General features: G+C 44.3%; 2 protein-coding genes across 3 annotated transcripts; one reads left to right on the plus strand and one right to left on the minus strand.

Annotated features, from left to right (window-relative positions):
* Positions 1 to 30,695: 30,695 nt before the first annotated feature.
* LOC146658433 (uncharacterized) lies at positions 30,696 to 32,124 on the minus strand. Its single transcript, XM_085424229.1, has one exon. The coding sequence runs from the start codon at positions 31,991 to 31,993 to the stop codon at positions 30,932 to 30,934; it is 1,062 nt and encodes a 353-aa protein (XP_085280355.1). The 5' UTR covers positions 31,994 to 32,124; the 3' UTR covers positions 30,696 to 30,931.
* Positions 32,125 to 51,901: 19,777 nt separating this feature from the next.
* On the plus strand, positions 51,902 to 59,579 carry LOC146658434 (uncharacterized). 2 transcript variants are annotated; one of them, XM_085422053.1, is made up of 2 exons: positions 51,902 to 52,253; positions 57,065 to 59,579. In XM_085422053.1, the coding sequence occupies exon 2, from the start codon at positions 57,450 to 57,452 to the stop codon at positions 59,130 to 59,132; it is 1,683 nt and encodes a 560-aa protein (XP_085278179.1). In that variant the 5' UTR covers positions 51,902 to 52,253; positions 57,065 to 57,449; the 3' UTR covers positions 59,133 to 59,579. The 2 variants fall into 2 exon arrangements, with proteins under 2 accessions (XP_085278179.1, XP_085278180.1); XM_085422054.1 differs by having other exon boundaries at positions 57,075 to 59,579.
* Positions 59,580 to 72,089: the final 12,510 nt, after the last annotated feature.

Consider the following 72,089-nt stretch of genomic DNA (forward strand, 5'->3'; position numbering starts at 1 on the left):
ATGTAATGTGAAATTACATGATTTTCACGTAAAAATAGTAATGGGTTATTTTGTCAGCTTAAATTATTGGGTTTATTATACCCTAAAACTTAGTTATTATACTTTTTTCACAATTTTTACACTGCTCTAAAAGCTATCAGACCCAAAGGCTACAGTAAGCAGGATAAGACACAGTAGGTTTGGGCAACACACTGACTTTTCCTCTCAGGTGTTTCAACCTGACCTGCAATGTCATAAAAGGAAAACAAAGCAAACTGCCCAAAAAACAAATAACGACAGCTTTATATATTCATCGTGAGTCAAATTCTTTTAAAGCGTCTGTGGTGCTGCTGCAAGACACAGCCCATCAGATTTTTATAGGTGAATAAAGCTTCTCTGTGATAAACTACAACACCTTAGAGATCCCAACTGATGGATGAACATCTGAACTCCACTGTGGATATTTCAAAATCAGACATAATGACATTTAAATAGACTGCTTCAAGTAAGCAATTTCAAGTTCACCAAACAGAAGTTCCACAAATGTAATAAAGTTAAATAAAAGAAAGAAAACAAATTCTCTTAGTGTGACACAGATGTTGCCCACACCTAGTTTAGAACGACCTGACGGTGGCATCGCAATATAAAGCCATCACGGTTTGTAACAAAATGTCATGTGTTATAAGGCCTTACTCACAGAAAGCTATTCTACCTGGAAATTTGAAAATGGAAATGTTTGCCATTCTGAAATTTCATCTTTCCATATGGTGAGCCATGTAGAGCTGTTGATTAAGCATGCTAGTCTGATGAAAACTGAAAGATGGAAAAAGGTTTTTCAGGTAAAGAACGAAATGGAAATATAATACAACAGCGGTCCCCAACCCCCGGGCCTCGGACTGGTACTGGACCGTGAGTCGTTTGGTACCGGGCCGCGAGAGTTGAGGCTCAGGTGTGAAATGTATAGTTTTCAGGGTTTTTATCGGTTTTCAGCGTTATTTTGTTATCGTTTTTATCATTTACTCGGTTTTCCTGGGCCTTTTCACGTGTGTTATGAATAAATTTTCTTTTTTTCGGTACCTGTCATGGTCCTGCGGCCATGACTGAGTGACTTTGTGTTTGTGTCCCTTATTGTTATTACTTTCATTATTATTCATGGCTGTTTTGGGATGGTTTGTGTTTGGGATTTTAGACACTGGGTTCTGGGTTTGTGCTCCCTCTGTTGGTCCCTGGTGTTAGTGTTCCCCTGTCTCGTCAGGTTAATCAGGTCCAGCTGTTTCCCCCACCTGTGTGTGATTTCCCAGTGTCTCTTCGTGTACTTATAGTGTGTGATTTCCTCTGCTCCTGGTCGCGTTGTCTGTGTTCATACCTGGTGTAATCCCCTGCGTGCTCTCCCTGCTGTTCTCCCTGCTGTTCTCCCTTCATGCTCAGGTTTGCTATTTCTTTGTGTAGTTTCTCCCAGTTAGTTCATCCTTAGTTCTGTTTTACCATCCCCACTTTATATTTGATATTATCAATAAATCACCCTCACACCTGAATAAGTGCTGCGTTTTGAGTCCTCCTTCCACTCTCCACACGGCCGCTGCCCCGGACCGTGACAGTACGACGTGACCACAACATGGACCCAGCAGCGCTTAACCCGTCCAGGGAGCTACGGGAAAATCTCATCGATGCCACACAGGAGCTCATCGACCGGTGGCTGGAAAACCCGGGTGGCACGTCCCAGCGCGCTATAGAGAGGCGGCTACAGCGTCTGGTGACCGGTCTCCCATGGCTTCTGGGCTCGCTTTGTTCGTGGGAGCGGGAGTTCCTCCTTTTGGACCTCGGACTTCACCCCCCGTCTGCTTTTACTTTCGAGCAGCCTGAGGCGGTGAGCGAGCGACATGTTCTGGCTTCCCCAGATTCCGGGACTCTGTTTTCTGGGGCTATTCAGAGCGGGATGAGAGACAGTGTAGATAGCTTACCTACCTTCGTGGTAACGGATCCTTCGCAAGTGGGCGTCTACAAACCCTCTGTAAAACCGAGAGACTGTTTCTCTGCCGCTCCTTCTGAGCCAGGACTTTATCACCATTCTCCGGCTCAGTTCTGTGTCCGGCCACAAGCTCTCAGGTCTGTGGCTCAACCGTTAGCCTCCCTAAGGGCTCAATTACCCGTTCTGCCGCCGCTCCGGTTAGCCACTCAGCCACCACCACCGCTAGCATCGCTACAGCCCACAGTTCCGGTAATGGCTGAGCCACAATTTTCGCACTGTTTTTCCACCGCTGTTTCTGAGCAGGGAGACAAACTGTTTCACTACGGACCTGTTCCTCAAAAGCTGGCTACATTAGAGACTATTGCTCACTCCGGGGCTTCCCCAGAGGCTGGGTTACTGCCCTCAGCTTACTCTGGACCCCTGGAGGCCAAGATGCCAGCTGTGAACTGCACCGGGCTGTCACTGCCTGAGCAGGGTCAGTGCTCTGCGCAGCTGCATCCCTCCTTATGTGTGCCGGAGGCCCACGTGCCTACTGGTTTTGTTTCATACGTGCCAGAGGCCCACGTGCCTACTGGTTTTGTTTCATGTGTGCCGGGGGCCCCGGTGCCCACTGGTTCTGCGGCTGTTTTCGCTGGGGGGCCCGAGGAGCCCGTCCAGCCTCCTGCTTCGCTAGCTGGGGGGCCCGAGGAGCCCGTCCAGCCTCATGCCACACTGACTGCCACGTCGGCTGGGGGGCCCGAGGAGCCCGTCCGGCCTCCTGTGGCTGCTTCTCCACCTGTGGCTGCTTCTCCACCTGTGGCTGCTTCTCCACCCGTGGCTGCAGCGCCGCCTCCTGCAGTACCACCACCTGCAGCGCTACCACCTGCTACTACCACGCCTCAGCCTGAGGACGCAGCCTCGCCTGGCCCGGCTTCATCCTCACCTGGCCCGGCTTCATCCACGCCTGGTCCGGCTTCATCCACGCCTGGCCCGGTTTCATCCACATCCTCGCCTGGCCCGGCTTCATCCACATCCCCGCCTGGTCCGGTTTCATCCACGCCTGGCCCGGTTTCATCCACGCCTGGCCCGGCTTCATCCTCGGCTTCATCCTCGCCTGATTCTGGTCCAGCTTCATCCTCACCTGGCCCAGCTTCAGCTACAGCGTCAGCTTCGCCTGGCCCAGCTACAGCTTCGTCCTCGCCCGGCCCGGCTTCAGCTACAGCTTCTTCATCGCCTGGTCCGGCTTCATCCTCACCTGGCCCGGCTTCATCCTCGCCTGGCCCGGCTTCATCCACACCTGGCCCGGTTTCATCCACGCCTGGCCCGGTTTCATCTCCAGCTTCATCCACGCCTGGTCCGGCTTCGGCTACTGCTTCAGCATCGCCTGGTCCGGCTTCGGCTTCTGCTTCAGCATCGCCTGGTCCAGCCTTCGTGTCTGCATCCTCATCACCCTCGCCTGGTCCAGCCTTCGTGTCTGCATCCTCATCAGCCTCGCCTGGTCCAGCCTTCGTGTCTGCATCCTCATCAGCCTCACCTGGTCCAGCCTTCGTGTCTGCATCCTCGTCTGGTCCAGCCTTCGTGTCTGCATCCTCGCCTGGTTCAGCCTTCGTGTCTGCATCCTCGTCTGGTCCAGCCTTCGTGTCTGCATCATCGTCTGGTCCGGCCTTCGTGTCTGCATCATCGTCTGGTCCAGCCTTCGTGTCTGCATCATCATCTCCGCCTGCTGCGGTCCCGGCTTCCGTGCCCTCAGCCTCGCCTGGCCCAGCCTCGTTTGGGTCTGGAGCTAAACGGCCGTTTTCTGGACCGCTGGCCGGGCTACTGGCCGGGCGCCGTTGCCTGACTGGCCGCCGTTGCCTTCCGCACGGCCGGCCCCCGGACCGCCATTGCCTGAGCGGCCGCCGTTGCCTTCCGCACGGCCGGCCCCCGGACCGCCATTGCCTGAGCGGCCGCCGTTGCCTTCCACACGGCCGGCCCCCGGACCCTCTTCGCCCGAGCGGCCGCCGTTGCCTTCCGCACGGCCGGCCCCCGGACCCTCTTCGCCCGAGCGGCCGCCGTTGCCTTCCGCACAGCCGGCCCCCGGACCCTCTTCGCCCGAGCGGCCGCCGTTGCCTTCCGCACGGCCGGCCCCCGGACCCTCTTCGCCCGAGCGGCCGCCGTTGCCTTCCGCACAGCCGGCCCCCGGACCCTCTTCGCCTGAGTGGCCACCGTTGCCTTCCGCACGGCCGGCCTCCTGAACCTTTTGTGCGCCTCTACGGCCTTCTTCGTGGCCGGCCGCCTGAACTGTGCTTCGGACTCTGCTCCCCTGTGAGTTTTGTGAATGTTTGTTTGGGACTCTGGGGCCTTCGTTTTGGTCATGGCCCGGTCCCTCCGTCCTGGGCCCCCTGCCACCCGCCCGGGTCTGGTGGTGTGTTTTTGTGGCTGTCAGGGGCCGGCCCTTGAGGGGGGGGTACTGTCATGGTCCTGCGGCCATGACTGAGTGACTTTGTGTTTGTGTCCCTTATTGTTATTACTTTCATTATTATTCATGGCTGTTTTGGGATGGTTTGTGTTTGGGATTTTAGACACTGGGTTCTGGGTTTGTGCTCCCTCTGTTGGTCCCTGGTGTTAGTGTTCCCCTGTCTCGTCAGGTTAATCAGGTCCAGCTGTTTCCCCCACCTGTGTGTGATTTTCCAGTGTCTCTTCGTGTACTTATAGTGTGTGATTTCCTCTGCTCCTGGTCGCGTTGTCTGTGTTCATACCTGGTGTAATCCCCTGCGTGCTCTCCCTGCTGTTCTCCCTGCTGTTCTCCCTTCATGCTCAGGTTTGCTATTTCTTTGTGTAGTTTCTCCCAGTTAGTTCATCCTTAGTTCTGTTTTACCATCCCCACTTTATATTTGATATTATCAATAAATCACCCTCACACCTGAATAAGTGCTGCGTTTTGAGTCCTCCTTCCACTCTCCACACGGCCGCTGCCCCGGACCGTGACAGTACCGGTACTAGTTTTATTTTGTTGTATTTATCCGCGACACGTTAAAGGCCGGTCCATGAAAATATTGTCGGGCATAAACCGGTCCGTGGCGCAAAAAAGGTTGGGGACTGCTGTAATGCAATAATGGAACAATATAATGGGTGGTTTATTTTTTGCTTATCATTAAACAGATGATGAGCCTTGTAATAAAATATTAACAAGTGCATTTTTTCCCCCCATTCAGCATTCAAATTTTAAATCAACTCAGTGATTCTTGAGATAAGGGACAAAACATGTCCGGGAGATAAAACCCAATTTTGTGGTTAAAAATATGCATACGTGTTAACCCATTTTTTATACATATAGATTTATTTTAAATGGTACAATACATTACCAGTACCTTAAAAATCCATTGTCCAGAAGCAGGTGTGATAATATTAAAATACAGAAAAAAAATTATAAGGTATTGACTTAAATACTTAGTGACGAGAGCCATGATGTTTAATTTTACATTACTTTTATAATATCAAAATATGCAATTGAAATTTTATTTTTAAATATTTTTAAGTGATTAAAATCGTGTCCAGAGTTTTTGTCAACACCATCAGATTGTTTTAAAAGTACAAAAAATCAGGAATTATTGTGGGTAGCTTACACTCTGAGGACCCCTTTACCACTTCCTGTTTGATACACATGCCATGAGGTCACTGCTGTGATAATTTGTTTGTTTTTATTTCATTTATTGCACACCTTTCTGATAAAACTATTTAATTTTTCTTTTTTGTAAAAAGAGCTTAATTTAGGTACATTGTAGAGGCCATAAGCAAATGATGAAAAACAAGATGGCTTCTGTCAGAAAAACATGTGTTATGAGAGAAAGTAGGGTATTTTGTCAACACCATCAGGATTTTTGTCTGACGGTGTTGACCCTTTTTCTAATGGTGTTGACAAATGTCACAAAAGTGTCCTATTCACGTTATTTTTACTAATATTTCGGTCATATTACTTCTTGTGTATTTTACTGATATTTCTGCTTCACAGATGTGTCAAATATTATCAAATTTGCCTTATCTTGAATCTCATTGTTTATGTATACTTTATTAATCCTGTAGGAAAATGCTTAGTCCTCTGCATTTAACCCATTCACTCAGTGATGCAGTGGGCAGCTACCAATCCAGGATAGCCGCTGTTCGTTGGATTTGAACGCCCAACCTTTCGATCATGTGGCATCTACTGAGCTAGCTGTGCCCCGAGAGCTGTTCTTTAAGTGATGATGTATGAATCCTGCTTCCGGGCCCAAACTACTCTGTGTTTATTAAGCCTGTTGTGCTGTTAAAATGTTTTAATGCTTTTTATCTTGTTCTATTACATCTGAACAAGCCCCTAAAAACAGCCAGTGATCACTGTTGGCCTAACCATCGGGAACCCTCACGTTAACCTTTATCAAGTGGAAAACAGTTAGCATTCATCCTCCAGCTTCACTGTGTTTATCAAATTCAAATTCAAATTTTATTTGTCACGTACACAGTCATACACAGTACGATATGTAGTGAAATGCTTGGACAACTGCTCGTGACCTAAAGAAAACCAAAAAGGAAAAGGCTATGAATAAGATAGGAAATAAATATGAAAAATTAAAAAGGGTAAATTTAACTAGGAAGGAATAAAATATAAATTAAGGTTAAAAATGAAATAACTGTACAACACAAATTAGAATGAAGGGTAAATTTAACTGGGAGAATAAGATAAAATATATAAATTAAAGTTGAAAATAAAATAACTGTACAACAAAATACACAATATAGAACTATATAAGAATGTATGAAGAAATATAAATAAATATATACACAATAACAGCAGCATATACACAATAACAGCAGCGTGATTTAAGTAATGAAGTGAAACAATGTCCAGAAAGTCCAGTGTGTGTGTAAGAACTGTATGTGTGGGTCAGTACTGTGTGGTGGTGTGATTGAGAGACCGTATCGCCTGCGGGAAGAAGCTCCTCCTCAGTCTCTCTGTTGGTCTTCAGGGAGCGGAATCGCTTTCCTGACCTCAACAGAGAGAACAGTCTGTTGTTGGGATGGCTGAGGTCCTTCACGATCTTCCTGGCCTTGGTCCAGCACCGCCTGCTGTAGATTGAGTGCAGGTCAGGGAGCTCGGAGCGGATGGTGCGCTCAGCTGACCGCACAACCCTCTGTAGAGCTCGTCTGTCCTGCATGGTGCTGTTCCCGAACCAGGTTAAGATGTTTCCCGCCAGGATGCTCTCTATGGTGCACGAGTAAAAGTTCCTGAGCACCTTGGAGGGCAGTTGGAAGTCTCTCAAGCGTCTGAGGTGGTAGAGACGCTGACGGGCCTTTTTCACCACGGTGTTGATGTGACAGGACCATGACAGGTCCTGCGTGATGTGAACTCCGAGGTATTTGAAGCTGTCCACTCTCTCCACTGGGCACTCGTTGATGACGGGGGTCTGGTAGTTCCTCTCCTGCTTAGTGCTGAAGTCCACTATCAGCTCCTTTGTCTTACTGACGTTTAGAAGGAGGTTGTTCCTCTGGCACCAGTTCTCCAGATTCCTAATCTCCTTCAGGTAGGCCGTCTCGTTGTTATCAGAGATCAGGCCCACCACGACGGTGTCGTCAGCAAACTTGATGATGGTGGTGGAGCTGGTAGTGGCCACACAGTCATATGTGTACAAAGAGTACAGCAGGGGGCTCAGAACACACCCCTGGGGGGCTCCAGTGCTGAGAGTGGTGGAGGCTGAGACATGTCCGCCCATCCTTACTGCCTGTGGTCTGCCAGTTAGGAAGTTGGAGATCCACAGACACATAGATGAGCTGAGTCCCAGATGCTCCAGCTTGGTGGTGAGTGTGGAGGGAATTATGGTGTTAAATGCAGAGCTGTAGTCTATGAAGAGCATTTTAACATAATTCCCCCTTCTAGTGTCCAAGTGAGTGAGTGATGTGTGGAGGAGATGAGAGATGGCATCGTCTGTGGAACGATTTGGACGGTAAGCAAACTGTAGTGGGTCCAGTGTGTCTGGTAGTGAAGAAATGATGAAGTCTCTGACCAGGCGTTCAAAGCACTTCATCACTACTGAGGTGAGGGCTACAGGGCGATAGTCATTGAGAGAAGCAGGGTGGGGTTTCTTCGGGACAGGAACAATGATGGACTCTTTGAAGCATGTGGGGATTACAGACTGAGATAGAGAGATGTTGAATATCTCAGTGAACACAGGAGCTAGCTGGTATGCGCAGTCTCTTAGGATACGACCTGGGATGCCGTCTGGTCCTGCTGCTTTCCTGGTGTTCACTCTCTTGAAGGCTCTCCTTACTTCATGCTCGGAGATGACGAGCACGTTTCCGGTGCTGGCAGTATCTTCCTGTCTGCAGCCGTTAGCGCCGCTAACACTAGCATTGTTGGAGTCCTTAGCTGCAGCCTCGAAGCGAGCATAGAAAGTGTTCAGCTCGTCTGCCAGAGTCACGGCCGCGTTCGTCATACCGGTTGTTGGTGCTTTATAGTCCGTTATTGTCCTTAGTCCCCGCCACAGGCTCCTAGAGTCACTCTGTTGGAGTTGTGACTCTAGTTTCCTCCCGTAGCACTGCTTCGCCTCTTTCACCGCCCTCCGCACGTTATATGACGCGGCTTTGTACGGGTCCATGTCCCCCGTCATGAGTCCCGTGTTGTAGGCAGCGGTGCGGGATCTCAGAGCGTCGCGGATGGTTTTATCCACCCACGGCTTCTGGTTGGGAAACGTTGTGATAGTCATCATGTTTAGGTGGAAACGAGCAATCTAACTTTAACTCTGTTAAATGTCATATATTCTGTTTTCATGGATGCCTGGATGTTACACCTGGTAAAGCAGCCGCACTGATCATTTTATTAAAGATGAAAGAATTTAGACAGTTTGTAACTCTCAGTGATGCTGCAGAGTTCCTTTGACTTTGGGATCCTGCAGCAGAGTTTGGACCTGGAAATGGCTAATGACATCAAACTTAATGGCCGGATAGCATTTCTATTGCTTAATGCATAATTGTGTTGTGAATATTCATCCTTAATCTGTGAAAAAGCATAAGGTTCAGAAAAATTATAGTAATTACAAAATGGTACATTTCAGGCTAGAATAGCAAAGGGGAACCTGTCAGTAGAGCAACGAAGGAGAAGGAACAGGGATGATCAAAAAAGAAGGAGAGAAAAAATTAACAGCCAGCCTGAGTTGAAGAAAGAGTTTCTCATAAAGGAAAGGGAAAGATATAGAGTGAAAGAGGGAAAAATAAAGAACACCAGTGATCTGAAAGGAAGAGAAAAAAGTCAGAAGAGAAGGTTTTGGAAACAAGCACAGAGAGACAAAAGGAGAGAAAGTCCAGCAGGGTCTAAACACACAACCACAGAGAACTTTAGGAATCAAGGAGTAGTAGGCAGCTACTTGCTGGTGAACTATTAAGATGTAGAACTTGACATGTGCAAAAACAGAATTGTTATGATGTGTCTTGTGATATTACAAAGGTTGTTAAGGTTTAATTGTCATTTTGAAAGAAATAATATCTTGTTTTCTACTAGAGCAGGGGTGTCAAACTCAAATACACAGTGGGCCAAAATTCAAAACTGGAACAAACTCGCAGGCTAACCTTAATATTTATTGAAATATATTTATTCCTCCAGATATAAGAATGAATCTTTTCTTATGGACTCAAACACGTTTTGGTGAAAAACTGAATATGGAACAAGCAAAGCTTAATACTAAACAATATATATATTAGCTGTATAATACCAGTAGACCAGCTCTGATAGTAATTTGGTGTGGCTTCGCGGGCCAAATGTAATTAGGCTTCGGGCCAAATTTGGCCTGCGGGCCAGAGTTTGACACCTATGTACTAGAGTGTCACCACCGTCAGACCTTGTCAACTCCATAATATAGAGTTTTTGTTTATTTTTCTCTTTTGGAGAACCATATAGTTTCCTCTCTCATGATCTTCCAATAAAAATACGTAATTTTCTCAATAAATGTGTAATTTGCTGCTTAATATGACTGTTTCTTATACAGATTAAATACAAGCTTCTGAAAATATGTATGACTGTAACTCTAATAATAAAAAGCCAAAACAATCTTAATTTTAAATGTGGTATAATTACTTTGAAAACATATGTGCATAAACAATAGAATAGAGAAGCTGCTAATAGTCAAAAGAGCTGAAACAACTTAATTTAAAATATATATTTTTGCATTTCTTTGTGTCTGACGGTGTTGACAAAAACCTTGCACTTCTCCAGGAAAAACAGAAATTATTAAAAAATGTTACACCTGGGAGATTGTACCAAAACATGGTGAGACAGCCAAAACTTTGTGTAACAATTATATGTAAATATGTTTTTGAAAAATCAAAAAATATATTTTAGAAAATTAAAACCTTTTTTGTCCCTAATCTCAGGAATCACTGATCTGTAAACTGAAACTTTGGCCCAAGAACAAGGTATTGAACTCAACTATAGATTTGAAGAATTGTTACACTCAGTAACAATTCTTCAAAAAGCCCTGCTGTTCAAGCAGGGCTTTTTGGTAAATGCCACCTACATGCTAAAATACCTGCAGCGGTATCCTGGACATGTATTCAAATTAATTAAAATGATAAAAATTGTAACCTGATGATTTACAAAAAAGCAATGGCACCACTGAGTATTTATTTATTTATTTATTACTTCTTTCAATAATTGTCAAGACCCTTCCTGTCTAATAACATAAAGCATTAAACTTTAGGTTTACGACAAATTAAACCATCGCCATATTGTTATGAACATGTACATGTAGAATATCTTAAATGGCATCGTAAAATAGCATTTTTCTGTTCTTACCTACTGGCTGGTAGCCCTGCCTCATAGGACCTCCAAATGGGTTACGACTGCCAAAGGAGCCGCTGTCAATGGAACCATATGACATCCTGCCTGATGGTTGCTGAAGTGTCAGCTGCACACAACTGGGGAGGAAACAATAACCTGAATCAAACGAAAGAACGTAATTTATTTCCACTTTGGTCTTCTTCTAGTGTAAAATGAAATGCACTCCGAGAACTGACAGTAGGTGACAAAGTACACATGGGTTGTATGATGTATTTGTAGATGTAAACCATGTACAGATGGAATCATAAGAGAAAAATTCCTACTAGAGTTATTTTCTGATCTCTGTCGAGAACCAGCGATGTGACTGTTGCTGAATATGGGATAGTTCTTACTATAAAGAATGCAAAAAAACATAAGGGCACATACAACATACTTGCAGCATCCGCAGTCAGCAGTAGCATCCATAATTGTACAATACCAATGTAGTCGATGGATTAAAAATAAGGTTTTGCGTGTCAAAGTAATGCTCATATCTGTCCTAGTATGAAAACATTCTACAACTGATTGAAATTTGAAGAAACAACAGCTCAGTATATCCAACGTGCCTATGTCTGTGTTGTAGAGATAGCTGAAGTAGGGCTGCTTAAACTGTTACCAGCCAAACTCTCATAGAATAGTACTTTGCGACTCAAGGCAGGTCTCGACTGCACTGATTCAAGCAACAGAACTGCAAGGAAAGACTCCTGCTTATGTTAAAGGTAGAAATTTATAGTGAGTACAACTGTAAATAGAGCAATGACTCACTTTCTGTAAAGAAACCATTTGAAGGCAAAGAAAACACAAGAACACAAGGACTTTATTTATTCAGGTCAAATGGAAATCACATCACCAAATGATAGTATCTTAACATTGCTTCATGTTATTCATGTTCCTAATTAATATTTAGTCTTTAACATGAATTTTGGGTAACTATAGCATGTCAGGACGTTGTATCACATTGCTACTTCATGTTTGCTTATTCCACAGTTGTGGCCCCCTCTCCCTTCCATATGGCTCGCAGCAATTTGGAGTGGCTAACTCTAGACCTTTAGTGGAAATGTCTTTCTCATTGCCTGTGTACAACTCAACTCTGTGATGTTATAGACTTATACACTTCATCCATTGCTTAGATTCCTATAAAATGCTCTATTCTGCCGTATATCTGCCTTTACATTGTTCCTACAGCTTGAAATAAGGTCATAAGATGGCAAGCCTATCAATCTTTACAGCAGAGACATGGCAACATGCTCCATTGATGTACAGATTTTTTTTAATAGCCAATGTGGATTGATTTATAATAGCAAAAATCATTGGATGATGTATTTGAGCCGTTTATAAAATTGTGTACCTGCTACCAGTGGCTTTATACTCAAATGTGTGTGTTGCCACTGGAATGAACATTTTATTTCATGAATTGTCTTGTTTCATACTATGGCAGAAATGCTGGACTCTTGTAGTGACAATTACAGCTAATTTGTGAATATTATCTTTCTTACCTTATCATCAAATTCCTTTACTTGAAAGAGCACTGTTGGTTATATGTAGGTAGTACATTTTAAAGGAACTGGAGCAGCTTAATCCTTCTAACATGCAAGGACTAAAAACATAAGTATTTCAGTGTCGTTAGGATGTTAACCCATAGCCCACTTAGAAAAGTAAAAGAGTAGTGGGCAGAGAATACTTCTCTGAATGCTACAGAAAAGGTCAAAGAATCATGCGAACATGTGTTTCACCAGCGGCCAGAGTCACACAGATGACGCTGAAATCAACAAATCTCTCTGACTGCTTCAGCATGCCTACCAAAGGTCAGAATGTGATACTGGTCAAAGGGCCAAAACTCCTTCTCTGACCGTGAAAGACAAGCATTCAGACAAGCAGGAGAATATGATTACACACTGGAGTCACTGAGCTGCCCATTGTTGTGATGAAGCCAGTGAATCGGACCTATAGGACTGGCATAATGAGAGCAAAGTGGGACAGATACAGATTCACTGGGCCACGAGAAGGTTTAATCCGATTAATTTTCATTGAGAAGGGAGATTAATTACTTTTGGCAGTCCATAAACAATCTTCACTCTGCTTGATTTCAAGCCCAGTGACTGTGACACACATCCCTTATGAAGTGTGGACATGCACCATTTCTGTCTGCATGTAATGTGGATGGATGCACATTCGCATTCACACAAATCTGAATAAACCTCACCCTTCCACCAATTAGTGGAAATATAAATCCCCCACTTGGTTCAGTTGGCTTCTCAGACAAGTAGAAATTGAGGTCAGAGTGGTGGTGAAACTTAAAAATCATTGCTGTGCTATTACTCATGCACATGATGGCATCATCCCTGGTGATGTCACCAGAGCCTGCCCTGTCCTCAGAATCCCAGCAGTCTGTCACATCATCATCACTGTGGTTAAAAGTGAGGCCAAGAGCTGCTTCTGTTCTCTTATTGATAAATAATCATTTATACAGACACATTTGCACAAGGAATGAAGTTGTCATAAAGCCAGACTGAGACAGTGCAAATATCATTTTGCCTCTTTGACAAGCCTGTGTATAAACAGCTTTAACATTGTGGTTCAACCATTGTTAAACTATTGTTAAGTTAAACATACAGTATGAAACCACTGAGTTTAGATAAGGTGCTAAACACTCCTTTACCCTCTAGCAGGTTTTTGCCTTTAAGTTTCTTGTTTTGTTGTTTAGCTGAAACTATGTGCACAGAGCTGCAATTAAGTCTACATCAGTCTGTCAAGATAGGAGAGAATGTACTGACAGCTGCTGATTCTCAGCACAGACTGGATGGACATGATGCCGCATTAACAGCATGCTGAGCGAAACACCTCAGGAATTGGTGATTTTTTTTTTTTTTAGCATGTGGCAATCTTCGGGAGCAAAAGCTTTTTAATAAATTTGTCGGATAGTGTAAAATCACAACAGCAGTTGCTTTCAGGTGATTTATCCTGTAAAGTAAAGACCCTATAGCAGGGGTATCAAACTCATTTTACATCGCGGGCTGCATACAGCCCACTTTGACATAAGTGGGCCGAACCAGTGAAACTCCCCTTTCTGTCAGTGTAAAGAAGTTACATATTTAACTGTTTTTCTACATGATAAAGAAAAAGCTGTGACAAAGAAAGAAATCTGTCAGCAAATTGTAAGAAAGAAAACTGTAAACTTACAGAAAAAAAGTTTAAGTAGCTCATTGCTTAGACTGACCATATTTTTTGTTAACTAAATGTGGAAGAGCAGCGGCTCTACTCTGAGCCCCTCCCAGATGGCTGAACTTCTCACCCTATCTCTAAGGGAGAGGCCAGCCACCCTTAGGAGGAAGCTCATTTCGGCTGCTTGTATCCGCGATCTCGTTCTTTCGGTCACTACCCACAGCTCGTGGCCATAGGTGAGGGTAGGGATGTAGATCGACCGGTAAATTGAGAGTTTCACTTTTACACTCAGCTCTCTCTTCACCACGACGGACTGGTGCAGCGTCTGCATCACTGCGGCACACTCAGCTGCGAACCGTTCCAGTGCAAACTGGAGGCCCTCACCCGATGAAGCCAACAGAACCACATCATCCGTGAAAAGCAGAGACAAGATTCTGAGGCCACCAAAGTGAAAGCCCTCCGCCACTTGGCTGCGCCTAGAAGTCCTGTCCATAAAAATTATGAACAGAATCGGTGACAAAGGGCAGCCCTAGCGGAGCCCATCACCCACCAGGAACGAGTCCGACTTATTACCGGCAATGCGAACCAAGCTCTTGCAACAGTTGTATAGGGATCGAATGGCCCGTAGCAATTGGCCAGACACCCCATACTCCCGCAGCACCTCCCACAGGACACCCCGATTGACACGGTCGAATGCCTTCTCCAAGTCCACAAAACACATGTAGACTGGTTGGGCAAACTCCCATGCACCCTCAAGTATCCTCGAGAGGATAAAGAGCTGGTCCAGTGTTCCGCGACCAGGACGGGGCGGACCTCATCCACACCAGGGGGCTCTGCCACCAAGGAGCTGTTTAACTGCCTCAGTGACCTCGCCCCCGGAAATTGGTGGGTCATCCCCCTCATCCCCACACTCTGCTTCCTCCTCGGAAGACGTGTCAGTGGGAATAAGGAGGTATTCCTTCCACCGCCCAACAATTTTCTCAGTCGAAGTCAGCAGCGCTGGGCCAGCACTATACACAGTGCAGGTACAGCACCGCTTTCCCCTCCTGAGACGCCTGACGGTTGGCCTCTCCGAACTCCTCCCACACCCGAGTTTTTGCTTCAGCCACTGGCCGAGCCGCATTCTGTTTGGCCTGTCGGTACCTGTCAGCTGTCTCCGAAGTCCCACAGGCTAACCAAGCCCGATAGGACTCCGGAGGCAGCCTGGTGGCTCCCTTCACCTCTGGTGTCGGAGATTACCACCACGACAGGCACCAACCACCTTGAAGCCGCAGCTCAATGCAGCAGCTTCAGCAATGGAGATGCTGAACATGGTCCATTCGGACTCAATGTCCCCAGTCTCCCTCGGAATGCTTTTGAAGCTCTGCCGGAGGTGTGCGTTAAAGATCTTGCGGACTGGGGCCTCTGCTAGGCGTTCCCAGCACATCCTCACTACGCATTTAGGTGCACCGGGTCTGTCCAGCGTCCTCACCCGCCACCTGATCCAACTCACCACCAGGTGGTGATCAGTTGACAGCTCAGCCCCTCTCTTTACCCGAGTGTCCAGAAGATATGGTCGCAGGTCTGGTGATACGATTACAAAATCGATCATCGACCTGCAGCCTAGAGCGTCCTGGTGCCACGTGCACTTATGGACACTCTTATGTTCAAGATTCAATCAAATTTAGGTTTTCTTTGCTCAAAATAAATTTCTCCTCAAAATGCAACACTTGCACCACCAATTCTTTTTTACGTGCGCTCAAAATTGTTTTATGTGCGCTCAGAATAGTGGCACAAAAATAACGCCATACTTGTTGACAGTGAAAATCCTGACCTTGAGATGCATTATTACAAGAAACATAAATTATAAAGGCTAATGTAACAAAAATAGCACATATCATAATCTTGAATTGCAAGAATTTACAATTTCCATCAGTGCTTGGAAAAAAAAAAAGATTTTCTTGTAGTAAACATGTGGCTTTGATGCAATTTCACAACACACAAAAATTCCAAAGATTTTTCTAGCACATCAAATGCCTCCTTTGAATGAAGACAGCCTTTCCTTTTAGAGGAAAATAAGCCCTTACACTGGTAAACAGAGTAGATGTGAGGTAGAGTGGTGTGCACCCCTGTGTGACACTGCAGGACACAGAAGGATGGTAAATGCAGGCCTGGCAGGGCAGAATGACTGGATCCGCAGCTACTCGACACCCCCACTGGTTTCATTCAGTTCCCTACTCCTTTCACAGCTGTCATTATCTGCAACACAAGGCTTAGCTTAGCCCGAGCAGGCAACTGAGCAGAAATAAGCCTACGCCCTGGACACAAATGCTACATTTATCACAAACAAGCAAGGGCCAACCTGAGATGGAACTGTGAGTGAACATGTATAAATATGTGTGTGTGCGTCTGTGTGTATATGAAGGCTGATGTGATCAAATTGTTAAAAAAAAGTGCTGATATTATCAACCATAATAGTTAACTTTTTATACATATAAATACACACATAATCTTATATATATATATATATATATATATATATATATATATATATATATATATATATATATATATATATATATATATATATATATTATAACAGTGCTGCACAATTATTTTGATCTGCATTAACATCAGAACTTTTATAGAGAGAGTACTGCCTTCACATTTGTACAAATATTTGCATAAATATAAAATATAATGCAAAATTAAAGCGACAGTGCACTGCTCTCACTTTTATATAGTTCTACAGTAATATAAAAAATATCTAAAACTTCCTTCATTGTAGCTACGTAATGGATGTGACTGGGCAAAGAGATAACGCATCGTTTGTCCAGTAAGTTGTCCATTTTCCTTTAGACTTTGTTAGACATTGTGGTTAGTGGACATTTATATTTGGCCAAATGGAATGGCGCGGAATTGGTGATTTCAGTGCATCCTGATGCTTTGCACAGGTGCACTTTTATGGACAGCTGACTTTATGTTGGATCATTCACGTTAGCAGCCATTGCATTGTTTTTCTTGACCTTCACACATCAATTGAACTACAGTTTGTGCATATGATTTGTTCCTGCCACTCGCCCTAAATCCATGTATTTCCACACAACAGATGATGATCCACTTCAAGGGACAAGCTCTTCACCTTCTGCTGTGGTAGACACTTGATTTTCGCTGTGTGTCTTTTTAAGGCAGAGTTATTGAACCAGACTAGTCCAGGAAATTTCAAGCTGTACAGTGCACTAATTTAGAGCGTGATTTGCTCTTGCTTTGTGTTTACTGATGGAGCACACATTTTCAGGATCACTCATTCATGCTCATGTAATTGTGGGAGGCAACAATCATGATTGTTGTTTAAATGTAATTAATTGCGCATCCCTAATATATAATATTTAGAGTTTCTCAATCACTGCCATTAAGCATCAGAAACATATTAACTCTTTCTGTGTAAGGCATTTGGTCATCAACAGGTTGCTGCTATTTGAGCATTTAGGATTTGGCAGGTTGGGAAACTGTAATTTCCAGTGAGTGCCAAGCCTCTTCCTTTAATGACTGCGATTATTCAGAAACGAATGTGGCGGTGACCATGACCAGTGTGCCCTCCACCAGTGTACTTTAAACTGTACAATAGCAATTAACCCAGTTTGGCAAAAAATATTTCTTTAACTATCTGTGCACATGGTATTGACTGAAAGGACCCAACTGACCACCATAAAAAGTTGCCTTGAAAGGAGTTTATACTAAAATGCCTGTCAGTTTGAAATACTCAACAAAAGACACAGGTAATGAGTAACAACATTCCAGATTTTTCCAGCCCACTGTCTAGTCAGAAAGTGGAGCCTACACGACTGCCAACACGAGCAATTATTTCACCACTAAGTCATGCCATTTCAGCATCTGCTGCATCAGCTCCTAATAATACATTTCCTTCATTATACAGTAGGAAAACATCTCTCTTTCATGAGCCCACATCTGGACAGAAGCTAAAGAAGCAGAAGCTGGTGGTATCAGTGAACTGCATCTTCTCAGTAGCAAACAACAGACTACAAAGGAAAAAATAGGTTAGTGAACTAAGTGCAGAACAAAATATTTGTGTCAGGTGGTGGAGAAGAGTGAAAACAGCAAAATACAGTGATGTGATGGATGTCAACTGTTTGTTAACAAGCTCATCACATCAAGTAAAACAGAGAAGATGCTGAGCCCATTCCCCAGAGGTGTCAATTAGTGCAATTTGTCAAAACTGTTCTGTTCATTTGCACAACATGTTCCAAATGGCCACAACAGAAGCTTTCAGTGCCGAAACCTAACCAGCAAGTGAAAATGAAAGTAAGAAGTGAGAGGAAAACTTCAGAGTACAAAAAACAATGGTCCCAGCATGACATGGAACTACAGCTTCCTGGCCCATAAACCTGCAAAATGTCACCACCTCTCTTCTTCCAATCTGATGTAGACATTGTTGGTCTCTAACATGGAATTGTTATTTGTCATTGTCAAATACTGCCATGGCCAGTGTGCATGCATGTTGACATTGCATGCAACAATCATCTGACAAAGCTGTTATATTACGTGATGAGTTCAAATGTATTGATGAATCCCAAAAATTGTTTTTCACAGCACACACTCACCTAAGGAACCATATACCAACAGTAAACAGAAGGCAAATACGATGTTTCACATCGGTTGCATGAGCTAAAAAAATTATTAACAGCAAATCATTAGCAACAATATCAGTGCATTAAAACTGGAGTTATTGGACTTGACCCGACAAAGACCTGTGAATGAACACAAATAGTCAAAAAAATAGTCTCAGTCCGAGGGGAACCTGCACATATCCAAACCAACCTGATAGAGCAATGAATTTTTAACCAGGGATGGCGGTAAAGAGACTCAAACATTAATTCAAAAAATCTAAAGTTATCATAGTTAATATTAGGTATGTCATTGGGTATGGTATACCTGTGCTGCAACACATGCTTTATCCATTTTCTTGCAGAATTTGATATTACATTGTTAATATGAAGCATTAATATGAAGTGTAGCATCCATATAAGCTTGTTGTCATCTGTGTCTGTACCAGAAATTTCTGTAACTTTTGATATATCCACTACTCTATCCATGTCTATAATTACTAAACCCCCACACACAAGCAACACTGACATACAGTGATTACTTCTTCTTTTTTTTTTTATGTTTATTTATAAGATTTTAAGTTCAAAGTTACATAACGTCACACCAGACAAAGGACATAAGATTCAAAAACAATAACTTAAGCACAGAAAAAAAAAAGAAAAAACAGAAACCAAACACAAAAAAAACCCCAAACAGGAAAACAGGAAAGAAAAGGAAAAAAATAAAAACAAAATAAATAAATAAATAAAAATACACCAGTTAGCCAGTACAAATCAAAAGTTCAAAAGAAACACCATTGTCCAAAGAAGATGATCTTCTGTGTGAGTTTAGACAGGGCAACAGAGAGTTCACCAAGACCAGAAGATGTGGGAAAGATGTGTCCAGGAAGCACTCAGGGTCCGGCAGAAGTGCAGTTTCACAAAAACACAAAGTGCAGTCAAATGGGTTAAAGTTTATGTTATATTCCCATTAATATGATTGAGAAAAGGGCCCCAGATTTCAACAAACTTAAAATGGGTGTCAGCCAAATGATAACGAACCTCTTCAATATACAAACAAGCAATCATCTCCAAACCCAGCCAAACCCTGAACAATGGAGGAGATGGTGATTTCCAGGCTCTAAGAATAAGTCTTTTAGCTACAATCATGCCAAACATTAAGGCTTTCTGAAGAGGACGTCTGAGTGCCAATGAGGTTAGGGAGCAGCCTAGCACTGCAAGTACACCATCCGGCTCTAATTTAAAGTCATAAATCCGGTTATGTACAGGGAGTGCAGAATTATTAGGCAAGTTGTATTTTTGAGGAATAATTTTATTATTGAACAACAACCATGTTCTCAATGAACCCAAAAAACTCATTAATATCAAAGCTGAATGTTTTTGGAAGTAGTTTTTAGTTTGTTTTTAGTTTTAGCTATTTTAGGGGGATATCTGTGTGTGCAGGTGACTATTACTGTGCATAATTATTAGGCAACTTAACAAAAAACAAATATATACCCATTTCAATTATTTATTTTTACCAGTGAAACCAATATAACATCTCCACATTCACAAATATACATTTCTGACATTCAAAAACAAAACAAAAACATATCAGCGACCAATATAGCCACCTTTCTTTGCAAGGACACTCAAAAGCCTGCCATCCATGGATTCTGTCAGTGTTTTGATCTGTTCACCATCAACATTGCGTGCAGCAGCAACCACAGCCTCCCAGACACTGTTCAGAGAGGTGTACTGTTTTCCCTCTTTGTGAATCTCTCATTTGATGATGGACCACAGGTTCTCAATGGGGTTCAGATCAGGTGAACAAGGAGGCCATGTCATTAGTTTTTCTTCTTTTATACCCTTTCTTGCCAGCCACGCTGTGGAGTACTTGGACGCGTGTGATGGAGCATTGTCCTGCATGAAAATCATGTTTTTCTTGAAGGATGCAGACTTCTTCCTGTACCACTGCTTGAAGAAGGTGTCTTCCAGAAACTGGCAGTAGGACTGGGAGTTGAGCTTGACTCCATCCTCAACCCGAAAAGGCCCCACAAGCTCATCTTTGATGATACCAGCCCAAACCAGTACTCCACCTCCACCTTGCTGGCGTCTGAGTCGGACTGGAGCTCTCTGCCCTTTACCAATCCAGCCACGGGCCCATCCATCTGGCCCATCAAGACTCACTCTCATTTCATCAGTCCATAAAACCTTAGAAAAACCAGTCTTGAGATATTTCTTGGCCCAGTCTTGACGTTTCAGCTTGTGTGTCTTGTTCAGTGGTGGTCGTCTTTCAGCCTTTCTTAACCTTGGCCATGTCTCTGAGTATTGCACACCTTGTGTTTTTGGGCACTCCAGTGATGTTGCAGCTCTGAAAAATGGCCAAACTGGTGGCAAGTGGCATCTTGGCAGCCGCACGCTTGACTTTTCTCAGTTCATGGGCAGTTACTTGGCGCCTTGGTTTTTCCACACGCTTCTTGCGACCCTGTTGACTGTTTTGAATGAAACGCTTGATTGTTCGATAATCACGCTTCAGAAGCTTTGCAATTTTGAGACTGCTGCATCCCTCTGCAAGATATCTCACTATTTTTGACTTTTCTGAGCCTGTCAAGTCCTTCTTTTGACCCATTTTGCCAAAGGAAAGGATGTTGCCTAATAATTATGCACACCTGATATAGGGTATTGATGTCATTAGACCACACCCCTTCTCATTACAGAGATGCACATCACCTAATATGCTTAATCGGTAGTAGGCTTTCGAGCCTATACAGCTTGGAGTAAGACAACATGCATGAAGAGGATGATGTGGACAAAATACTCATTTGCCTAATAATTCTGCACTCCCTGTATATTAAATATCTCTGCCCAGAAACTCCTGAGTGTGGGGCAAGACCAGAAAAGGTGACCAAGGGTTCCATCCATTGCTTTGCATCTGTCACACAAAGACGAAATACACGGAAAAATGCTGCATAGCTTTGTTTTAGAAAAATGCAAACGATGAAGGACCTTGAATACAGTGATTACTTCTAACACTGGGACACTGCTTTCTTCTTTTATACCATAAGAGATAGACAGCACATGACAGCTTGTCCATAATTTATCAGACATACCAAGCAGGCAGGTAAAAGCATCATCATTTTTGTTTTGTTAAATTACTAATTTAATACTGATGTGAATGAACTGATTGCAACTGCTTCTGGAGGAAATCAATCTGATTTCTGACTATACAGACCACCAGCTGGCTCCTACAATTAAGGCAGGGTGAAGCACAATGCCTGTTCCTTAGTTAGGGTAGGGGCTGTTCTGAGAGTGTGGACACTGACTGTTCAATATATTTAATAAAAGGCCATGGCAGGCCCATATATCAGCTTATCTCCTCTAACCCTTAGAGTGTGTGTAATATGTGCCAGAATATTTCTGTGCATACCAAGAACTCCAAAGCATCATACCAATTGTGCACTTATTCAAGAAGACTGAACAATGAATAGACCTATTTAAAACAGCAGTGTGACCAGGGTCAGTGTTAGTATAATCATATTCCTATCAGTAGTCTGGAATCATTTCAGTGAAACATGATGGCCATTAAGACTGTAGGGCTGGATCTTCAAGACCAGACTGACCCTAATCAGCTTGCTAATTTTGAGATCTAAAACATCACGATTTCCAACTCAGATTGAAGTTCCCTGTCTAATTATCACTCTCGCACAGCACAATTAAGTGACTTGGGTCAATGAATATACAAATGTTACATATGATTCATTTACCAACCCAGAAATGTCTAATGGAATCATATTCTACAGTGTTCAGTAATGGCTCTCATTTAAACCCAATGGTTTATATGTGGCTGTGGGCAGGTCAAACAGCTCTTTGATAGTGGGTAATACGCAATGTACTAATGCTTCATAGATAATTAAATTATGCACTGCGGTGCTTTGAGATATGTGTTAGCATAGCTAACATTCATGCTAACATGATAACAAACAACAATTCTGATATGTTGAATTTCGGAAGGAATAACAATAAACATTTTAGACAACTTAAAATTCATCCTCCAGAATATCGACATGTTCCAGATGAGGTGTTAAAATATTTTATTCTGGGCTGACCAACTGAAATCTTCCAGTATTTTGCAGACATCCCAGTGTATTCTGTTCATCTGGACATTGTGTTTTCAGCAGAGAAAATGTTTCATCCTTCCTTCCTTACCCAGATGACTGAGAATGCATCAAACTGTTTTGCTGACACATTCACCGTTCCCAGATGATGAACGGGAATTCATGGGTCAGAATGGGGGATTTTTCTTAGACATTGATGACGTAAAACCCCATTTGGCTGGTGATGCTAACATCTTCACTCCTCCAGAAATGTAGCTTTTTTACTCCCTCTACACAAACTTTTTTTTTAGGTCCTCCCATTGTGCAGATAAATGATTGTAATTGATGACTGTAGAGTAATGCAATGAATTGCTAGAGATATTATGTTTACAGTAACATACTGCTTTGCAACACATTATACCCAACACATTATTCTGATTAACATTAAATAAATAAACATTAGTAACCATATTGTCTCAAAAGGGAAATAAAAAATATCAACATCATCATTGTATGGCTGCTCACATTACAGTAACTATTAACATTTACCAGGATCCTGGCAACAGGATTAATGTTAGAGGTGGAGGGATAGGATAGGTTTAGTCTTTTTTATTTATTTTCTACCAATTTAGCGCACCAAAATATAAACCGTATAGCAGAAGAACTATAATGTTAAAATGCACGTGTAAGACCTGACATTTAAAATTAGGCATTTTCCAAAATATTCTGATTTAACATATTGCTAAGTTTCAATAAGGAGGTTTGACTATGTACATGTAAACCCTCTGAGTCAAAAATTCAGGCTCCAGACTGCTCAAAACACTATGTGTCAGACAGTTTTCTGCCCCTGGCTCTGTATGATGTCAGACATAGTTCAAGGGGCACAGTCAGAAGAAAGTTACCTTTAAGGTAGGAGACAATGAACTGAGGGGCTGGACCAAGGCACACTATAAGAGCAATAACAATGACATTAAAAAGTGAATAATGTAAACCTCCTTTAGTGTTAAAGAACACAAATACTGATAATACCTGATAATTGGCAGAAGAAGTCCACTTTAACTGACTAAATTTAGTTCTTTCGAATATACACTCAACAAAAATATAAACGCAACACCTTTGTTACTGCTCCCATTCCCCATGGGATGGACGTAGAGACCTAAAATTCATTCCAGATACACAATATAACCATCCCTCCCAAACAGTGGTCACAAATCAGTCCAAATGTGTGGTAGTGGGCACATCTGCCATATTAAGATAATCCATCCCACCTCACAGGTGTGCCACATCAGGATGCTGATCTGACATCATGAGTAGTGCACAGGTGTACCTCAGACTGCCCTGGAATGTGCAGTTTTTTGCGCTATTGGGGGTCTGGGGACCCAGAACCGGTCAGTATCTGGTGTGACCACCATTTGCCTCATGCAGTGCAACACATCGTCGCATGGAGTCTATCAGATTGTCAATTGTGGCCTGTGGAATGTTGGTCCACTCCACTTCAATGGCTGTGCGAGGTTGTTGGATATTCGTGGGAACTGGTACACGCTGTCGTATACGCCGGTCAAGCACATCCCGAACATGCTCAATGGGTGACATGTCCAGTGAGTATGCTGGCCATGCAAGAACTGGGACATTCTCAGCTGCCATCTGCCCTGAACAATGTGAACCATGATTCATCCGTGAAGCGCACACCTCTCCAACGTGCCAGACGCCATCGAATGTGAGCATTTGCCCACACAAGTCTGTTACGGCGACGAGCTGGAGTCAGGTCAAGACCCCGATGAGGACGACGGGCATGCAGTTGAGCGTCCCTGAGACGGTTTCTGACAGTTTGTGCAGAAATTGTTTGGTTGTGCAAACCAATTGTTCCAGCAGCTGTCTGGGTGGCTGGTCTCAGACGATCTTGGAGGTGAACCTGCTGGATGTGGAGGTCCTGGGCTGGTGTGGTTACACGAGGTCTGCGGTTGTGAGGCCGGTTGGATGTGCTGCCATATTCTCTGAAACGCCTGTGGAGACGGCTTATGGTTGAGAAATGAACATTCAATGCACGGGCGACAGATCTGGTTGACATTCCTGCTGTCAGCATGCCAGTTGCACGCTCCCTCATTGCTTGTGGCATCTGTGGCATTTTGCTGTGAGACAAAACTGCACATTCCAGGGTGGCCTTTTGTTGTGGGCAGTCTGGGGTACACCTGTGCACTACTCATGATGTCAGATCAGCATCCTGATGTGGCACACCTGTGAGGTGGGATGGATTATCTCAATATGGCAGATGTGCCCACTACCACACATTTGGACTGATTTGTGACCACTGTTTGGGAGGGATGGTTATAGTGTGTATCTGGAATGAATTTTAGGTCTCTACGTCCATCCCATGGGGAATGGGAGCAGTAACAATGGTGTTGCGTTTATATTTTTGTTGAGTGTATTTTAGGTATTTAACTTCATTTAATCAAGGAGAGCACAATGTTACATGATAAAACAATGCAACCATTATTTTGTACAAAGGTTATGCAAAGGAGATGCATGTGTCATGGTCCGCCAGTCCTCGCTGGTCGACCTGCCATGTCTGCGTTGTTTTTTGGTGTTGGAATGAAACCATCTGTTAATACTGCTTTCTGAACCCTTGCCTGTTTTAGCATTAAATGGTGCCAAGCTCACAGAAATCACCCATCACACTCAGGCCATTCAACTTTTCTTATCAGGTAACCATGTTGTGAAATTAGTTTCTTTCTGTTTGACACAAACAACACACACAGTCCCCAGATAGACTGGTCAAAGGGATGTATTGCTGGATGGAGCCTGTGGTGCCATGAGAACTGTCTGCTCCCTGGTGCTTCGCTTCCCACTATTCACCTGAACTTTTTCAGGGGACCATTATGTTCACTAAGCTGGATCTAAGGAATGCTTACCATTTGGTCAAGATAAGGGTGGGAGACGAATGGGAGCCTTCAATACTCACCTCTGACATTTCAAGTACTTGTATTGTAGAAGTATTGAAGAATATCATTAACCACAGAACATGAGAATCATATCCGCTAAGTCCTGCAGCGCCTGTTGTAGAACCAGCTGTTCGTCAAAGGAGAGGAATGTGAGTTTAAAGTTCAGTCTGTCTCTTTTTTGGGGTATATTGTGGAGCAAGGTCAGCTTTGGGCTGATCTGGCCAAGATTACGGCCGTTGTGGAATGGCTTCGCCAATTTCTACAGACATTATATTTGAGACTTAAGTCTAATTGTTCTGCCTTTGACATACTTGGCCTCTCCCAGCGGCACAACAAGCCTTTGACCAACTCAAACAGAGATTCGCCTCCGCACCTATTTTGGTTCAGCCTGACCTCTCTCAACCATTTGTTGGAGGTGAACTTACAGACCCAGTTCATGGAATGTGAAGTCAGATGCGCTTTCCCGGCAATTCTCCTCTCCAGTTGAGGCCTCTGAGAAGGATGACGCTATCCTACCCTCTGTCTGCATCACTGGATCCCTCACGTAGGAAATTGAGTCACTGATTAGGGATGCAAAGCGGGAGGAACCAGACCCTGGGACTGATCCACTGAATTGGCTACATGTACCCTCTTCAGTTCGCAGCAAGGTAATTCAGTGGGCCCATTCAGCTAAGTTTTCATGCAGTCCTGGTAAGAACCACACAGTGTCATTTATGCAACGCTTGTTTTGGTGGCCGTCATTGGCACAGACGTCCAGGACTTTGTCTCTGCTTGTTCCACCTGTGTGCAGTACAAGGTGTCCAACTCCGCTCCTGCTGGATTCCTATTCTAAGGTTGCCCTGGTCTCACATTGTACTGGACTTCATCACTGGATTGCCTCTGTCCTCAGGTAATACTTGTAGATCAATTCTCTAAAGCTGCACACCTCATTGCACTGCCCAAGTTACCCACAGCCTTAGAGACGGCAAAGCTGTTAACCAATCATGTTTTTCGCCTGCACGGCATTCCCCAAGATATTATGTCTGATTGGGGTCCTCACTTTACTTCTCGGGTTTAGAGGGAGTTTTGTTCCGAACTGGGTGCCCAAATGACACTTTCCTAGGGGTTTCATCCCCAAACCAAGAGTCAGGCAGAGAGGGCCAACCAGGAGTTGGAGGCCACGTGGCTTCGTCTAACCAGTCTCACCGAAGTTCACCACTTGCATGGGTAGAATATTCCCACAACTTGATGACCTACTCTGCCACTGGCCTGTCACCATCTGAAGCATTGTTGGGGTATCACCCTCCACTCCTGTCCGTCACAGAAGGGGAGCACGAAGTTCCCTTGGTCCAGCATCACCTTCGTCGCTGCCAACACCTGTGGAGGTCTACCCAGGCAGCTTTCCTCAGGATCAGTGAGCAAAACAAAAAACTGGCTGACTGTCACAGGACTGTTCCTCCTCCATATACACAAGGTCAGAAAGTGTGGTTGTCTACTAAAAATGTCCCTTTACGTAGCGAGTCCAAAAAGCTTGCTCCTCACTTTATTGGACCTTTTGACATTACGACTATGATTAATCCTGTGACTGCTCGGTTGACCTTAATACGAAATATGAAGATCCATAACATCTTTCATGTCTCTCAACTGAAGCGTGTCCGGTTCAGTTCGTTGGATCGTTGAGGAATGCAGTCAGTTCTCCAGGTCGTTAGGTGAAAGTGTTTCTGTCGGCCAGTTGTTTTGGAGTGTACTTACTGCAGCATCCTTTGTTTATAGGAGGACTGCAGAAATGTGTGGAGGAAGCTGGACACTGTACGCAGACACAGAAGGGAGCAGAATATTCACCAGGGAAGTCATGGCATGGGCGCTGGGAACGGGCACACGATGAGAGCATGCACTGTGGATTATTTGCGCCATTGTTGTTGTTTCACTGTAAATAAACACACGGTGTTCAACTCAGGAAGTCCTGTGTTTGGGTCCTGCTTTTGCCAACGTGACAAATAGCGTGTTATCCAGCCGCAGCAAAGAGGGCTGGTTTACATCAGTGTCCACAGATTTGTTTTTGTTTCAGCCATTGTTTCACTTGGGAATTAAAAACTAGGATCTATTAACATTTTTATTGCAGATGGTGAACTGTTCAAAATCTGAGGACCTTTGAATGAGAATGAGGACTGACCAAATAATGTTTTGTATTTTGGTAGTTTGCAGTCCTCGTGTGCTGCTGGCTTTTAGAATCGTTTTGCTCACACAGTGCTTTTATAGAAGGCAATTCAGATACAGTTTTATTTAGTTGTAACTTGTAAATTTTATCTTTATAACCTCAAAGATTGAGCTTTTTTATAAACATACTTCCTGATTAGTTCTGATTAGACCTTTCAGAATAGCATTTACAAATTACATGTACAATTCAGGGTTTATTTCTACTTGTATTTAACATTTAGTGTTCTCACTAGAAAAAACAACAACAGCAAAGAAATACATCTTTAAACAATGTGGAGAATCTAATAACTTTAAGTGTCCTCTAGTGTATTCTGCATAATCCATCAAACTCTACACTTTTAAACATTTATCTTACCATTTCATCTGTCAGGTTTACTGATAGCTATGAACAATAAAAGTCATTTGTTTGCCTGATCTGTCAGTTTGTTTAAACCCCTCTATTTTTTCTGAGTGTACAGTCCAGAATTTGAAATACATGAACTGTACGGCAAAAAAAAAATCAAAAAAAAAAAATCCATGTATATCAATATACAGAAACACACACACACTAGTATCCTACAGCTATGCCAGATTAAGCCCTAAAATAGCTTAAATGCAGCACTTTGTAGAGTTCCAAAGCCCCATGGCTACAAATGATATCTGGCTTTTAATATGAGATTAAAGTAAAAGGAAGTTTTGCAGATACCATGAAGAGAACAAAGTGGCTGCTGGTTTTCTTGCAAGCTTTTTGATGTGAATACTTGGAGATACAGACATGCTGCCATGTGGATTTGTATAACAGGATCAAAGGGAAGAATGAAAATCAAAAGGCAGTGTGTTTTGAGGTTCAGCATTTGACAGTAACCTCTTCAGAGAAGAAAAGGAGGAAGAATTCAAAATCAGTTTCTCTCTGGTGAGAAAGTGACTCTGCTTCATCCCCTCTCTTTATTGTCACCTCTCTAGCTGACACAGGGAAACTTAAAGATTGCTCATGTGCGTTTACTAAAGCCTCCTCCCTCGTCCCTAGTCTGATCTCAGACCATTCCATCAGCACCGCCTGAGAAAGGTAGAGGGGGAAAAACACCTCTGGGCAGTGAAATTGCCTTGTCACCCAAAAAGGAGTCATTATTGAGATAAATCACCCCATTCTATTCCATAACTAAACTCTGCCCCAGCTTACCTCGCAATGGCACCTGCCATCCAAGCTGAACCGTCACATGAACTCTGCAGAATCTAGGAGGCAGGATTTTATACTGCCTCTGGTTTGTTTGCTTTGACAGTGTAATCTCCAGAAAAAAAGTCACTGAACCCATAATTCTCAAAGCTAATACACTGCGTTTAAGACTGAGTGCAAAATATGTTGCAGGAAACACTGTGTAAATGCTGTTATACTTGACACAGAGAAGACACTGACAAATACCGGTAACTATGTGCAAATGCAGAAATGTCCCTTGTGTCAGATTTATGAAACATATAAATGCACAATCCTGATTTCAGCACTCACATTCTTAAAGTCATGCCATGACTGCAAATGCTTTATTTGCATGCAAATGAAGAAAACACCTTCATCAATCTGACAACACATGCACAGCATCTTAAAAAAAAACAACCCTGCAGAGTGATAAACGACAACCAAACACAGAAAGTGCTGCAAGTTCAGACAACATAGCTAAACAGCAAAATGCAAATACAAAAGTACAACCAAATATAGGCTGTCTAAGTGGTGTAAAAGACCAAATAATATATTTATAAAACACTTTTCAGGAAAATTAAACGATTATGAAAACACAGACGGGTAATGAACTCAAATTGAATGTTCTTCAGGAGCGGAACAGTTCAATTCAATTTAGTTTCATTTATCTGGCATCAAATCACAACAACAGCTGCCTCAAGGATAGGGATGGGTACCGGTATCCGGTGCCATGATGGCACCGGTTCTGACATAAACGGTAGTAACCAGACCGAAAAGCAGCGCACATTTCGGTGCTTTATTTCCTGAGATTGTTAGGTGTGGCTGTGTGCAGGCAGGAATAGGACCCAAGGTGCAGACTCCGGAGACAGAACTTAAACCAAAACAGCTTTAATGCTGAACGCAAACATAACATAACTGGAAAAACTCAAAAAAATAAACTAACACCAGCAGCTTGCCAAAACACACAGCAAAGTAAACGGTAGATCGCGACACAGACACAGAGAAACACTGGGCTTAAATACACAGAGGGAGCAATCAGGGAATGGGTAACAGGAGGGAAACACAGCTGGGGCAAATCAGGCCTAACGAGACAAGAGGAAGCAAAACCAGACACATTAACATCAGACATGGACTTTCAAAGTAAAACAGGAAACATAACACAGACTCACAGGCAGGCACTATAACAAAGGGAACAGAGATGTGGGACCAGGGCAGACAAACACTGACTGAACACGGGGAATTAGGAACTAAGGATACACAGAGACGCGAACTAGACAAGGGGATACAGGTGATAGGGGAGACAGAGCAACTAAAGAAGACAGAGACATAAACCATAAGACAGAACTCAAAGAAGCCAAAGACTAGAAAGTATAAATAATATAATAAACTCAAAAACCCTGGGTCAACGACCCAGGCATCCTAACAGTACCCCCCCCTTAAGGGCTGGCTTCCAGACAGCCCAAACCAAAACACCAAAAAAAACCCCAAAAAACCCCCAAAACAAACAAAAACAACCCAACCAGGGCGGGCGGCGGGGGAAACAGGATGGAGGGCTCGAAACAAAACCAAACAAGGAGCCAGAAACTAAAAAAAAAAAAAAAAAAAAAAAAAAAAAAAAAAAAACACGCAAACAATGGAGCCCAGAAAGCAACATAACAAAACACAGGAACAAAGTCCAAAACAACAGCACTAAGGCCCAGGCATAGTCCAAAAGCAAACAAACAAAAGAGCCCATGAAAGGCGCAGAGGCCCAGGCAACAGTCTCGAAAAAGTTCAGGGAGCCGGCCCGGAGGCTGACGGCACAACAGTCCAAACCCGGGCAGGTCAGGGGGGCGGCCCGGAGGCTGATGGTCCAAGAGCCCAGAAAACAGGTCAGGAGGCAGGCCAGGCGGAAGGCACCGGCGGCGACGGAGCAGGTCAGGAGGCCGACCGGGCGGGAGGCACCGGCGGCGGAGCAGGTCAGGAGGCCAGCCGGGCGGGAGGCACCGGCGGCGACGTAGTTCAGGGGGCCGTCCATGACGGCAATGACGTCCAGTCATCGGCCGGACAGGACGTGCAGGACGAGCAGGACGTGCAGGACGAGCAGGCCGGACAAGATGTGCAGGACGTGCAGGCCGGACAAGACGTGCAGGCCGGACAGGACGTGCAGGCCGGACAGGACGTGCAGGAACAGACAGCATGGAGACCTCAGGAGCAGACGAAGCTGAACACTCGGAGGCCGGACCAGGCAGAGCCGCAGACTCGGGGGCCGGACCAGGCGGAACCGCAGACTCGGGGGCCGGACCAGGCGGAACTGCAGATGCAGGACCAGGCGGAGCTGCAGACTCGGAGGCCGGACCAGGCGGTGGAGCCGGTGGTGGCTGAACGGCCTCGCCAGAACCATGAGCAGACACTGGGACATGCTGGCTGGGTCCTCCCGGACCCCCAGCTGACGAGGCAAGAGGCTGAACGGGCCCCTCGGATCCTCCAGCAGAGACAGGAGGCTGAACTGGCCCCTCGGATCCTCCAGCAGGAAGAGACGGCTGAAGCGATTCCTCGGACCCTCCAGCGGAGACAGGTGGCTGAACGGGCCCCTCGGACCCTCCAGCAGAGACAGGAGGCTGAACTGGCCCCTCGGATCCTCCAGCAGGAAGAGACGGCTGAAGCGATTCCTCGGACCCTCCAGCGGAGACAGGTGGCTGAAGCGGTTCCTCGGACCCACCAGCGGAGACAGGTGGCTGAAGCGGTTCCTCGGACCCACCAGCAGAGACAGGTGGCTGAACGGGCCCCTCGGACCCTCCAGCAGAGACAGGAAGCAGAACGGGCCCCTCGGACCCTCCAGCGGAGACAGGAAGCAGAACGGGCCCCTCGGGCCCTCCAGCTGACGTGGCGTGAGGCTGAACGGGCTCCTCGGGCCCTCCAGCTGACGTGGCGTGAGGCTGAACGGGCTCCTTGGGCCCTCCAGCTGACGTGGCGTGAGGCTGAACGGGCTCCTCGGGCCCTCCAGCTGACGAGGCGTGAGGCTGAACGGATGACCGAAGAGAGGAGCGACGGTGGCGTCGCTTCCTTTTAGACGAGGGAACAGGAACCGGTGGAGAAACGGAGACCTCCTCCTCATCCTCCGACCACACAGCCGCCAGAAAAAAGGCAGGCGAACGGACAGGCGAACAAGGTCCCGGCTGGCGTGAGGAAGGGGAGGAAGCCTGCAGTGGCGATGAGGCAGAGTGTGCGTTGCCCTGCGGCAGCGGTGGGGAAAATGTAGTGAGGGAGAGAGCAAGCTCACTAGCCCTGACTTGCTCTCTCCAGGCAGTTATGGTTTTCCCCAACTCAGTGTCCTTAGCAAACTGGCTAAGCAGGGGATTATGCCGAATGATGGCCTCCACCGCGCTCAGCCCCACTGCCATGGTCCTTAAATCCGGGGACTGGGCGATGCGGTCGAGCAGGCTCACCAGCCGCTCCATCTCGCCGTTGAACTCTGAGAAAAAGGAGTCTGCAGGGTCCATGTTCTGGTCGCGATCTTCTGTTAGGTGTGGCTGTGTGCAGGCAGGAATAGGACCCAAGGTGCAGACTCCGGAGACAGAACTTAAACCAAAACAGCTTTAATGCTGAACGCAAACATAACATAACTGGAAAAACTCAAAAAAATAAACTAACACCAGCAGCTTGCCAAAACACACAGCAAAGTAAACGGTAGATCGCGACACAGACACAGAGAAACACTGGGCTTAAATACACAGAGGGAGCAATCAGGGAATGGGTAACAGGAGGGAAACACAGCTGGGGCAAATCAGGCCTAACGAGACAAGAGGAAGCAAAACCAGACACATTAACATCAGACATGGACTTTCAAAGTAAAACAGGAAACATAACACAGACTCACAGGCAGGCACTATAACAAAGGGAACAGAGATGTGGGACCAGGGCAGACAAACACTGACTGAACACGGGGAATTAGGAACTAAGGATACACAGAGACGCGAACTAGACAAGGGGATACAGGTGATAGGGGAGACAGAGCAACTAAAGAAGACAGAGACATAAACCATAAGACAGAACTCAAAGAAGCCAAAGACTAGAAAGTATAAATAATATAATAAACTCAAAAACCCTGGGTCAACGACCCAGGCATCCTAACAGAGATGTCATACACTTTGGATTCTAGCCAATCATTTTACGTTTCCCAGGATAGTAGGCGGGCCCAGGTACGTACGTTTTTTAGAGCAGAGCTACAGATTAAAAATGCCCAAGGCGAAGCGGTCAAAAGTCTGGCTGTACTTCACAGCAAAAGATGCAAACTCAGCAGCCTGCAACAAGTGCTTTAAGGTGATACTGTGATACTGTGCAAAGGAGGTAACTCCTCGAATCTGATGAAACACCTGGCGATGCATAGCGTTTTTGTTAAAAGCCGAGAAATGCACCGTATTTGATAGCTTGCTGCGAGACCTCACACCGAGCACATCTACTGCGGGTGTGGTGCCTGTTATCAGACCCGGAGTTAGCAAAATCCCCCAAAACACGAAGAGAAGAGTCCTTGCCCCTAGCCCTGCCAGTGTAGCAGAAATGATGACGGATGATGATGCAGCAGCAGCCGTTCTTCTCTGCGTGAGTAGGTTAATGTTGTCCGTGTGTAATTAACGTTGAGTAGGCTAACCACGTTATTACATTAATGCACGTAAGGTGAACTAGCAAACACCGTCGTAGTTACATGCGGCTGTCTTCTTGTTTGATGGCAGATACTCCCTTCACCCTGGCCAAAAAGGCTAAAATGACCAAAGAAAAAGTGGAAAACAGCTAAACATGAAAGGTTTTTGGACAAAGTTTGTGTTTTTTCAATTGTTTAAGCACGGCTTCCAGCCAAGAGTGATACCATATATGCCCTATAGCTGCAGAAAAGGCTAACATTGTTATCTTTTTACACAAAAACAGCTGAACACGAGAGGTTTTTGGACAAAGTGTGTGTTCTCCATTCTTTAAGCACCGGTTCCAGCACCGGTTCCAGCACAGTTTAAGCATCGGCACCGTTTCAAAAGTACCGGTTTGGTACTGGTATCGGATAAAACCTAAACGATACCCATCCCTACTCAAGGAGCTATATTGTAAGGTAAAGATGCTAATAGAGAGAAACCCAAACCCAAACAATCAAGCAACCCTTGCTGGTTCCACAGAAGACGGGCCATAAAGTTTAAGGCTTTGCCTCCCAGGCTTGGATTACACAAGGAGGATGTAGAAGAAAATGCGGTAATTTGCAAAATATGCCATAAAACTATTGACGCAAAAGGTAGCAGTAGCTCAATTTGTAGTTTTTTTTTTTGTCTTGTGAATTCTTGTGTGATGTCTTTTTAGTCATTATATTTCATTGTTTGTTAAAGGTCTAGTGTTGACCACAGAAAGTCACGAACGGTCACATTGTCATTTGTGAAAAAACTGTGCAATTGATGGTTAAAAAAAATTGTTAAAAGAAAGCATTTCAATTCATTCAGATGTTTTATATTCAAAGTAGAAAAAAATATTGAATAGTTGATTTGAATGAGTATGCCAGTGCAATTTTAGGCACTATATGGTTGAAAATAACCCTTGTTTGTGGAGGTTATTTAAACATATCGCGATATATATTGTGTATCGTGACATAGCCAAAAAACATCGTAATATTAGATATTGCCCAGCCCTGGGTAGAAATGGAGACTACAGTGCGGCAAACCTGATTTCTCATCACTGCCTTTCTTACATGTTGAAGCTCTGGACTGCTGGGCTTAGACACATACTCACTCTTGGTTCTTTGCTAGCTTTGTGTTAACATGCTGTCTGTACAGATGCTTCCAAATAGGCTGATGATTAGCAGTATAATCGAGTTGTTTCTGTCCTTTACCATCAAACTCTTGTTCTTTCATGCAGTAAAAAAAAAAAGTAACATCCATATGCCCACTTCTTGAAAGGAGAGCGCTCAACCACGTTCCTCCTAGCTGCATGCAAACTGAAATTTTCATTTCTCTTTCTTTTTTCTTAAAGAACCTTTGTAGCACAAGTAATGATGTACATGTAAGCGTAATGTGATTATCGAATTCTGTACAGCAATATACTTTACCTCACCAAAAAATGTAATGTGACGGCAGTGACACATCACTTTGTTGCATGTTACACCCAACATTATTAACTTTAAGATTTAATATTCTTTTAGTTGTTGGAAAAATGAGACCGAAACAGTTTTACACAAAGCTGTAAACAAGCTTTGGTGCAAGACTTGAGTGGCCATTAGTTGAACTGCAGTTTTTTTTCATAGATCTTTTTTTTTTTGGGCAGAGATAGCTCAGTAGGTAGACTGCTCACCATGTGATCGGAAGGTCGGGGGTTCGAATCCACCGAACGGCTACCCTGAGGTACCCCTGAGTAAGGTACCCTCCCTACACACTGCTCCCAGGTGCACCTGCTTAGTGGCACCTGCTTCACTGAGTGAATGGGTCAAATGCAGAGAGAGTAATTTCCCCACAGGGATCAATAAAGTATACATTATTATTATTATTTTCTTTTCCCCCTACTAATGTTCATGCTTCACATAACTTGTAGCTCTCAAATGAAATGAGTGTGATTCAGATATTTTGTCTTCACTTTTGGGAAAATGTGATGCCTTCTGCTTGAGAAAGAAGGTTTAATTTATTATCATCCCGTTTTCTAACTGGCCAAATGCTGCAAACACTGCGACTTTTATGTAAACATAAAGGATTCGTAAAGCCTTGGTTAACTTATAATTGATAAGTATGTAAATCCAGCCATATATAGAAAAGATGTTCTTGGTATGTGGAACTTTTTGTAGTACAAGCAAAAGTTATCCTTATAGTAAACAAAAAATGATAAAGCATATTGTTACTAATATTTGAAATAGCTCCACGATGCCTTAGAAAGTCCATGGAAGGATATTATACCACAAGCAATGGCTCAATGTAATGACAAAACAATGTGTTGCAGTACACATAGTAGTGCACTAAGGTTTTCATATAAACCTTCATCCAGCAACCAAGTAAACCCAAACTAAGTATGTGCAATACAGCTCAATAAATGTGCATAGACTGTCAAGAAATGTGTCTCTTTTACAAGTAGTTTTACTCTTTCACAAGTAAAAACAACAAAAAGTAAAGTAGCTAAGACAATTAGCCTGAAATAAGTGTGTTTGCCTATATTTCCCAACCTTATTCCGGGTATAGTCAATTTTGCACTTCTGAATTTAAGACAGGGAGAGTTAATGTCATAATCAAAATCTGTATCTATATCAAAATCTTTATGTTATATTTAAAGTTACCATGAGGATGAATTTTGCAGAATTGTCCAATATAGCAGATGTCCATGTCTGCCAGTAGTGTTTATTCCTCCTGTTGACGAGCCATTGCCAGCTTATATACTAAGCACTGTCTATTTCCTAAGGATGGACTAATGCATTTTGGTGTGTTGCTCTCTGGGCCCCTTTATGAAAACAACATAAAATAAGAAGAGAAAATGTACCCTATTGCATTGGTATGGTCAGTCAGCAGGGTCAGAGCAGCATTCTGCACGCAGCCATTACATACTGCAGTGACCATTTATAGCAACCATTATGAACCTACAAACTGCAGCGTCTTCAGTAATTGGCAGCTTAATCACGTGCATGATCGCATATCGCTACACCCTCAGTTTTCAGTGCAGTCTTTTAAAAATCGAAGTATGGAAAGAAGATAAAGACAAGGCACAGTAAACAAGGGAATGGAGAAGAACTGTGAACCAACAGATCTATTGTTTCTTAATGCACTAGTAACTGGTGCAACAGAGTATTGTATGTGATTCCTGACTGGCTTCCCATCAGCAAACAGTAACTATTACCTGACACAAATGATGTAGAAGCTCTGGTTTTAGATATACAGTAAGTGACAAGAAACAAGAAACAAATCAAGAAACAAAATTCTTCACTCTGAGATACTCAACAGTATACTGAGAACTTGATCATTTGTAAAACAACATACAACTGGTTTCAAATGGCTTTGCTCTTTGAGGGAATAGACTAATAGACATAGGCATGTAGAAGGATGTCCAGCTTGCCTGAGAACCTTTCCTTCAGATATAAAAAAGAAAAACAAGTGTGCATCCATTCAGAGATACACAAAATATCATTAGCAAAATAAATAACTTTTTATTGGCACCAATGCTATAAATTTATAGGGAGGTTGAGTTCCATCATACCACAAGGCATCCTGCCTGACACAATGCCTTTCATTTTAAATTTAGCCTTAAAAACATCAACCACTGCTCAACACTGACTAGGAAGTTATTGAAAATGCTTGACTAGTGAAAACGTAAATTCCTAAATATCCTAAGCTACTTTGCCATCATTAGGGATGGGTATCGTTTAGGTTTTATCCGATACCAGTACCAAACCGGTACTTTTGAAACGGTGCCGGTGCTTAAACGGTGCTCAAACCGGTGCTTAAAGAATGGAGAACACAAAATTGGTCCAAAAACCTCTCATGTTCAGCTGTTTTTTTGTAAAAAGATAACAATGTTAGCCTTTTCTGCAGCTATAGGGGATTTATGGCATCACTCTTGGCTGGAAGCAGTGCTTAAACAATGGAAAAAACACAAACTTTGTCCAAAAACCTCTCATGTTTACCTGTTTTCCACTTTTTCTTTGGTCATTTTAGCCTTTTTGGCCAGGGTGAAGGGAGTATCTGCCATCAAACAAGAAGACAGCCGCATGTAACTACGACGGTGTTTGCTAGTTCACCTTACATGCATTAATTTAATAATGTGGTTAGCCTACTCAACGTTAATTACACACGAACAACATTAAGCTACAGAGAAGAACGGCTGCTGCTGCATCATCATCCTCATCATTTCTGCTACACTGGCAGGGCTAGGGGCCAGGACTCTCCTCTTCGTGTTTTTGGGGGATGTTGCTAACTCCGGGTCCGATAACAGGCAACCCACCCGCAGTAGATGTGCTCGGTGTGAGGTCTCGCAGCAAGCTATCAAATACGGCGCATTTCTCGGCTTTTAAAAAAAACGCTATGCGTCGCCAGGTGTTTCATCGGATTTGAGGTGTTACCTCCTTTGACAGTATCACAGTATCAGCTTAAAGCACTTGTTGCAGGCTGCTGAGTTTGCATCTTTTGCTGTGAAGTACAGCCAGACTTTTGACCGCTTCGCCTTGGGCATTTTTAATCTGTAGCTCTGCTCTAAAAAACGTACGTACCTGGGCCCGCCTACTATCCTCGGAAACGTAAAATGATTGGCTAGAATCTAAAGTGTATCACAGCTCAGGAAAAAAAAGCACCGAAATAAAGCACCGAAATGTGCGCTGCTTTTCGGTCTGGTTACTACCGTTTATGTCAGAACGATACCGGTACCCATCCCTAGCCATCGTAATAGCATGTAAGTAGGAGTTGATATGAATTTAATGATTCCATTATCGATTTTGTGACTTTATTTGCTTTTTTAATTTTTTCAGTGTTTAGGTCCCTCAGTTTATCCCTTATATGTTCCTTCCTCTGGCTCCTCTTTCAGTCTCAGTGTTCTTCTGTGCTCCCTTTTATCTGACATCTTGTTCAGTGTTAGTCTGTATATCCTTGGAGTAGACTGAATATTCATGTAGTATCTGTCTTAAGGCTTTTACACAGACAAAATTTGTTCATTCTCATCTATTCTTAAAGTGATTGTTCGTGCTATCCGCGTAATTTCACTGGAAAAATCTATGGATTTTTATTTTTTATTTTTTCAGATGCAAATAAATGGATCTGACTAATCAGATCACTATATTTTCAATAAGTGTGCTCAAAGTTCAAAACATATACCAGTGAGGAATATACAAATGGTAATATAATCCTATTCTACCTCAGACATACTGCTACACACTGCTCTAGGTCAATCAACTCTCTGAAATGTTTTTTCTGCCTCCTCAGATGTGGTCCTAATTCTGCCAACAAGAGTTCAAACTGGCCCACTGACGTCATGAAATATGTACGAAAGCAGTTGTGACACAGCTTCAACTCCTGGATAAAACCGTGAAATTCCCACTGCTGCTGCCTGCTCATGAGAACTAGATGAACCCAGAATCTCTGTTCCTTCTTTTTCTCATTTAGTGACATCAGGACCAGCTCGTCATCACTTGATGTCAAGTTGATGTCAGTGTGTGTATACGTCTTGATGGACGCTCAATCATCCAGGTAAGTAAATCTCCAAAAGCTGATTATGTTCATCTGGACGTAGCATTTTCAGTGGGGCTAACGTTTCGTCACTCATCCAAGTGTCTTCTTCAGTCTCAGTCACTACAGGTTTTCGATTAGGCAGCGGTTGTCCTTCTCTCCTGGATCGGCTGGAGCTTTCTTTTGGCGCCTTCCCAGTTTTGACAAAAGTCGAGCTGGGATAACCACATTTACTCAGGGACTTCTTGATGTGATGTTCTTCTGCTTCCCTGGCCGCTGTGTCTGTGGGGATGGTGTTCGCGCTGTGTTGTAGCGTCCTGATGACACCCAGTTTATGCTCCAGTGGATGATGATTAAGGAACTGACCTCATGTCCAGATGAACAGAATCAACTTTTGGAATGTGTGTATACATAACATGATAAGTTTGCACCTAAAAAAATTGAAAATTTTTGCGTAATTGTCTTTACCCTGACTCACTGATTGCGTTCAGCCGTGTTCCGCTCCCTCCTGCGTGTCACAAATAATCCCACACTTGTGTATATATAGTCCAGTGCTCCTTTAACCCTCTGGGGTCCAGGGTATACTTGGCGTTTTTGACTACTTTTGATTTTACCTCTATAGTTCACCTTTAAACATCTCAAAACTCGCCATCTCTCTTTCTGTCGCTCTCTCGCTCTCTCGCCAGCATCACTCCTAAAACTTCTTCCTCTTCCTAAATAAAACCAAATGCCACATGTTGCCATATCATTTTTGATTGGTCGACATGGTACACTTTAACACCAATTGGGAAGGGGTGTTTTTTCTTTTTTCTTTTGCTCACAAGCAGAGAGTCTTTGCTAGCGCTGTCCTTAGAAAACAGAGTTTTTACTGTTTCTTCCCGCTGTACCAGTAGTTTTACCAAAGTTTTATTGCAAAAATAACATTGTGTGATTTTTTTAATCATAACTCTGGTTTTACTTTGCCTATCTACACAATTTAAACACTGGTATATAGTTTGAAGTCCCCACTTTTGACCCAAGTTCAAATGGAGACTCTGGGTTGCTGCATCTTGTTGCTTTGCTGTGTCGTCTTAAATTGGTCATGCTATTTTGATGCACCGGTGCGTCCGTCGAACCCAGAGGGTTAAGTAGTCTGGTATCGTCTACTGATTTCCTGTGTTGCAGCCCTGTTTTTCTTGTTCCTTTGTTTTTTATGTTTTTCCATAGATGACGCTAGTGCCTAGCTTTTTGTTTGTTTTTATTCTTTCTTGTGAACTTTTTGTATTCTGTTGTATTCTGTTGTATTTGTATTCCTCCGATGTCTTCTATACAGGTCCACTCATATAATGTCACGACCTGCGGGGTCAGCAAGGCACTGATCAGCAATCTCTCTCCCCCTCCCCTGTTTTGCCGGGGCGGAACTCATGGCGGGTTCACGCCCTCGGCCCACGCCCTCCCGGATCATGCACACCTGGGCCTCATCAGACCAGCTGGTATATCAGAAGGAGGAGATCAGCTGTTCAACGCTGGATTGTTGTGAAGACTCCTGTCAGTACACGTCGAGCCCTAGTTCCCCACACTTCCGCCTCAGAAAGTAACATTTGTCTCTCTGTTCTAGATTCCCCGGACTCGTCCCCGTGTTTCCCCGTGTGGAGCGTGTAAGAGGTGGCTGGTCACTAGCGGAGAGAGGTTGGCGTGAGCGTGTGTGTGATCCCCTTGTTTTCCCTGGAGCCCTGGAACCCGTCCTCGCACATCTTGTATATAGCACTGTCCTCGCACTGCCTGTAAATACACTTGGTGAAGATTTTTGTGAATAAACTGTCTCTGTTACAACACACTCCGGATGAGATGAATTTCTACAGTAGCGGATATTGACAAAATACTGTTGCTGTTAATCTTACTGTTTGCAGTTTTTACACACTTACATATACATACACAGTCACTGTGCCTCCATTTAGAAAGACAGAGGTGTCAGAGTGAACTTATACATTCAACACAGACGCTCTCACAACCTAAACGGGGCGACCGTGGCTCAGGGGGTTGGGAAGCGTATCTGTAACCGGAAGGTCGCCGGTTCGATCCCTGGTCGTTGTGTCCTTGGGCAAGACACTTTACCCTACTTGCCTACTGGTGTTGGCCAGAGGGGCCGATGGCGCGATATGGCAGCCTCGCTTCTGTCAGTCTGCTCCAGGGCAGCTGTGGCTACAACCGTAGCTTGCCTCCACCAGTGTGTGAATGTGAGAGTGAATGAATAGTGGCATTGTAAAGCGCTGTGGGTGCCTTGAAAAGCGCTATATAAATCCAATCCATTATTATTATTATTATTATTAGACTCCACCTCTCTGGGAACATCTCCCCCCACCACACTCCCTGCCACTGGCTGATGCCCTCAACCATCGGTTCATTGGTAGTTCTCGGTGTCTGGGGCTGGACGCTCAGGTGTGTACTGGCTCACTCCTGGCGGCCTCCTGAGGCACCAGGAGTGAGCTAACTTCGGTTTTTCTTTCCCTTTCCTATTCTTGACCTTCTCTTGTCTACATCTTTCCCTTTCCAAGTTATATCCGTTCCATTTGTATTAACTTAAAAGTTAAAAATAAATAAATAAATAAATAATAATAAAGAACAATATGGCAAAGCTGTAATAATCCACTCTAATAAATCCGCATTTCTCTTGGCTTTCGTACAATAATTCTGATTGCTACAGTGACGAACAGGACAGGTAAAAAAAAACCAAAAAGAAAGAGAACACAAAGTTGCGTGTCTGACGTTGGCATAACTTTTATTTTTAAATAATAATAATAATAATAATAATAATAATAATAATAATAATAATAATAATAAACTAGGTGTATAGCTGTATATAACCTGTGTGTTCTTGTTTTAAAGTTTACAGATTACAAAAGTGAGAATGCAGGAATGCAGTAATACAGCAATGCTAACAGTTACACAAGATGGGATTTTTGATGTAACTGTATTAGTAATAGTAGTTAAAAAAATTACAAACATTAAACATGCCTCTATATAACAGTGTCTTTCTTTCATGAGGAATTTTGCAATATGATGAAGCTTCATTCCCAAGTCTAGTCTAAAGTGGTTTGGATGAGAAAACACTTGACCAAAACCTCTGGATGGACATGAAACAACAAGGCTTCCTTATCAAAAGCCCAGATTTTTACAACTTCATGACTGCTGTCAGTAACAGTTGTCATTAAACAAACATACTGCTAGTTAAAATACACCACCAATGTTCCGTCAGCACTTATGCCGGAGCACATCAGTATGTTTTCTACTGATTACAAATTATGACACCACTGCTGCACTGAAGCAAACTGGCTAATGGCATCCTACAGTAATAAAGTGGAGCAGTTAGCAGGCTGACACTATCTTCCTCACCCCCCAGAACACATCATGTCATCACAGAAACAAGATCTGGTGATCTATGATGGTGTTTTCTTTTCCACTTCAATAGCATGTGTGGATTTGTAGGGATCAAGTAAACCATTAGAGGGGAAGTTTCAAAAGATGTGTTATCTGTGTTTGTTCTCTATCACAGCTTTGGCCTCAGGAAGGCAAACAATAGAAGAAGCAGTCTGGTGTAATAGGTAACACTGTGTAAGAAAAGGGATTTCAGTCCACACGTTAAGAAGTGTTAATACTAAACACCGTTATCATATACCCATAAACTACTTCAGTGGTTTTAATTTACACATGCTGTATCCCTAGAAAGTTAATTTGGCAGAAATTCCAGCATGTGGGCTTAATGAAACACTGTTTAGATGACTGGTGTCTATACACATTGAATTAAGGTACAAAAGTACAGTACTCTGGCAGCTCAGGGACAAGAGGGAGTTGCTTGCCTGCTGGGTAAGGCCACGGCCTTCGTCATTCGTATCCATCACACCCGAGCTCTCTCTGCTTTCTAATTGAAACAACCTCTTTAATTGGGTTTGGGAACCATGGAGACGGCCACTCTGTCTGGAAGCTAATAAGCTGACAGAGACACCTTCAACAGAGATCATGCCAAGCAAGGTGGCTTCAGCTTTACAGTGACTGAGATGTCTCAGCTGCAAGCTTTAAAGAAGTGTTGCATCACTGCCAAAAAGTAGTCCCCACATGTTTTGTACTATAGCTAGTCAATAAGAAAATAAGAAATGGTTTGGCTTCTTTTTTGTGTTTGTTGTTTGTTTTGTTTAAGAGAGCATAACATATCAATACTGCAGTTTACTTTGGCTCAAGGTAAAGTTAATATCCTGAAGCCTCGAAGCACAACAAACAGGAGACAGATTGTTCTGTTGTGTGTGACAGAATCAATTCCATTCAGTTTCAGTTTAAAGCAATAATTCAGCCTTAAAAGTATAAAGAATATTGACCGATCTGATGGCCCAGTGACCCTGGATGGATTGGAGACATTAAAAAATAGTACTCAGTTCCAGCTTTATGGGAAGTTGTTTACATTTGTGTTACATTTTGGAGAGGTGAAAGTAAGTAAAGCACAATTCCAATTCAGTTTTAATCAAGCATGTGGCAATAGTATAATTCACAACAACAGTTGTCTGAAGGCACTTTATATTGTAAGGTAGAAAGGAAATGCAAATTATCTGATGAGCTCAACTTGGTGAAAAAAACAAGGAAGAACTCCAATTTAACAAGAAGAGGTCTATGGTCAGGAAGTGGCGCCATCCTCCATCACCAAAATATAACAGGAATAAAGAAAGTCATGGCATTGCTGCTTCAAACAAGTCAAATGTTCTACAACGTTTCTCATGATCTACTGCACGATCAAACATTTACGTCAGTTTAAAGATAAAAGTTATTAAAATAATTGTATAGAAACACCTGAACCTGTCATTTTAGCCTTATAGTTAACAGTCTATTTGAAATCTAAAAAAAGCCTTAAAGAACAAAAATGAAGATCAAATAATAATAATAATGGATTGCATTTATATAGCGCTTTTCTAGGCACCCAAAGCGCTTTACAATTCCACTATTCATTCACTCTCACATTCACACACTGATGGAGGCAGCTACAGTTGTAGCTACAGCTGCCCTGGGGCAGACTGACAGAAGCCAGGCTGCCATATCGCGCCATCGGCCCCTCTGGCCAACACCAGTAGGCGGTAGGTGAAGTGTCTTGCCCAAGGACACAACGACCAAGACAGACAGAGCTGGGGATCGAACCGGCAACCTTCCAAAAATTAAAGCACGGTCATTAAGAAAGAAGCTCTCTGCCATCATAAATTCAACACCTGTAGAGTATAATTGATCTACTGGTCTCTAAGAGCAATTGACACGCTCTTCTTGATGAGAAGCCTAGGCTAAGGGGAGCCTGATTGTCCTGCGGGAACGTTTGTTACTGGAAACACGATGGACGGCTGGGAGAAGCGGTGTATCGTGTGCCTGGCAACACTCTCAATGGAGGACATTGAAGACATCTACCTATTCGGAACCATGATAACAGGGTTCCTGCTGATCTGAGCTGGCACTGCCCTGGCTTAACGACAACTAATGAAAGCAGTTAAAGCTGCTCAAAATACCACAAGGCTGGCCGGACTGATTGAAGCAGTGGGTAGAGCCACAAGTACTTAGACTGTACTTAATGAACACAATATGGATAAAATCATGGAGAAGCTCGCAACTCTGCAATGGGAAATCAATAGACCTGGGGACCAGTGATGGACATTAGATTAACTGCAAAATTGAAAAGCAGTTCATCGCCCTAAACCTGTTAGGTGTGGCTGTGTGCAGACAGGAATAGGACCCAAGGTGCAGACTCCGGAGACAGTCGTGAACTCAAAAAGGCTTTAATTTGGTACTCAAAATATAACATAACTGAAAAAACTCAAAACAAACTTAAACTGGAGGAATGACAGAACACACAGCTAGGAAAACGGTAGATCGCGACACGGACACAGAGAAACACAGGGCTTAAATACACAGAAGGAGCAATCAGGGAATGAGTAACAAGAGGAAAACACAGCTGGGACAAATCAGAACTGACGAGACCAAAGAAGCGTAAACTGAACACACTGAGATAAGACAGAGACCTTCAAAGTAAAACAGGAAACACATAACACAGACTCACATGCAGACACTACAGAGGGAACAGAGACGTGGGACCAAGGCAGACACAAACACTGACTGAAACGGGGATATAGGAACTAAGGATACACAGAGACGCGAACTAGACAAGGGGATACAGGTGATAGGGGAGACAGAGCAACTAAAGAAGACAGAGACATAAACCATAAGACAGAACTCAAAGAAACCAAAGACTAAAAAGTATAAATAATATAATAAACTCAAATACCCTGGGTCAACGACCCAGGCATCCTAACAGTACCCCCCCCCCCCCTTAAGGGCTGGCTTCCAGACAGCCCAAACCAAAACACCAAAACAAAAAAACCCAACCAGGGCAGGCGGCGGGGGAAACAGGATGGAGGGCTCGAAACAAAACCAAACAAGGAGCCAGAAACAAAAAAACCCCGCAAACAATGGAGCCCAGAAAGCAACATAACAAAACACAGGAACAAAGTCCAAAACAACAGCACTAAGGCCCAGGCATAGTCCAAAAGCAAACAAACAAAAGAGCCCATGAAAGGCGCAGAGGCCCAGGCAACAGTCTCGAAAAAGTTCAGGGAGCCGGCCCGGAGGCTGACGGCACAACAGTCCAAACCCGGGCAGGTCAGGGGGGCGGCCCGGAGGCTGATGGTCCAAGAGCCCAGAAAACAGGTCAGGAGGCCGGCCAGGCGGAAGGCACCAGCGGCGACGGAGCAGGTCAGGAGGCCGGCCGGGCGGGAGGCACCGGCGGCGGAGCAGGTCAGGGGGCCGTCCATGACGGCGGCGTAGTTCAGAGAGCTGTCCATGACGGCAACGACGTCCAGTCATCGGCCGGACAGGACGTGCAGGACGAGCATGCCGGACAGGATGTGCAGGCCGGACAGGACGTGCAGGACGAGCATGCCGGACAGGATGAGCAGGAACAGACAGCATGGAGACCTCAGGAGCAGACGAAGCTGAACACTTGGAGGCCGGACCAGGCGGAGCTGCAGAGGCTGAGGCCGGACCAGGCGGTGGAGCCGGTGGTGGCTGAATGGCATCACCAGAACCATCAGCAGACACTGGGACGTGCTGGCTGGGTCCTCCCGGACCCCCAGCTGACGAGGCAAGAGGCTGAACGGGCCCCTCAGACCCTCCAGCGGAGACAGGTGGCTGAACGGGCCCCTCGGACCCTCCAGCGGAGACAGGTGGCTGAACGGGCCCCTCGGACCCTCCAGCAGAAACAGGTGGCTGAACGGGCCCCTCGGACCCTCCAGCGGAGACAGAAAGCTGAACTGGCCCCTCGGATCCTCCAGCAGGAAGAGACGGCTGAAGCGGTTCCTCGGACCCTCCAGCAGAAACGGGTAGCTGAACGGGCCCCTCGGACCCTCCAGCGGAGACAGGTGGCTGAACGGGCCCCTCGGACCCTCCAGCAGGAACAGGCGGTGGAGTAAATGACTGAGGTGAGAACTGAGCAGGTAACTGAGCTGATAGGTGAGCTAAAGTCTGAGCTATGGAGAGAAGTTTAATATGTATCGACTGTTGTAAAGATGGTAGTAATAGTGGGTAAGGCGGTGGATTAGCAGTAAGCTGAGCTAGTTCCCCTGAGCCTCCAGAACCTGAAGAAAACTGCTGGACAGGCTCACCTGAGCCTCCAGCGAGGTCAGAAACAGGTGCAGGTACCTGCCAAACACCAGCCACTCCCACCCGAGGAGAAGGAACGGGTGCCGGAACGAACTGGTTCCCGGTCATCCTCACCCTGGGAGCCGGGACAGGCACCGTCAATGGCTGGGCAGCTGCTGTCCCCACCCGAGGAGCTGGTACGGGTGCAGCGACAGGCAGAGGCTCAGCCGGCCTGGACACCAGAGCAGGGACCAGCTGGACCTCAGCCTCCCTCACCTGAAGCACTGAAACAGGTGCAGGGGAATGCTGGGCCCGAGCTGCCCTGGGAGCAGGAACACAATGGTGCGAAGGAGCAGGCTCAGCAAACACAGACTTCTCTAAAATGTTTTTTAGCTTCCTCCCACCACCACGTCTAACAGTCTTAATAGTCTCAGTCTTAGCAGTGTTCATGTGATTGTTCTTTTCCAGCTCAGAGGAACGAAAGCGATCATAACTCACCACCGGGAGTTGCTCCGCAGAAAAAGAGTGGTGACGGTGTGAGCGTCGCCTCCTCCGGGAAGCGGGGGGTGGCAAACTGGGCTGTAAATCCTCCAACGGACCGGGCTGCAATGAGGAATCAGAGAGTTTATGAAGCTCAGAACGCTGCAGTCCCAAAAACAGAGCAAAGGACTGCAGTGGAGTGAGTCTAACATCTGGCGTCACGTAATCTTTCTTCCTCCGCCGCTTAACCCTCTTGTCGGACTGGTAATCCAGGGGTGAAGGCGGAGGTGTAGCGACTGGAGAAAATGAGCACGTGCTCAACCTGATCGCCCGAGGAGCTGGCAGTTTGGAGGCTGTGGGGCCCTCCCAAAGCCAAACGTGACCCATAGAAGGGTGACTGGAGCTCCTGGGCATGCCTAGACTCCTGCCTCACGCTCTCCTTGAGGAAGGCAGAAACTGCGGGTCGCCGATACCACACGGAGTCTGCTGGGTCCATGTTCTGGTCGCGATCTTCTGTTAGGTGTGGCTGTGTGCAGACAGGAATAGGACCCAAGGTGCAGACTCCGGAGACAGTCGTGAACTCAAAAAGGCTTTAATTTGGTACTCAAAATATAACATAACTGAAAAAACTCAAAACAAACTTAAACTGGAGGAATGACAGAACACACAGCTAGGAAAACGGTAGATCGCGACACGGACACAGAGAAACACAGGGCTTAAATACACAGAAGGAGCAATCAGGGAATGAGTAACAAGAGGAAAACACAGCTGGGACAAATCAGAACTGACGAGACCAAAGAAGCGTAAACTGAACACACTGAGATAAGACAGAGACCTTCAAAGTAAAACAGGAAACACATAACACAGACTCACATGCAGGCACTACAGAGGGAACAGAGACGTGGGACCAAGGCAGACACAAACACTGACTGAACACGGGGATATAGGAACTAAGGATACACAGAGACGCGAACTAGACAAGGGGATACAGGTGATAGGGGAGACAGAGCAACTAAAGAAGACAGAGACATAAACCATAAGACAGAACTCAAAGAAACCAAAGACTAAAAAGTATAAATAATATAATAAACTCAAATACCCTGGGTCAACGACCCAGGCATCCTAACAAAACCAAACCCAAACAACCACTATCTTCATGCAGCCTCCCTAACCTTAATCTAATCTGTTAAAGCATGAAGATAGCTTTTCAATCAAATTATTTATGAAATATTGATAAAAGGAACTTCTAGTGGTTCTTTTGTTCCAGTGTCATAGGCAACAACAGGACATGACTAAGAGATTATTGCTACTAAATGAACTTCTACAACTTACAGTACTTAACACAGATTCATTCACAATGACTAAGTTTCCCAGAGAGTTGGTTTGGTCAGACTGCATATCTATCAGTGTGACTCAGATGGAGATCAGACTATATTTTTCTTTCTTTCTAGTTTCTGGCGGGATTTTTTTGTTCAAATGTTTTTTTTTTTTTTGTGTTTTTCATGCTGATTCAGCCCTAATCCTAGGACGGTTAAAGATCCTTTCAGTTAAACCTAAACACGTGTATATATACACATCATGCTAAAAGTGGCTTCGGTGTTGACCTACTACACAGTTTTCAACCCACTTTAGGTTTTGTGTGAAGTCTAACTGCATAATTGCTTCTACCTTATATTACGATACAAACTCTTGTGTGTACATTTGTAAATGTTATAAATTGAATTCAATTAACTTTAAAGAAAAACAGTATTAATAGTAATTATTTTTTTAACAGCACTGTAAATCACTGTCAGTCCCTTAATAGTGTTCCACATTGGTTTGAGCACGGTTTAGCTCTGCAGGAGCAGGCTTCATCATGGTTTGCATTGATTAGAAGAGCATCTGACTCCTGTGACACAAGATGTGCAAAACATCATGTATTTTTTCTCATATGATAAAGGAAAGAATTTCTGGGAAATGTTCTCACTTAATACAATATACACTGGCATATAAACAATGATGTTTTGAAATAATTTAATGAGTTCACTAAAATTCAATTTAGTCAGCTAAACTTAATTCAAAGTTAACATTGTAATTAAAGTTTTAAATATATTATCTAATTACATGTAATACACGCACACACACACGCACACACACACACACACACACACACACACTCAAATGCCAAACTTTTAGCTTATTTTAGATTTTCCATTGAAAGATTATATAAACTAAACGACAGCGAATACGTTTCCACATTTGACACACTGTACAACATTTTACTATTAAAGATTTTTTCATAAACCTCTGCTTTCACAGCATGCACTAAGAACCCCTCTGACAATATGCTGGATGGATTGACCCACAGATGTACACAAGTTCACATGTGGGCAACACACAGGCTATACTGTGTGTCATTGATGCCATGTGCTATGTCCATACACTACATCTCATACAGCGTCAAATAGCATGTTAAATGTTAGTTAAAGCTAATGACAGTACCATCAGAAAAAGACTGAACAAGTCTTATTAGGAAATTCTTTGGTGCTTAAAAAGACAAAACTTGGACTTTCCTAGTTTTATGAAAACATTTCACCTCTCATCCAAAAGACTCCTTCGCTGTTCTAAAACAACGGGAGAGTCCCAGGTATTTAACTTCTAATACGGGGCCTGTCCGGCTTGAGGTGGTTGTAAGGGTCATCGATAATTTTTTTGATTTGTCACATGAGCCAAGGTGTGAAAAAAAAAGGCTTAGGGCATTACTAGTGTGAAACTTTTGTAAAACCCTGTGTAATGGTGCCACTTGGCAAAAGCAGAACTCAGGCGAACTCTTATTTTTAAATGTGAGAGTGAACTTATTTACGGTGAAGCAGCGCAACAGCAGTTCAACACAAAGTCAATTAAGTGATCATCCCATTTCCCAATTTTCGTAATTCTCCTTAATTGTTTTGTCCTAGAAATCCTCTTTTCAGACACAGTTTGCTCGCCACTCTCATAGAATGATTCTCCCCACACTAACTGTTAGTCGGTTAACAATCCAGCAAAGTCTGAAGCTTAGCAACACCCTGAAATAGTGGCTTAGATAATAAAGTAGTAATAGTAAGGTGTGAATATGGGTTAAAACACCTGGTAAAGGATCTCAAGACTGAACTGTAAAGAGCTGATAGACAGTGGTGTAAGCCAACGCCTCTGTTCAACAATGGCCATTCACAGAGGGCGTTCTCCTCTTTGTCAAACCATCTGTCTTCTCTGGCTGAAATGTGAACATTGGCATTCTTGGAAAAAAGTCATTTCTTCCTTGCCGTATGTTGTGCCATGTGATTGTGGAGTGGTTCTTTATGTCTTCTGTCTAAAAGTCTGGGCATGCCCTACTTCACTGTACAACATAAACTATGTTGTTTAGCTTGTGTTTGGCAACCCCCACTGTGGATCAAATACCCGAGACTCTCTACCAGTTGTTTTAGAACTGAAGAAGGTTCTTGGATGAGAAGCAAAACATCTTCATGATTAACCAAGTCCAGTTGCCTTCTTTCTAAATAGTCAAGACTGCAATGATTGGATGCCTGAGACAGGAATCTTGTTTGGAAAGGTTGCCAGGAGGCTGTTGAAACAATGCTCTTTAGACAGGTGAGGCCACAGTTGTTGTGCTTACTTGACACCCTGTAAAAGCTCCTGGCTTTCCATATGTTATGGCACCACTCTTGATGTCAGAGTTCTTTTTCACCAAATCCATGCTGAACAAATTCAAGTGTTATGTTCTATGGAAGTGACTGTTTCAAATTTATGTTTAACCCAAGTTGTTCTGGAGTAAGAGGCATCCTGCCTGGTTTGGTACAGAAAATCAGAGGGGAATTGTCCTACACTGTTGTTCTACACTGTTGTCCTACACTGTTGTCCAGGCAGCCACCGTATCCCTCAACCCGCCATATCTTCTGGCTGTTAAAGGTATGGAGCCCATCTTCCATACCTTTAGCAGCCAGACAGGTGAAAACATTTTTACAGTTTTAGGTACCAGGGTCATTTGCACTAGGGGGGTCACAGTCTCGGATCCTATGACCTCACAGTCGTTCAAGGGAACTTGTGCCTTCCCACACCCCTACATAGCAGGGCTGATCACCCCTACACATACATGATAAATCAGCTTACAAAGCTCAGGCTGAAAACCTGGCAGCATTTAAACCACCCACTAGGAAATGATTGATTAAGTTTTTATTTTATTTTATACTGTGACTCCCCCCCCCGCCCCAAAACAAAACAGGTTTTTATTCAGAGCAGATTTCCTCCCTTTTTCCAACAGATAAAAAAATACAATATTCAATTTGTCTGAGAGTGTTATGATGACAGGCATAGAGGTTGTTGAAAGAGTAAATTATAAAAATTTGACTTTCTGGGTTCTTTAAAATGTATATTTTTATTATCTTATTGTTAAGAGAATTTTTATTTTAGTTAAATCATTAAAGTATAATCAAGTAGAAACAAGTATGCCTTATAATCAAGTGTTTATATATTTTCACACGGTAAAGCTTACTGTTGAAAAGAACACAATGTATTCCTTGCTTAAGTGTGTGAGATGTTTGACAAAGACAGGACATATACATGCATTCTTTACTTCAGTGTCTGCGATGTCAGATAAGCATGAATACTGCTGTGTCGTTGTTTTTCAGTTTGTGTGCAGAAGTTAGATAGCTAAGACAATGCCTGAGCTCTCCCCTCTTCAGTTGAAAGAGGAAGTATTATGTAACCCATTTTGCCTTATAAATAAAGCGAGTAAACGGTGCTCGGTGTGTTAGTCTGCTCAGAGACTCTCACCCGTGCGCACGTCTTTGAAACTCTGAGTCGGTCTGCCAGTGTCTCATTTCTCTCTTACTGTGTTTGAACAAATTGTCAACCCTTGACATTTAATTGGTCCTTCGTAGCCGGAGAACTGACTGTTATTTTAACGTCTAGTTTTCCACAGACGGTCTCCATCGGATCCTGACGTCGTGACGCCTGCGCTGGAAGAAATCTGATCAGTAAAACGAAAAACCCGGGAACGTGAATTCGATCTCCGGTCAGCGTTCGGCCTTCACGGCTCCAGGACCCGATGAGCACCGGATCTTAAAACGCAGCGCCACAGTAGAGGTGAATATGACACGCATTCCACCAAGCGCTAAAATACGTTGATATTGAGATTTTCCTTTAAGTAGTGTGTAAACCTAGGTACGCCGACAGATCTCAGTGTCCATGCGGGACTAAGAAGACGACAGGCAAGAGCGAAATTCTAGAAAAATCGCTATTAAAAGTTCCGGTCGCTCTGGGAGTGGCTGCAACGGAACAGGTTTCCGGTCACTCAAGAAGAGTGGCTGAAGGTGAAGGTGTTACACAAATAAATAGGCCTACGGAAAATCTCAATAAAAATCATAGAAACGCGCTTTGTTTGTGAGGAGTGAGTTGTTTTTACGACCCAATACGCGGTCGAACCACTTCTCAAACTGTTTTCCTGTGTACACTCACGTATTGGTAAAGGTGGAAAAAAGGGTTGTGCTTCATCACGTAAAATTGATAACCGCTCTCTCAATTAGTGGGAGAGTAGAAGGCTGTTATCGAAAACCCATTCTCACTTTTTCATGCCAAAGAAGGTGTCACAGTTCTGACGTAATTAGTTCAAAATGGGTAACTCTAAAACTAAAGTAAAATTAACAGCAGATGAAGGATGGTTGGAAAAAAACTGTCCAAATGCAGGAAGAGTCAGTGCAAATAGGTGGAGAAATCCACATAAAATTTATTGCCCAGCCTGGCAAGGCAAATGCAATCAAGAATCAATAACTGCTTTAAAGGCTGCTTTACAAAAAGAATTATTTGAGGAAAAGAGCCAAAAGAAAAAAGCAAAACGCTTAGCAGAATGGCACCTTTTCAAGGCGTGGATGGTAGAAAACGATAAACGCATTGCTAAACGTGCCCAAAAGCAGGACAAAGAAGAGATAGAAGAGATATGAGATGTTATAACTGTGGTAAAATCGGGCACTTTGCTCGAAACTGTAGAAATGTAAGCCAAGAACAGGAAGGTGGAGATGACAGGCGCAGACGCCGTGATGAATGACTAGCACAAGAAAAGGGAAGTGAAACAAGTGAAGGGGAAGTTTACAACATTGAACAACTGCTGCTAGGCTCAGAAGCAAAGCCCACCGTTATAGTGCACGTTAACGGGGTCCCAATAAAATTCCTTTGCGACACAGGTGCTTGTAAAACTGTCCTAACAGTAGAAGTCCCAAATTTAACCTCTTCAAAAGATACCTTAATCGTGAAATCAGCCTCAGGACATGTGACAAAACAGCATCTAACCGACCCCCTTTTTATGTCACATAGAGATAGTGGCCGTGCCTGCAAAAATCAGTGCATCTATGATCCATCTTGTCCACTAAATTTGTTAGGAAGAGATGCTTTAACAAAATTAAAAATAGGAGTTTTTCCTGAAGAAAGTGGCATGAAAGCCAGACTCCTACTCTCTGAAAGTCAGAGCCAAACTGAAGATATTTTTGTTTGTGAAGGTTTAGGTGAGCCAAATTATTACTGGGCCTTAGATTTACCAAAACTTGAACCATTAGAGGCCAAAGCTAATATGTACTTACCTGAGCACTCACATAGACAGGACCCAGCAAAATATCACAACACCTTGTGGTATAAATATGTCCCAGGTCCAGACAAAATTTATGATCAACAAGTGCACAGACTAGGACCGCAAAAACTAGTCCTACAACACCTGTATGTGACACAGAGTGGTAATGCAGTATGCTCAGTGTTACAGACAGATGCAGTGCAGCGCTTAAATAAGATATGCAACCCTCATGTATCTGTTGCACGCAACGACCAAACGCCTTGGTCTGAGTTAGGCACAGTGCTGAGAAATGTAGAAATGGACAGATATGACAAAATAGAGTGTGAGGACTGGCAAAAAGGCCGTAGAACTGGGTGCATGAGGCTAACGCTGTGTTGGCCGGTGACAGCCACACCAGCCACACATTTAGCCACAACAGAGCAAGATGAATGACAAGTATTAACAATTGAAGCACATCCAGAACTAGAGAAGCTGCCACAAATATTATGGTCTCAAGGACCCACGGATGTAGGCCTAATAAAAGGAGCAGATCCAGTAGTGGTGAAAACTACAACCTCATATAGGCCTGTAAAACCACAATATCCCTTGAGTGCAGAGGCAAAAGAAGGTATCAGACCAGTCATAGCAGAGATGCAAAAAGCAGGTATTCTCGTGAAAACTAATGAAGCCACGTGTAATACACCAATTTTTCCAGTAAAAAAGGCTAATACAGGAAAATATCGCTTAGTTCATGATCTAAGAGCAATAAATGAGGTAACAGAGCAAATACCTCCAGTGGTTGCAAATCCACACACAATTCTAAATCAAGTAACACCAAAAGAACGGTGGTTCTCTGTAATAGACTTGTCCAATGCCTTCTTCTCCGTACCTCTGCACCCTGACTCACAGAAGTTATTCGGATTCACCTTTGACAATCAGAAGTATACTTATACAAGGTTGCCTCAGGGATTCCAGAATAGCCCAACTCTGTATGCAGAGGCTTTGAGAAAATCAATGTCATCTTGTACGCTCCCTGCCCCAGGGCAGTTCTTGTTGTATGTAGATGATATATTGATCACAGGCCATACAAAAGATGAGTGCAAAGAAAACACATTAACAGTTTTGCAACATCTCGCAGAGCAAGGCCATAAAGTGTCACAGCATAAACTGCAATTGTGGAGCCAGGAAGTAACATACCTTGGCCACAAATTGACAGGACAAGGCAGGCAGCTGTTAGAGAGCAGAAAGATAGCAGTCCAAAATGCCCCAAAACCAGTAACTAAACAACAAATGATGAGTTTTTTAGGACTGTGCAATTTCTGTAGATGCTGGATTCCAGAATACGCATTACTAGCTCAACCACTACAGAACCTCATTTATGGTAAAGATCTAGCATTAAAAGACAAAGTACAATGGACTCCAGAAGCAGAAAAAGCTTTCGTTGATTTGAAAATAGCACTGCAGACATGTACCGTCTTAGCATTACCAGACTATGGAAAACCTTTCGTTCTCCATGTTGATGGTGCAGGAGGGTATATGAAAGCAGTCTTAACTCAAGCTTTTGGAGAAAAACAACGTCCATTAGCTTTCTACTCATGCAAACTTGACTCTGTAGCTGCTGGATTACCTACCTGTGTTCAGGCATGCGCAGCAGCAGCAGAGGCAGTTAAAAAATGTGCAGACATTGTTCTAGGACATAAATTGATCATCAAAGTCCCACATGCAGTGACCTCTATTTTGCTCCAAGCGAACCTCTCTTTCCTCACGCATGCAAGACAACTTTCTTATGTGGGGATTCTACTTACACAATCACACATAAAAATAGAGAAGTGTGGCCAGCTAAACCCAAGTACACTTTTGCCGACTTCTCTGGACGGAGAACAACACTGTTGCATTCAAAAATTAGAGGAAGATACAAAACCTCGCACTGATATATACAGCTCCCCCCAGAGCAGTTTCAGTAATGTTTTTGTGGACGGCTCAGCGTCAAAAGACATTCACGGTAGAAATTGTGTGGGTTATGCGGTCACAACTGTTGATAAAGTGATAGAAGCAAAAGCTCTCAGCTCCTCAAACTCTGCTCAAAGCGCAGAACTAACCGCAGTCATCAGAGCATGTACTTTATATAAGGGTCAAAGTGTTAATGTTTACACAGACAGTCAATATGTCTATTCAGCAGTTCATCATTTCGCTAAAATATGGCATAACAGAGGAATGACAACTTCCTCAGGCAACACAGTTCAACATGCAAACCTTCTAAAAAAGCTATTAGAAGTAATAACGTTGCCAAAAGAATTAGCACTATGCAAATGTGCAGCTCATCAAAAGGATGACACAGAAATTACGAGAGGAAATAACTTTGCTGACAAAGCAGCAAAAGCAGCTGCAGAAAAACAAATTGATGTTTTAACAACAGAAACCATAGATCTAATACCTTTAGAAATACTAGCAGATGCACAGAAAACAGCATCGCTGAGTGAACAAAAATCTTGGGTGAAAGATGGAGCAGAATTAAAAGACAACCTTATGATGTGTAATGGCAAACCAGTGCTTCCAAAATCTTTGCATAGAACTGCTGCTTTAGTGACACATGGGAAAACTCATGTGTCATCAGGAGGGATGATTAATATTCTTAATAAACAATTCTATACAAAAAATTTTGAAAGTTCAGCACAAGAGTTTATCAGAACATGTATGATTTGCCAAAGACACAACGCACAGGGAAATCTACGTCCAAAGCGAGGGCATTTCCCTATACCACCGCATCCATTTCACACTGTCCACATGGATTTCATAGAATTAAATGAATCACAATCCTCCAAATATGCACTTGTGATAATTGATGTATTTTCCAAGTGGCCAGAAATATACCCAGTGAAAAAAGCAGATGCAATATCAGTAGCAAAATGTCTATGTAATCATTTTATTCCAACGTACGGTATTCCATCTCTGATAAGATCAGACAATGGCACACATTTTGTAAATGAAGTAATAAGTAAAGTTTCTGAAGCTTTAGGCTTCAGCATAAAACATCACTGTTCTTATCATCCACAAAGTGCAGGATTAGTCGAGAGAACTAACGGCACAATTAAACAAAGGTTGAGGAAATGTATGGAAGAGACTAAAAAACCTTGGCCTGAATGTCTAAGCTTGGTTAAATTATGGATGAGAATAACTCAAGGAACAGGTGGTCTAACGCCATTTGAAATCGTACATGGCAGACATTTTCCACTCCCCATAATGAGTGAGCCAATTAATAAATCTATTGCAGAAACAACAATGGCAGAATGGATGACAAAACTATTTGAGAATAAAGAAGTGAGATTAAGCAATCAACTGCCGAGTGACTTTTCTTCAGTTTCTTGCAGGTTGAACCCCGGTGATTGGATTCTGATTAAAGTCCTCCAGCGGAAAAACTGGAGTGCTCCAAAGTGGGAAGGTCCCTTCCAGGTGCTACTTACCACACCCACAGCGTGTAAGATAGCCGAACGAGTTTCGTGGATTCATCAATCCCACGTGAAGAAAGTGTTTGCACCACAATAAGACGCCGGTTCCCCTGACTCTTACGTGAACCCCTGCTGGAGGACAGGGCTGAACGGGTTTCCCGCCCTGTGCTTCCTCGGCAGTGCTACTCACGTGGGAGCTCGGGTGTGCCTGGTCGCCCTGAAGATCAGACTGACCTATCCCACCGAAGAGCAGAACCAATAATAACACCAGGGACGCCTGAATAAAATCTCAACAAGATGACTGAGGAAAACAACCTGATAAATCCAGAAGAAGAACCAGCTTCAGAATCAATGCTAGCACCAGTTCCAGCCCCAAAGCTGTTGTGCTTGGGCGCTTGTGACATCAAACGAAAACTACTCATGTGCTACATATTCTGTCTAATGGCTATCCTCCTGATGACGACACTCTTTTGGTTGATGCCCAGTGGAACCCACAAGACAGTACCAATTATTCTCCGACCTAAGAGGTGGACCCACGACAACTCGCACCTGAAGGAGATAGACAAAGAACACAACCACCCGTGGCTGAACAATGCATGGTACCGGTATGTCCATGACAGAGTGCACAGAGAAGACAATGCCGCAAACTGCTATGTCTGCTCACATATGCCCACGACAGCACTCCATGCCACAGTGTATGGAAAACCCCCAACCAAGGCTGAAGCACTCTGCATATATGACAAAGCCATTACCGGGACCTGCTCAACACCAGGAAAACCTGTGATGGTGATAGGTGGATCCATAAAGGACCAAAACAGCAACACATGCCACAACACTACACAATATATAGTCCCACAGAGTGTAAAGTCTTTAATCTACAACATAACAAACTGCACCCACCAGTACCCAAATATAAACTACACCTGCAATGAAGCCTACTGGGTGCATATAAACGTCAGCCATAGAAAACTGAAATCATTCTCAGTTGTTTTGCCACCTGACATACAACACCCAGTGTGCTTTAACTTCACAGGAGCAACCGGACAAACAGGTACGCCCCAGGGTCTGAAGAAATTAGGACAAAACCGAAACTGCTCCATGATCCTGGCGGCACCAGATTGGGATGGCATCGGCTCATCGACAGGTACATACTGGGTACAGGGCGCAGCTTGGGCGTGTGGCCTGAAAGTCTATTTCATGCTGCCACCAAACAGCACCGGACTCTGTGCCCCTGTTCTGGTATCTGACCACACCTTTAAGATGTCAGTGAACATCAACACCAGAGCTAAACGTAGCACAGGCCTCAAGCCCCATGATCCATATCTTGGTTCTGATGTACCAGATGACTTCAAACTCTGGACCAAGAGCCAGAAGGTAATACACGCTTTGTTTCCATGGATAGGAGTAGGGAAACACGCACTACGGATAGAAACCCTGGACTATCGTTTTGGATTATTTTTAAATGCTTCAACCCGCATTAATCAAGGACAGAATGAAGAAATTGATGCAATTCGCATCACTGTCATGCAGCACCGAGTGGCTTTAGACATCATTCTCGCAGAGAAAGGTGGTCTCTGCGTATTGTTTAACACTACATGTTGTACCTACATACCTGATAACATCCATTCATTAAACATGACAAATGCTTTGAATGTTTTGAAACAACTGAGAGACGCTCAGCAGCAGGACTACGTTACCGATACTCAAGGTTGGTGGGACTGGCTGCTGAGCGGCTCTTGGAAATCTCTACTGATTAAAGGCCTGTTGGCCCTTTTCAGTGTGATGTTACTATTTTGCCTTTTCATTGCTTGTATTATCCCATGTCTGAGAAGCATAATGACAAACATGTTCAAGCGTATGTTAGGAAACCATGTCTTGGCTCAGTCAGTTATGGAGGATCCCTATCGTCAGTATGGTATGCTGAGTGTGGGAGAGAGAGAAGAAAATCTCTATGACAATCTTGACAAGCTTGTTGTTTAATTATTTCACTGAATGACGTGCAAGTTGAAAATGTGACTAACAAGTGACTATGCATTGAGTAAAACATGTGAAATATATTAACATCAGGAGGGAATGTTAAGAGAATTTTTATTTTAGTTAAATCATTAAAGTATAATCAAGTAGAAACAAGTATGCCTTATAATCAAGTGTTTATATATTTTCACACGGTAAAGCTTACTGTTGAAAAGAACACAATGTATTCCTTGCTTAAGTGTGTGAGATGTTTGACAAAGACAGGACATATACATGCATTCTTTACTTCAGTGTCTGCGATGTCAGATAAGCATGAATACTGCTGTGTCGTTGTTTTTCAGTTTGTGTGCAGAAGTTAGATAGCTAAGACAATGCCTGAGCTCTCCCCTCTTCAGTTGAAAGAGGAAGTATTATGTAACCCATTTTGCCTTATAAATAAAGCGAGTAAACGGTGCTCGGTGTGTTAGTCTGCTCAGAGACTCTCACCCGTGCGCACGTCTTTGAAACTCTGAGTCGGTCTGCCAGTGTCTCATTTCTCTCTTACTGTGTTTGAACAAATTGTCAACCCTTGACACTTATATAACAGTCTTTTTCCTGTGTGTGAAGGGGAAATGTCTGAATCTTTCACTCATGGTAAGTGAAAAGGTAATGAAAAATAAATAACCTCAGGAAAAGATGGGGAAAGAGCAAATGCCATCTGCATAGCATGACAGTGCACCTTTCTGACACTGGTAATGTCATACCTGATCAACTCATAAATGAATAAGCTAATAAAATTAACTAGTTTAAAAAGAGAGGGAATGTCATATTAGTAAATACGTAACCAAAAGCAAAAAAAAACATTGACTCAAGAAAAATGAACAATAATATGGTAATGACCAATCATGGGTATATAAGCATTAGTGTAACCATCAGTCTCACACAAACGATTCACAATCACTGTGTGGTCATGACAGCTTGATCTCGATACCCTCCTACTTTCTAGACTTTGATGCCGTTTCACAAGAAGTTTCTTTCTTTCTTCTGCTGAATATAATGTACTTCTTCAGTTCCAACAGTAATAGTTTTTGTTTAATAATTGTAGCTGAACGCACAGCAAGAGCTAGGTATTTGACTTTTCCTATTTACTACCTGTCCTATACTCATTTTCAGCCTGTCCCTCCGCTGTAGCTAAGCAAAGAACTGTTAGTTTTCTGCATTTGGATGCATTGTTCCTAAAGATTTCTTTATTAATTTTCTTCTACTTTATGTCCAAAGTTTATTTACATACCATACACAAATCAATATTAAAACCAGTAATAGATGAATTGGAAAGCACAGGAATGACATGAATGATTTTATAGGCTAAGACTCCAGTGCCACTCCCCACAGAAGAAGCCTTTCTAAGCATACCACAAAATTGGTCAAAAATGCCACATAGTTGCATTGGCCTCCAAATTCCACATGTCATAATCCAATCAAGCACATAGTGGATGTTTTGGAACAATCCCAATCCATACATGCCCTGCAATCCACAGTACCCAGAGAATCTGCTGTCCCAGTGCCAAAAACTGTAGGATATCTCCCAGTGGTCCCACATGCACATTGTGGTGAGATTGTACAAGCCATTGTTAGTTTTGTATGCTTTTCCACTGTCAGCAAATAAAGCTGAGTTTTTTGAGTTCATCCCTCGAGTCTGAGTACCTGCATCTTGGGTCCTACTCCTGCCTGCCACACAGCATTCCCCGACAGAACGACGCGACCAGTACATGGACCCAACAGCACTTGCCCCGTCTGATGAGCTCAGGGAGAATATAATTTATTCAGTGGATAAATTATGTGACCTGTGGCTGAATCATCCAGGGGAGGAAATTCAGCGTGCTGTAGCGAACCGGCTACAGCGACTGGTTTCTGGTCTCCACTGGCTTTGGGACTCACTTCACCCACTCATACAGGAGTTTTTCCTTAATGAGCTTCATCTGCATCCCCCTGTTGCTACCGCTCACCTACCCAACTCGGAGAAAGATGTGCTGCCCAGCCCGCCGGACTTGGAGTTGCCCGGCCCATTGGAGCCATCACCGAGGAGGAAGTCATGTCACCCCGCAGCCGGATCCCGGGATGTCAAAACAGCCGGCTGTGGTGAGCGAATTGGACACTTTTTCTCTTTCTTCGGGCCATCCATCCATCCATTTTCATCCGCTTTGTCCGGGGCAGGGTCGCGGGGGCAGCAGCCTAAGCAAAGAGGCCCAGACCTCCCTCTCCCCAGCCACCTCCTCCAGCTTATCCGGGGGAATACCAAGGCGTTCCCAGGCCAGCCGAGAGATATAATCTCTCCAGCGTGTCCTGGGTCTGCCCCGGGGCCTCCTCCCGGTGGGACATGCCTGGAACACCTCACCCAGGAGGCGCCCAGGGGGCATCCTTGTCAGATGCCCGAACCACCTCAGCTGGCTCCTTTCGATGTGGAGCAGCAGCTGCTCTACTCTGAGCCCCTCCCGGATGGCCGAACTTCTCACCCTATCTCTAAGGGAGAGGCCAGCCACCCTTCGGAGGAAGCTCATTTCTGCCGCTTGTATCCGTGATCTCGTTCTTTCGGTCACTACCCACAGCTACTTGAACTCCTCCACTTGGGGCAGGAACTCATCCCCGACCCGGAGTGGGCACTCCACCCTTTTCCGGCTGAGAACCATGGCCTCAGATTTGGAGGTGCTGATCCTCATTCCCGCTGCTTCACACTCGGCTGCGAACCGCTCCAGTGCGAGCTGGAGGCCCTCACCCGATGAAGCCAACAGAACCACATCATCTGCAAAAATCAGAGATGAGATTCTGAGGCCACCAAAGCGAAAGCCCTCCGCCACTTGGCTGCGCCTAGAAATCCTGTCCATAAAAATTATGAACAGAACCGGAGACAAAGGGCAGCCCTGGCGGAGCCCATCACCCACCGGGAACGAGTCCGACTTATTGCCGGCAATGCGAACCAAGCTCTTGCAACGGTTGTATAGGGATCGAATGGCCCGTAGCAATGGGCCAGACACCCCATATTCCCGCAACACCTCCCACAGGACACCCCGAGGGACACTTCTTCGGGCCATGGGACTATTTATTCTGGGGCTATATTTTTTGCATCAGCTGCTCAGCCACAAGCTCACTTAGCTGCTCAGCCGCCTGTTCTCGCTGGAGGGTCCGAGGGGCCCGTCCAGCCTCCTGCCTCCGCTGGAGGGTCCGAGTGGCCCGTCCAGCAATCTGCCTCGCCGTCAGCGCCACCACCTGCGGCTCCCACGCCATCGCCTGCAGCCCCACCACCTGCGGCTCCCACGCCGTCGCCTGCAGCCCCACCACCTGCAGCCACCCTGGTCTGGTCCAGCCTCCGAGTCTTCGCGCTCGTCTGGTCCAGTCTCTGAGTCTTCGCCTCCGAGTCTTCGCCTTCAGCGTCGTCTGGTCCTGCCTCACTCCATCTAGCTTCGTCTGCGCCTGAGGTCTCCGTGCCGTCTGGTCCTGCACGTCCTGTCCGGCCTGCTCGTCCTGCACGTCCTGTCCGGCCACTTTCCAGGCCAATGACTGGACGTCATTGCCGTCATGGACTACGTCGCTGCCAGTGCCTCCGCCCAGCCGGCCTCCTGACCTGCTCTGTCGCTGCCGGTGCCTCCCGCCTGCCCGGCCCCCTGAACTTTTTCGGAACAGTTTCCACGTCGCCGCCACTGCCTTCCGTGTGGTCGGCCAACTGAACTGGACTGTGTTTGGGCTACTTTCTTGGGCTCTGGTGTTTCCTGTGTCCTGCTTTTGTTTTCTGTTTTGTTCAATCTGTGTTATGTGTTTCCTGTTTTACTTTGAAGGTCTCTGTCTTATCTCAGTGTGTTCAGTTTACGCTTCCTTGTCTCGTCAGTTCTGATTTCCCCCAGCTGTGCTCGCCTTCTGTGTCTCATTCCCCTCGTTGCTTCCCAGTGTATTTAAACCCTGTGTTTCTCTGAGTCAGTGTCGCGTCGTCCCGCAAGCTGTGTGTTTCCTCGTGTGCCTCTCCGTCAAGTGTAAGTTTATATTTCCCAGTTTAGTTTTGTATGCTTTTCCCCTGTCAGCAAATAAAGCTGAGTTTTTTGAGTTCATCCCTCGAGTCTGTGCCTGCATCTTGGGTCCTACTCCTGCCTGCCACACAGCATTCCCTGACAGCCATTGTAAAAGCCTGTAAAAATTAAGCTGTTACAATTAAATTATCACATTTTAATTAAAACCAGTATCTTAATCAGTGACCTCAGCTGTAAAGATTTACAGGTTGCATACTCTTAAAACATATCTGAATTAAAGGATCTGAATTTGTACTTACACAAGACATGCATTAGTTAGAAACAACAGGAGATAACTGTTTCATTTGGGTTCACTTCTACTCTACAGTCACACTGAACTGTTCTACAAAGCTCAGGTTGAACTTTATTACGTCCTTATTTAGACTTGAGCAATGCAAAGGTCACGCATTACATCTGCCTCTTAGTCTTTCTGCAAAGCAGTAAGACAGCAGTGCACATCCTGCCTTCATTTGATACTACAGTAAAGGCAAATAATCTGTTTGCTAAAGTTGTTGGACAGCTCCTGAAATTCCAAAGTGTCTAAACATCATTCCCAGAACTTCGCCATTCATTATCTGACACATCTGGCCCAAACTGCACCTTTTCCCATGACTGTGTTCAAGCAAAGTCAGAATTTGGTCCAGTCAGATTCGGAGGAACCCTTATATGGGCCCTGAGTTGCTTGAAATGGAAATGTTCCATTAAGCTTGATGTTAAATCATCGATACTTTAAGTGGTTATTCGGTGTCTGAAAGGAACCAGCTGAATCTTTATTAGTGGGGAAAAATTGCTCAGTCAGACATGCACCAATAACACTTTAGTCGCAGTGAGACCAAACTGCTTTAGTGAAAGGTGACCTTGAGTCAGAAGGCTAAAGTGTCACACTACTTTCATTTGTCTGAAAGGACCAGAAAGGTTGTCCTCTCTGCACTTATTTGATTGGATTGTCAATGGCAGGATGAGAGTTTTCGACCGCACTTTGCTGGCTCTCATGCATGCGAATGTAACGTGGAGCAGGTGATGGTCCTAAGGGGAAACTGTTCATTATTCCACAAACTTCTCTTACTAATCTGTGCTTAAGAACTGTTCTCTTTTCCTTAAGCTTCTCTCACTCTCACTCCCAATCTGGCCGTGGCCTTTCTTTAAAGGACAGCCAAGCGTGCGGTAGACTTTATCTAGCCTCCTTTTCATCTGACCTTTGAAAAAAAGCAGCCATTATGTTTCCTCAGGGTTGTGTAACATACACCCACATACCTACAGTAATATTTCAAGTCAGGCTCTTCAAAAGCCATCTCAGCTGATTGTATTTTTAGAATGATGGTCCTTGGAAAAAAAGAAGAAGAAAGAAAACAAGGAAATAACCACAGGGCATTGGATTAAAGTTGAGGCTGAAGCATAATAACACAACTCATATGTCAGAGGGACACTTTTTTGGTTCAACAGAAGCACAAGGACATCAGACACAGGATGTGAAGTCATGAACATGTTTTTCTTCCACTGCATGCACGTGAGCTGTCACGTTACTATCGTCATACCTCACCACCAAAAAAAGGGAAGAGAATCAAAATGAAACAAAGGTCTTTTAGTCTACGCTTGGATGATTTCATCAGCAAAGCCAACAAAGCCCTTTCAACAGACCCGAGCACATTCATGCTGCACTGTGATAAAGTTAAAAATCACATGTTTCCTTTCATGTTATACTGCTTATAGTTATACTTTTGCTGCTTGGTAAACAGCCACATATCAATTTCAAACTCAACATTCAACCAAAAAGTCTGCATTATAAGATAAAGCACAGCTTCTGATAGTTAATGAGGCTTCAGTTGTCTGAGTGAAATCAAATACACAAACCCTTCTCTTACAGTTCCTTGGGGCTAGGCAGCTTTTTCATAATGTGCTGCAGTGAGGGACAACACAACGAAAAAAAACCCCATCAAGTTGATACATTCAGACTGCTGTGGCTTTGACCCGCCAACGTTCAAACTGTTGATAGTCTTGGAGCAATTTTGTTAGGCTGTTTCAGGTTTTCTCCATTTGTGGACAGTCGCTCTCACTGTGGCTTGCTGAAGTCTCAAAAGCCTCAGAAATATCAGTGTGGAAAGGGTTACAAAACCAGATTTCAGTAACTTTGTTTCGCATCTGTTGTTGAGTTTCTTTAGATCGTAGCATGATGTGTTGCTTTTTTGAGATTTCTGGCCTACTTTAAAAGAACCTGTTTGGCAAAGTAAAGTGTTTTGTTTTTTTTTAATTCAGCAAGTGTAGCAGTAATCAGGTCTGAATGTGGTGTGAATTTGAAATCAGCTTTCCAAAAACACGCGATTAATTCCATGTATTTATTCCATTTTTTAAATTATTAGTCATAGTTAATTGATGTTTTAACAAGGTGTGTATATGTGTGCGTGTGTGTGTATTGGTGGAAGGGGGTTAAACAGAAAACAATGACACAAAAGAAAATATGTTTTGGCTTACTATTAAATATACTGTTAAGTTTATCACCTATAATAACTTATGATGCTGTTAAATGATTAGTTTGATATCATAAGAAATTCCACAGTGTTTGTAATTTATTTATAGTATACTAGATCTTATAGAAGTGACACCAACATCCTACCAGCAGTGTAATGCTAGCTTTCTTCCTTTAGGACAGGCCTCCAGTGACTTGGTCTGGTAATGGTTTCCCTGTTTGGAGCAGAGTGGAAAAGCCTAAGGACTTGGCCAGCGATAAGGAAGAGTAATGATCTTTGGCCGATGAGTGAGCCATGCTGTGGCCACTTCCACTCTCATTCTGCACACCAATAAATGCACCACATGGAGTCATCACTCCACTTGAGGATGTTTTCTGGAACTCCCACTGAGAGTGTCTGAAGCTCAGTGTCTGGGATGTGCTGAGGAACTCCCGCGGGGCAGCAAGTGCTGTCCCGGGCCCTGGTATTTGAAAATGTCAATCTTTCTGTGTGTTTTCAGAGGAAGGGAGGGGGTGTGGGGAGAGCTTCCTGGCCCTGTCTGCAGGACCACAACAGATGGCCAACTGGACATCTACGATGCGTCCTTCTGGTGCCATCCTCATGCTACATATGCTTCACCCTGCAGCTATGACTTCCTGGAGATTGCTTTCTCACAGTCCCTCACAGCCGTCACCATGGCTACACAATCCCAATTGTGGGGAACAGACCTCAGCACTTACAAACACAAACAGACACCAGTATGAAAACCCTTTTCAAGCCCGAAATCACCACATGCACAGCAAGACATTCCAAACCCACTATCAGGCAGTCTTTTATCAGCCTAGCACATTCTGGTAATACTGGCCACTGTATAACGGCCATCACTTCCCTTTTAATATTCTGTAACATCCAGATTTCACATGTCATGTAGTCAAATTGTTGGAACTAGGTGATAACATGCAACTCGGTCAAGTCTCAACAAAAGCTGACTCTCTGGTTATGATGATCTCGTTTCATTGTGTCGGGTGATGAGAGGCATCACCCGACACAATGCCAATCAGTCATGCGGTCATGCTTTTGGAAACAATGGGCCTGCTTTGCCTACTGATAAGCTCAGACTAATCTGTGGAAAATGTTGAAAGCAAACATGATTGATTATTGCAATTATTGCAATGAAATTGGTTCTGGAGAATACAGCAGATGAAATACACAGACAGGTGAGCATAATGGTGGAAATTGCACTTAAAGAAGAGCTTTGAAATGAGAATTACAAAAACAGCTACGGAAACCAGTTTTTAGGCTGATAATCAATTGACAGTAAGCTAACAATGCAAGCTTTAAACGAACGGAACAGATTTCAAAATTATTTTTCTTGTGTCATTATTAACATTGTAGCGCTACACAAACTAGTTGTTGCTGAAATAGTGGGTGTTAAGAGGTAAAAAAGTACAGATAGCTGATAAATTCAACATGCCAGCAGAAAAATAAATCACCATTGTCCAACACAATTCTTCCAAAAGATGTTCCCTATCCGGTTTATTTTAGAGACTAAATAAATATCGGTACTGAAAGTAGCTTTAAAAATGATGACCCTGTGGGAGGGTTATGAATTTTTTTTTCCACTAATAGTAAAATTTTTATTTAGGTAAAAATTTCCCCTTAGGTTTGTGGGTTATTTCCTTTAAGGCGTATGTTTTTGAGTTATACCAGGGAGTTAAGCACTTTTGATTTAAGGCTTTGTTTTTCAGAGAAGCCACAGTATCAGGGTCATATGCAGCGAGGAGACCTCCATCATGCTCAGTCACTCTCTCTTGTGTCTGGGATTACCATAATAACCCTAATATCACTGAAAGCACAGTTCAGTGCTTTCAGAAGTTGGAATTCTTTCCAAGTGAAGAAATGGTTCAGGAGTTACGGGAGTAACAGCTGCCCTGGGGCGCACTGACAGAGGTGAGGCTGCCGGACACTGGCGCCACCGGGCCCTCTGACCACCACCAGTAGGCAACGGGTGAAGTGTCTTGCCCAAGGACACAACAACCGAGACTGTCTGAGCCGGGGCTCGAACCGGCAACCTTCCAATTACAAGACAAACTGCCAACTCTTGAGCCACGATCGCCCCATTGAAAAATGTCTGATGCCAGCGACAGGTCAGGCTTTAGAGGATTAAAGAGGCTTCACTAACACATTTACACATAAATGCATATAAGACACCTAGCTTAATTGTTTCTGGCCCCTGGAATGTACTTCATACATTCCTTGGTCACTAGTGATTTCTTGGCTTTAACTATATAAATACGTACAGACAAATTCCAGGAACTGTTGCATGCTGAAGCAAACATGAAAGCTCACCCTTCAAGCTCCCAGGTCAAAGAGAAGCTTTACACGTAAGGTATAATGTGCAATTCGAGAAAGGGCAAGGGCCACGATTTCAATATTTACAGTTATCGCTTGTTCTAAAGTATTGAAGTTTTAAGACATTGTTTTATCAATGATAGAATTACAAAATGCCAAATCTAGGCAAGTTAGTTGGGTGCATGGATGGATGCTGAATGGCCCATAATGGCCCGTAAAGCTGGTTTTTTGTGCAGTGATCATGTCCATGTCTTCATCCTCTCTGTCGATGGTAGTTAAAAAAGTATAACTTTTAATGTTCTCTATATTTTGGTCAGACACATGAGTAATTACAAAGTGACAACAATGACGCAGCAGCTCATTATCTGCATTCTGTTGTTCTATCACTTCATTCTCTGGGGAGAGTAAACCATGGCATCTCTATGCCCTTGCCAATACTTTGTGGAACAAACAAAGTTGTGAGGCAGAACCAGGAACTAATTTCATTAGCGGCTGCCAGTTGTGACTGATTACAGGCTGTTCTCAGTGGCTGGCAAGTGGGTCCAAAGTTCTGGAAGGTTAACAACCAGTAACAATCAATTACTTAACAAATCTGATATGATCAATGGAGTTTCCAATCTGGCAGACAGCAAGATGAGTAGCCGACTGCAATAAAACCTCAAAAATGCTGAATATTCAACAGCAGCAATGACTTACAGCTTAAATGCTGCTGAAAGATTAACTGTACGACTGAAAGAAAAGGTAAAATGCTGCTCAATCAAAACTCTCCAGCAGCGCTCCGCTACAACGGAGAACAAGAAAAAACATGTAATTCTAATGAATGAATGAATGAATGAATAAAATTTAATAGGCAAATCAGGATGGAACAATGAGCAGGAGCATATTAAAACAAAACTCCCAGGCAGAGGTTGGTACAGAGTATGTCTGCGTTGTGGAAAACGAGAACAGTGCACCAGCAGCATTTTAATTAGTACATCAGCCATCACTAGGCATCCCTTGTATTGGTCCATCTCCATCCACATCAGGACTGATTATTCTAATGATTTCTAAACCTCTGTCCAGCCATTATTCACACATCACAGAGCCCGGCCTTGTTATCTCTGAGGGCAGGGCCTCTTGTCTCCCTGAATCCACAAATTAAATCCAGAAAAGGCCTCCTTTCCTTTTCTACCCTGTCCTTAGCAAGGGGTCTCTGTTGCCATTTAGCATTCAAGTCAGCTACTTACATTATTAGGTGAGCTACAATGCTCATTCTCTGAGTCGCAGAAAGAAAATGTTTGCATACCAATATGATGCACCGTGTTACAACAAGGGTAAAGGTGAGATTACATCCTGTTGGCTATAATTAAACTTTACAGTGTTGTACATAAGAAACATGCAAGTCTGAGTGGACTAAAAAAACTAATATTTTATTCCCAACAGAAAACATAAAAATTTAATGTGAGAGTGTGGCGGGGCGTGGCCTGCGGTGCCGTGCAGAGGAGGCGGACGCACCTGCACGGCATCCGCAATCACGCCCCGCCGAATTAAATATTGTACTGGGTCCTGTGGTTGGGTTGTTGGTGTTATGTTGAGCTGGAAGCGGGAGAGCTGCAGCTCTGAGTGCGAATGTACAGCAACCGTGTAGGGATTAATAAAAGCAGCAAAATGCCACTGGGTCTGCCGTGGTCGTTTACAGTGGTGCCGAAACCCAGGACGGGAGGCACGGCAGATCCAGGAGTGGGCCAGCAGAGGGAGGAGCTGGCGAGAATGGTGGCCGAGCTGGCGGCCACGCAGCAGGAGCAGGCGGCGGTGTGGCGCCGCAGGCAGGAAGAGCTGCAGGACCAGACCGAACGCCACCTGCAGAGGATGGAGAATCTGGCGGCGCTGATCCGGTCCTGCCCGACACCGCCGCCACCCCCACCGGCGCTTCCCAAAGGCGCTGGAGTGGAGGAGATCCAGTCCGTGCAGGCGCCCGTGCCGGCCCCCGGGTTGCGACCAACTAGCACGCAGCCTGCCACAGCGCCTGTCCCCACACCTCGCGTGGGAGCCGCTGGGGCTCTGCAGGGCCCGGTGCCCGTTCCTGCGCCCCGGAAGAAGGCGGCGGAGCTGGCAGCGGTGGAGGCGGCGCCCGAGGAGCCGCTCCAGCCGGGAGAGACAGCGGCGATGGCGGCACCCGAGGAGCCGCTCCAGCCGGGAGAGACAGCGGCGATGGCGGCGCCCGAGGAGCCGCTCCAGCCGGGAGAGACAGCGGCGATGGCGGCGCCCGAGGAGCCGCTCCAGCCGGGAGAGACAGCGGCGATGGCGGCGCCCGAGGAGCCGCTCCAGCCGGGAGAGACAACAGTGGAGGCGGCGCCCGAGGAGCCGCTCCAGCCGGTAGAGGGAGCGCCGGAGGCGCAGCGAGGGGAGCTGCTCCCACCGGGAGGGGCGGAGAAGCCGCGGGATAAGTCGGTGGTGCCCGTGCTAGGGGAGTCCGCGCCACCGAAGCCCGAGGTTAGCGGGGTGAGCAGAGCGGCCTCACCTCCACCAGAGGCCGGTGCCTGCCGGACATCTGCCCAGCCGCCTGCGAGCTGGGGCGCACGACCGTACCAACAGCGCTGCGTCCACCTGCCACGCGGCCGACCTCCGGACCAGCTTCGCCGACGCTGCTGGGTTCGCAGGCGGCCACCTGAACTCACAACTCCCCGTCGCTTGGCCAGGGCCCGGGGGCGCCGACGGTCCGGGCTGATCCCCTCTCCCGCTCGCGGTGGGGGGGAGTACGTTCGGCCGGATGGTTCCCCGGCCTCAGTCGGGCGATGGGGGTATGTGGCGGGGCGTGGCCTGCGGTGCCGTGCAGAGGAGGCGGACGCACCTGCACGGCATCCGCAATCACGCCCCGCCGAATTAAATATTGTACTGGGTCCTGTGGTTGGGTTGTTGGTGTTATGTTGAGCTGGAAGCGGGAGAGCTGCAGCTCTGAGTGCGAATGTACAGCAACCGTGTAGGGATTAATAAAAGCAGCAAAATGCCACTGGGTCTGCCGTGGTCGTTTACAGAGAGAAAGTTGCATTTTAAGAAAAATATTAAATTAATTTGAATTTGATGGCAGCAACACATTGCAAAACAGTTGGAACAGTACCATGTTTAGGACAGTGTCATCCCCTCTTCTTTTAAGAGCAGTCTGTAATTTCTGGGAACTGGAAATAGAATTTTGCTACAGAAATACAGCAGTTCAACACTCGTGACTGTTCTTTGTCACATTTTTCAATACATTATTAACTTTCTATTGTGTGTACTATGAAGCCATTTTGTTGTAATAGACGCAGTGTGTGGTTCAGCATTCCTGCTGAAATAAGCAATGAGCTTCCCCAATTTGAATGTGAGTATATGCTGCTCTAAAACTGGTGTATAACTTTCAGTACAGCTGGTGCCTTTCCGCATGTACAAGCTGCCAGTTCCATGGGCACTGATGTATCCCCAAATCACCAGAGGTGCACGATGATAAAAGTGATGATTAAATATCCTCTTCTCTTTAGTCCAGAATATGTGGCGCCCATGTTTTCCAAATAGAATTTCAAATTTCGATTTAAGTGACCCCGCAACAGTTTTCCACATTGCCTTAGTCTGTTTTAAATGAGCTTTGGCCCAGAGGCAATGGTGGCATTTCCAGGTCATGTTTGCATATGGCTTCTTCATTCCTTAAAGAGCTTAAATGTTAAGCATTTGTGCATAGCATGGTGAACTATGACCAAGATTTCTGCAGGTGTTCCTGACCCTATGCAATTTTTTCGTTGACAGAATCCTTTCTGACATGCCTTTTTTTAAAATGCAGTACTGAAGATCAGGGGCTGTCAATATTGGCCATTTCTCCATATTCTCTGTATTGTTTTGATGCTATCATGTACTTTTTTTAGAACCTCTGCCTTTACTTACTTTTTAAAAATTCTGCCTCTCTAAGATGTAGTTTTTATAACCAACCATGCTATTCACCTGTTGCCAGGTAACCTAATAACTTATACAATATTTGTTGAGCTGTTTTAATTTTCCAGCATTTTGTTTCCCCACCCAACTTTTTTGAGACATGTTGCTGACATCAAATTTAAAATAAATTTGTATTTTTTTTTTTATCATCTAGTAAAATGTCTCAGTTTAAACAGGTGATACATCTTTTATGT

This window comes from Rhamphochromis longiceps, linkage group LG11 (genome assembly GCF_057381845.1).
Source record: "Rhamphochromis longiceps isolate RC_006_pf linkage group LG11, R_longiceps_female_GT1.1, whole genome shotgun sequence".
In the NCBI taxonomy this organism is placed as follows: Eukaryota; Metazoa; Chordata; class Actinopteri; order Cichliformes; family Cichlidae; genus Rhamphochromis; species Rhamphochromis longiceps.

Coding starts and splice junctions, on each gene's coding strand:
- LOC146658434 (XM_085422053.1), top strand. CDS start 57,450: ATGACTGAGGAAAACAACCTGATAAATCCAGAAGAAGAACCAGCTTCA.
- LOC146658433 (XM_085424229.1), bottom strand. CDS start 31,993: ATGAGGAGGAGGTCTCCGTTTCTCCACCGGTTCCTGTTCCCTCGTCTA.